Source organism: Xyrauchen texanus, chromosome 39 (assembly GCF_025860055.1).
Source record: "Xyrauchen texanus isolate HMW12.3.18 chromosome 39, RBS_HiC_50CHRs, whole genome shotgun sequence".
NCBI lineage: Eukaryota > Metazoa > Chordata > Actinopteri > Cypriniformes > Catostomidae > Xyrauchen > Xyrauchen texanus.
The window spans coordinates 26,990,032-27,043,908 of record NC_068314.1 but is presented as its reverse complement, the minus strand read 5'-3'; the positions used below and the strand labels follow the sequence as shown (position 1 = coordinate 27,043,908).

Here is a 53,877-nt window from a genome sequence, read left to right as displayed (position 1 = left end):
CCGCCTTCCTCTTCCTCCCTCGGACCACCGGCAGGTTTCAGCAGTCAGACATGGAAAGTGGGAGAAATACGATAATTAGCAGGTAACTGGAAATGGTAAGACACAGGAGTAATTTGTCTCAGGATTTTTAAGGGACCCGCATACATGGGACTGAGTTTCTTGCAGGGTAAGCAAAGGCGAAGGTCCCGGGTAGAAAGCCACACCCACTGTCCGGGAGTATAGTTGGGACTGGTAGTTCAGACTACTGGACAAGCTGAACAGCATCATGAGATATCCGTAGTGCCTGCTGCTGGTGGAAAAAGCTGTTTTTCATTCAATTCATACAGCGAAGATCCAGCTTGGTAAAAAACTTAGCAGATTTATGTTGTTTCAATGCTGCAGGAACCAAAGGCAATGGATTTCTGAATTTGACAGTTATATCGTTCAGACCACGATAATCGATACAGGTGTCTGAATAAACCAAGATATCATTGATATATACAATCAAGCACTGGTTCAACATGTCTCTGAAAATGTTGTTTATGAAAGATTGGAACATAGACGGACTATTGGACAAGCCGAACAGCATCACGAGATATTCATAATGCCTGCTGCTTGTGGAAAAAGCTGTTTTCCATCCATCCCCTTCTCGAATGCAAATAAGGTTGTAAGCACAGCGAAGATCCAGGTTGGTAAAAAACTTAGTAGATTTATGTTGTTTCAATGCTGCATGAACCAAAGGCAATGGGTATTTGAACTTGACAGTTATATCATTCAGACCACGATAATCGATACTGGGACGTAGACCCCAATCCTTCTTGCCCATGAAGACGAAGCCTGCTAATGCAGGTGAAGTGGATGGACGGATGAAACCCTTGGCCAGTTCCTCTTCAATGTACGATTTCATTGCTTTGGCCTCGGGTTCTGACTGGGGGAAGATTCTGCCTCTAGCAGGCATGGTATCAGGCCACAGATCGTGCAGAGTCACTAGGTTGCTGTGGCGGTATTTGAGAGGCTTTAGTTTTGCAAAAGGCTTCAATCAAATCAGTATACTCAGAAGGTACCTGTGGAGTTTTGTTGGACTCATTAGTCATCCTCGTGGTTCTCACAGGCATGGGGTTGATAGTCTTTAGACACTTGGAAGAGCAGTTGGAGTCCCATTGCATGATTAGTTCCTTGCACCATGAAATTTGCTGGTTATGTTCCTGCAACCAGCGTAATCCAATAATGACTGGGTGTTGAGGAGAGTGAATTATGAAGAGGCGAGTAGTTTCTGTGTGTAAAGCTCCAACTTACAGACTGAGATCTGTCATAGTGTACAGTACTTGGCCGGTCCCCAGGGGGCACCCATCTAGCGCTGCCACTGTCAAAGGAGAGTTGCAGGGAATTTGTGGTATCTTATACTGTAGCTAGCTCTGCATCAATAAAGTTGCCTGCTGCCCCCGAATCTAACAAGGCTCTCGTGGTAATTGTATCGGACATCATTCTACAGGTACTTCAAAGCAATTGGTAGTTTGAATGGAGGAAATCAACAAACTTACCCTGCAATTGCGTGATTGAGATGGTCGTGATGGGAAGTCAGCTCTGAATTTTCCCGCTTGACCACAGTATAGACAGACATGATTACTAATACTGCACTCACGCTCCTCTGTGGAGAGATGTGTTCAAACTACTTGCATAGGTTCAGCATAATCACTAGGTTGATTCTTTTAACTGAGAGAGCTGATACAGTAGATCGGTTAGATCTCCGGATAGAGTGAATGAGATTGTCAATATGAATAGCAAGGAAAATTAATTGGTCCAGGGTTCTACCTTCATCTCGGCAGGCCAGCACGGATTGCACGTCTGTGTTTAATCCTTGGCGAAACAGCAGTTTTAAAGTATCTTCCACCCAAACAGTTTGTGCCGCGAGGGTGCGGAAAGACAGAGCGAAATCAGCTGCGGTATTACTTCCCTGGCAAAGCATAAGCAGTCACCTTTCAATTCACCTGCACTCCTTCCATCCTCAGAATGTTCAAAAACCTCCTTTAGACACTTAATGACGTTATCGAAAGTGGTGTGGATGAGCCCTTGTTAAGCCCAAACAGCGGTTGCCTAATCTAGTGCTTTTCCTGTAAGCAGAGAACACACTAGGGAGATTTTATTTTCTTAAGTAGGGTAGAACAAAGGTTGTTGCAACAGAAACATAGAACTTTGCATGAGAAAGCCCTTACATTTAGTTGGGGTGCCGTCAAATATTTCTAGAAAGGCTAGACATGGATTGGTAGTCGCAGAACTGTGAGGCATATCGATAGGTAACGGATTCGCTTGAGGTGCTGTGGAATCAGCATCAGGTGCAGGCTGAAGGAGATTCTGAACGGATTTCACCTATTCATCCGTTAGTGAAGTCAGACGAACTAGTTGTTGGTGAGATACAAGTAGGTTTGCTTGTGCAGAGAGTTCATTGGACACATTCATGAAGACCGCTGGATCAGTAAGTGGTGAAGTCTTCTGAAACTCAGGTTGAGTGGGATCCATATGCGGTTTATTAAACACAACAAACTCAAGTACAGAAGTGTAGGTCGAATAATACAGGAAACAGTAATATCAGAGGCAAGGCACAAACGTAGTGAGACAGGCAGAGGTTCAGGGCAGGTAGCAAACAACAATATCAATAATCCAGGCAAACACAACAGTAGGCAGGCAGCAAACAGACATAAATGGTAAATATCTAAAGCAGAGTCAAACACAGGTAATCAAGACAGGGAATTGTAAACGCTCAGTAACGTAGCCGGGACAAAACAAGACTTCGCAATGATAGCGAGAAATAGAGAGACTTAAAAAGCTAGAGTAAGTCTGGAACAGGTGAGCAGGTAATCTGTGTCAGTACAGGATTATGGGAAATGGAGTTCAAGGAGGAAAGTCAATATTCGATGAAGACCTCCGGTGGCCAATAGAGGAATCTTAACCTGTGTTCGTGACAGGCTGCAACACCTTCCACAGTTCCTATATGCCCCAAAAGTAAGCTAAAAATGTCCCGTAAAACATCTTCGAGGAACATTAGTTCATTAAGTGCGAAAGTGACGAAAAGCACTAGACCCAGGGAAAAGTACATAAAATGGGCTTTAGTACCACCAATAGGAAAGGCCCTTTTTTTACATATAATCTGCCAGCTTGACTACAGGATGAATCTTTTAGGCCTTACATATTATGATCTGTAAGTCATTTAACATAGTGACTCTCTCAGTATGATGAGGATTGTTGAGATTGGAAGCGGGCTGTTAAAAATGTCAGAAACAGATTTGGGCAGAGAATATTTTTGGCATAGAACTCATAGGCTTTAATTTTCTGGGATGAAACAATAGACAATGTTAATACGATAGCAGTTTTATTAACCTCTTTCTATACCACTGCCCTTTTCTGACCATCACAGTATGCTGACCTTTGACATATCACAACAAATCACTTTGTTTCCGAAATCTCGCATTGTCAAGCACACTTAGAATATCACAGATCTGATTTTGTACTCATTATCAGCCCTTTGATATTGTGGAAAGCCCTTTATTATTTGTAGTTCATTGATTAAACACAAGATAAACTTGAATGCCTTCACTTTCTTTTCTGTTTCTGTGTATGTCTAATCAGAGCAGTGTTGCTCTTAAATATGACAAAGCTTACTTACAAAGCTTACAACCAGGCTATTTAGAATTTCATATTGTAATATTTTTTGGCCCCAAAGGATTTACTGTTTAGTACTGTTTGTGATTTGTGCCCCACTTGCCTTTTCCTGAAGAATTTAGTGTTTCAGGGCATATAAGTATAGGAATTTCAGCCTGCCGACATATGATATTTCCTTTACCTCTGCGGCCATCCAGTTCACAACTGAAACATACACAAAAGACATTCTGTGCTCAGAATGTCATTGCTGCTAGGAAAAACAGAGAGAAAAAGGAAGAGAGGGAATAAGTGAAGATCTATGCTGATTTTCCATATCTGTGTTTTCAACATTAATACTTTCAGCTCTCCAATCGGGCTCTAATGACAGCAACTTCTCTGTGCTTCTTTCATAAAAATAAATAAATAAAATTAAAAAGATGAATATAAAGTTTTGAATGTAAAATTGTCCTGATCTCCTGAACAGATGCTTATTGGGTCTGTTGGCAATCTTTTTGATTTGGCTGAAAATATAGCTCTTTAAACAAAAACCTGTATTATCCACAGGGCATGTCACATGATCAGGCCAATGCACCCTATATGCAATCTTTTGATTTATTGTTTTGGTTTGAACCACATTGTGATTCATTATAATTGTAAATATATTAGTTTAGTTACATTATCTATCATATTACATAATACATATATATTTTATATTCCCTAACCCAACCCCATTCCTAACAACAGGCAAAAAGTAATTTTAGGGATGTATCATTATAAGAGTATGTTAATTAGCCTACAGTAGATGTCTTGTTTTCAATATTTGAAGTGAGTAATTTATATATTTTAAGATTTTTTTGAAAATCACTTTATGGAACATTATGGTCTGACATTAGCTTTCAAATATCTTTTGTTTACACATTTCTCAGCATACACATAAATTGAGTGATTGTTGTTATGTCTGTGTGACCACTAGCAAGCTGTTAGTCTGTTATTATGTTCTTCAATTTATTGCTTATTTTCTGCTCCAGAAATATTCAGTCTGTCCCATTCTAAAAAAAAAATAAATAAGTAATGTGCGTTTTTAGACAAAGGCAATTATTTGTGCTGAGGGATTTACTGTATTCATTATGCAAGATTTACTCCGGTGCCAGGGGCTCTGCCAGAATACAGTTGTTAGTTAGGTTTCCCGCAAGTTTGTCAAATTGTTCCTCTCTGATTGCTGGATCATCTGACACGCAACAACTGCTTCAGATGTTTTTGACTGAAAAGCTGTCAGTCATATTAATTAGAACCATTGCATCTGCAAAATATGACTAATATGTTTATTCACTGACAGAACACAAGTCACAATTTATGCTGTTTGTAATGAATGTTCTTGGGTGACTCTGGGTCATCAACAGTGATTTAGACCAGACCTGCAGACTGTGTAGGTCCTAATGCCCCAGTATAGTGATGGGACACTAAACTGTAAAAAGACACCGTCATTCGGATGAAATGTTCCTGTCTCTCTTTGGTTATTAAAGATCCCAATGTATGGCCAAATTCCCCCCATTGGCCCTTATCAATCATTATATATATATTATAATCCCCATCCATTGATTGGCTCTATCACTCCACTCTCTCCTCTCCACCAATAGATGGTGTGTGGTGAGTGTACTGGTGCACTGTGGCTGCCGTCGCATCATCCAGGTAGATGCTGCACACTGGTGGTGGTTGAAGAGAGTCCCCTATTCACTGTGTAAAGTGCTTTGAGTGTAGTGTCAGAAAAGCGCTATATAAATGTTACGTTTTTACATAAATTGTAAAAATTTAATTTGACTATAAGGAGTTCCCACACAGATGTCCAGTCTTGTATCTCAGCCAAGTTGGGCCATCTGACAGTATATTTTTGAACATTTGCTTGACTTTTTAAACGTAGAACACTTCCGTTTTTTGGAACGTGAAAGTAAACGATTGCAGGGTAAATTCTGATAGCAGTGAATGAGATTAAATGAGAGACCACAGCAAATATAGGAGAGTACTTAATCAGGTTCCATGGAATACTTCAAAATTCCATTAAATGTATACAAATAGATAGATCAAATAGATCACTCGTAGATTATATTTGGTACTTTTAAAAGCATCTATAGTATTTAAATACCTTTCCCTTTGTCTTGGCATATTTCACCAAGTTGAAAATTACTACTTTTGTACCATCTAAATTAGGTCATTCTCAGAAAAGTTTCTCCATGATTGCCCCCAGAAGAGTCCAAACTTGTGATAGACAACAAGCTCAGGAGTCCCACGTGGTACTTGGTGAATCTATTTTCTTCCAAACTATTGACTGTTTAAAACTGAATCACCACTATAACAGACACTTTAGTAGAATTATTGATAATGCTAAATTATATCTAAACTAATATGAGTCATAAGGAGCACGTTTCTGGTTTAGTGTCGATGAAAGAGCCTCAGATTTACTGATGGGGCTTGGGAGGTACATACAACAAAAAAGGTTGGGAATACTAATGTAAAGGATTTCAGCATGTCTCTCTCACTCTGTCTTAGTCTCTTAATCACTCCCTTTTTTCTTTTGCTGTGAAAACTCATGGTCGCACAAGACTGTAGAGTTAATTTGGGCTGCCGTTTTTCTCCTGCAGGGGCCCCAGTGCGCACCGCTGCGATCCTGTCAGACACCGAGGGGCTGAAGTCACTGTCCAAGCTCCTAACAGCGGGATTCTTTGCTTGCCATTCTCATCCCAGTGACAACTAGAGAATGGAGTTTGTGACCCAGAATCCTAAACTATATATAATATGACAAAAGGCCAGTCCACTACATTTGGAGAGGGTGAGCTAATTGCCCCATGGTTTCTCCTTCACAAGCGCATGGCTTTGATATAAAGTTGTACAATTTAAAGCTCAAGTGTGCCATTTTTCAACGTGAATATCCTTTCTTCTGTCCCAGCTTAATATGCACTATGATATATACTGTAATCATGCATATGCCATTTGTTGGTTGATTTCCTGAGGTACTATCAAAATATTGTTTGATCATCCCGAGCAACATTGGCTCAACCAATGGCTTGAGTTTGGGGCAGGACTGTCTGCTTGTCTGACCAATAAAGATAAGGGTTTTGATTGTTTTGAAAACAATCATGACTTTTACAATTCCATTTGGTGATGCTAGTGTTGCAGAAATGGAACTTTTAAAAAATCCTGGAAATCCTGTCTTTTAGAAAGAGGATGCATAATCTGACTGGCTTTTCATCAACTATTTGAGAAATGATTTTAGTTTGTTTGTGGCCACTAATAATAGTAAATTATGAATTGGCCTGTGTGGACCAAAGGAAAATGAAGTAAAGAACTGCACTGATATGTAATGAGGAACATTACATTCAGTATATAATCAGTCATAACTCTAATACCACTATACAGAGTGTTTCTAGCCATCTATAATCATGAACATCATGTCACTGTGTAAGGCCCCTATCAATGACTTGTGCTATATCATTTTTATTTTCCATCTTTATGTACTAAATGTCTGAATTAAAAGAAATATAGGTGTAACTAAAATAAAATGGTTTATGAAAGGAAATTGTCCAATTTCTTTGCATGACAAAAGAGGTGATAATGCTGTGGGTCCTTCTTATTCATTTGATCCCTCTCCCCTCTTCTTTATGTCGGCCAGTCCAGCTGCTTCATATCAGTTTGCTGGCTTAAGCAGTTTGGGCATCAAGTTTTTCAATTTATTTCACAGCTGAGAGTGATTAGGCCACCAAGTTGTCCTTATATTTGACAAGAGAAGATATGTGAAGAGATGGGACAAGCAGTTGTAATGCAATGCCCTAATGGCTCAGATCAAGAATAAAATCCTTTTTTTTTAACCATCTGTCACATTTCATATTAATCAAAGTTGGATCGATTTGTCTGACTTCCTCTAGAGATACCCAATTCCAGCCATTATTTCCAAGTATTCACCATGATGCACAGCAATTTTAACAAAATGTATAATGCAATCTCCAATATTCCTCACAGGTTGAGGCCATGGTTAACAGCACATCTAAACAAAATACTTTGTGGACAAGCAGAAAAGTTTTTGGAACACAGATGGGTTTTGTTACATGGCCTTCAACAAAGTGGCAGGGTTCAACACTGGTTTAGAATTTGAAGGTCATCCTTTCAACCTTAACAAGATTCATCAGTCTATATCTCTCATATGTAATCTCTGTTTGCACATCTTGATGGATCCCTGCTTGGTTAAAAGTGCAATGTTTCCATTCCATGAAGCAGTATAAAAATTTGGAAAGTGCTTGGATTTGGAAAAGACCCCATGCAGCTGCTTAAGATCTTGGAAAGTGTCCAGACCTAAAGTTCAGTTTAGCTCCATCAGCAATCTGACCTGCCTGGATTTGCATTTAAAATCTAAAAGCTTATTACAACACAAACACCCACACATACTACAAGGTAATACGAGATTCAGGAATTCTAAAGAGAGAGAGCAATTGCATTTAGCCTAGCACCAAATGAAAATCAAGAATCTAAAATAGGCATATACACCCAGAAATTACTTCTTTTCTATTTTGAGATCTTTCCCAAGAAAAATGTGCTTTTTTGTAATGCAGGATTGTGGGAATCTATTCTGGAGAGTTAAAAAATATGACCAAGTGCAAAATCCAGAGACCATTGTGGTATTAGGCTATGACCTATCTGCAATGTTTTGTCTATGATAATTATAAAAGTCAGGGCTTATGTGCACAATCTCTTAGCAACCTATATTTAATCAGGTTACTGAATGTAACACAGCACCCCATGACAATGCACTCTAATGAACCTGATCAATTTCTCTTTGAAACGCAGCCCTATAGATACACTGCATACCCAATTATTATGCAAATTGTATCCCTCAGGATTCATTTTATTGTTGAACAAACACAAAGCTCTCAGTCAATCCAAAATGTTATTGAACCTCAAACCTGAATGTTTAACAAAGAAAAAGTGAGTTTTGTCTTTCTCTGGGGAATATATAAGTGTACAAAATTATTAGGCAACTAAATTACAAAAATAATTTCTCCCAACTCAATTGTTTATTCTCAATTGTTAGAGTAGGTGCAACAAATAAGTAACACAAAATGACAATTAAATAACATTATTGGCCTTTCAAAAGTATTCAGTGACCAATAAAGCCACCCTTCTTTTCAATAACTGCCATGAGCCTTCCATCCATGTAGTCTGACAGTTTCTTGATCTGTTCATGATCATCTTTCACTGAAACAGCAACCACAGCCTCCCAAATGCTGTTCAAAGAAGTGTTTTGTCTTCCCTCACTGTAAATCTCACATTTGAGAAGGGTCCACAAGTTCTCAGTAGGATTTAAGTCAGGTGAAGAAGAGGGGCCAAGTCATTATATGGTATCTTTGAGGCCCATGCTGGGTAGCCAAGCAGTGGAGTACTTGGATGCATGTGATGGAGCTTTGTCCTACATAAAGATCATACATAGCCTTCTTGAATGCTGAGGATTTCTTCCTGTACCACTGCTTGAAGAAAGTATTACAGAAACTGGCAGTAGGTTTGAGAGTTGAGTTTCAGTCCATCTTCAACTCGAAAAGGTCCAACTACCTCATCCTTAATGATAGCAGCCCATACCAGTACCCCTCCTCCACCTTGCTGGCACCTGACTCGAAGTGGTGCCCTGTGTCCATTAGTGATCCAGCAATGGCCCATCCATCTTGTCCATCAAGAGTCACTCTCATTTCATCTGCCCATAAAACCTTTGAAAAATCATTGTCTTCATGTATTTCTTTGCCCAATCTTGATGCTTCAACTAATTCACAGTGGTGGTCATGTTTCAGCCTTCTTGGCCTTGGCTATGTCTCTGAGCACTTGACACCTTGTACTTCTGGACACTCCAGGTAGGTTTCAGTTCTGGAATATGGAACCATTGGAGGGTAATGGGTTCCTGGTAGCTTCACATTTAATTCTTCTCAAGTCTTTTGCAGTTAATTTGCGCATTTTCTTCTCTATGCGTTTTTTGCGCCCTAGTTGACTATTCACAACAAAACATTTGATTGTCTGGTGGTCACACCTCAATAGCTTAGCTACTTTGAGTGTTGCATCCATCTGAAATGTATTTTACAATATTTGACTTCTCAGTGGCCCATTTACCTGAGGTAATGAAGCAGCCTAATAATTATGCACACCTTGAAATAAGGAATTAGTCACATTTGCCAAACCCTTCCTCATTACACAAATACATACTGCTGATTGAATCCAATAAGCATTGAAATAATGATCAGAATACTCACTTGCCTAATAATTGGGCATGCAGTTTCTATGTGTGTATACAGTATATATATATATATATATATATATATATATATATATATATATATATATATATATATATATATATAAATCAAGATTGATTGTGGGGGGAAAAAAATCCATAACCTGGACAGCCAGAAGTTATGTCTGATTGCCAGTTGGTGGTGAGGAAACGTTTGGCACAGTGATGCAGGGATAATCAATGACTCACTTGACTCACAATGACCACTTTGAATACTTAAGCCAACTTTCATCTTCCATTCAAGCTTTATACTTATCATTTCATCAAAGCCAAGAGGAAGTGAAGTTTACTCTTACTTGAGATCATTCTTGATACAGGATTTAATACGCTACAGTCAGACTCTCTCTCCCTCATTCATACTTTTCAGCAATTCATCCATTCGGAAAACTTTCAGATGCTGCAATTAGATTCAGAGTCAAATTCATCACAAAGGAAATCATAGATAGATTTGTCACTCTTTTTTCTCCAAACCTAAAACATAGCCGTAAATACCATGCAAAATTACCCTTTCTGCTATGCCCAAATCTATTACCCAATGAATCACATGAAGTGGCAGGTTTACAGTCACTTCTGAGAAGGTAACTGTAGAAAAACAATTCCGTTCATCCTTTGTATTAGGTGGCCTTAACTACTATGTACTCAACCATTTGATACAATGTACTTATTATCTACATACAAAGTACTTGCATTTAATTATTATTGTAGTTACACTGTTAACTTTACCCCTAACCCAACCCTTACCCCAAAACCTAAATCTAACCCCTGACCCTACTCTTACTCCTATACCTACCTGTGCCTCAAACTCAGTAGCAGCAAATGTGGACATTTTACTGAACAAAATGCAGTTACACAGTAAATACATAGTCTTGTATGTATTTCATATTAGTACATAATAGTTAAGGTCATCTAATATAAAGTGTGACCATAATTTCTTCTGGAAGTGTTCTTGAATGTAAGAAGCACTGTGTATTGCCACATGATGTTTTACTGCACAAACGGTGCTTTAAAGGCAGTTTACCAAAGACTTATCAAGATTCTTCTAGACATGCAAGTCCTGGTCAATGCAAACAGAAAAAAAAAATCGTAAATTTATGAGAATAATTAAAAATACAAATTTCAGCACCATGCTTGAAAACAAAGTCCCAATGACATCAGAGTCAACATCTGAAGTTCAGTGAATGGTTAACAGTCTTCTATAGAATATAATACTGTGACTGCAATTTTGCAATTGCAGACTGCTAGGGGGTAGAGTGGAAATGGCGAACAATAAACTTGCAGCATTGGGTTATTTGATGATCATGGGTTGAAGTTTCCACAAAGACATTTGTGAGGGCATTTCCAATTTCCCTTCTAGGGAAAAAACAGCTACAACCAGCCAAAGCTGGTTTTCGACACACACACACATTTTCCTTGTGTACCCCAGTAACTTCTGATGACCACCACCCAAGGTCGGATGGTGAAACCACCATGCCCATCTTGCCTGTTAGGACAGTGAAATGAGGGAAATTAATGCCCACCCTGATTACCCGCCCTGCTGGGAGATCAGCTTAAACCAGCCAAGCAGCTTAGTCTGGTTTTAGCCATTTTTTTTTCCAGCAGGGTATATAGGTGATTGTTTGGTGTGCACTAGCACGACCACACATGCTTTAAAAAAATATAAAAATAATACGTTGGCACCAGTGACAAAATAACCAGCAAACAAAACAGTTTGTGATACATTTGTGATATACAGGCACAATTTTAGACAGATACTAATACTTGGAATATAGACTAAAAAGTGCCAAATGTATACAAGGAAACCTCACTGGATGTAACCATTAATGTATATTAATGTATATGTGTAATTCCTTGCCATAATAGAAAGTTCAAGTTCAAAATGACAAAGCTCCTCTAAGGTTAAATGTAAAAATTACACCTTATTTAATGGCTTAAATCTGTGTGCATTAATGCGATTACAGTGTTTCAAATTAGTCAAATAGAAGAATTTAGTTTGGAGAGAGGTGACAAAGTACTTGTGTAAATCAATCTAAATATACAAAGTTGGAAGTTGAATTACATTTGCATTAAAAACAGAAATGAAGTTTAGTCTGAAGGCTACATTTGCGACACATGGCAGGAGTGGCTTTCTGAGAGAGGGGTGTCTCTTTAGAGTACGCCCAGGTCTCGACTAAAGTAATCAGCAAACTCAAGACCACCGCAGTTGCATCGACCCCCTTTCTAGTATTATGTTTGCAAACCGAGAGCTCCGACAAGCCGCACTGACCGAGCGCGTGGGAGCGACATGGAAGTCACTTCTATAAAGTGAAGGAGAAAAGCTTTGGATGTTGCAACCGGACGGCAGAAAGCCCGGCTGAGCGTGGATCCAAGCCATAGGGGACTACTGTATTCGGGGCTTGCCTGCATTCATTCTTCTTAAAGTAGACAATCATGTTTCTGATGATTTATTGGGGTCTAGGCTTTTTATTATTAAGCTCTGATTTTTTTAATGCACTAGCATCTAATGAAAGACCGCGTGGTTCAGAGAAAGGTACGAGTTTTTTAACCCATGAACTTATAGCTATTTCATTCAACTCTAGAGGCGAGGAGAATGAATGAATTTTGCTTGCATGGTTCAGATAAGCGCATAATAGCCTTGGCTATACTCTGAGGAGCCTTCAACGAGTAACTATGTTATTTGATGGTTTCAAAAGTCACGACAACTGACAGACACCTGATTTGTCTTGAATTCTGGAGCCTATTTAAATAAGCCACATTTAGTTCATTATAGCAACTGGAATTTGTAATAGCATCATTAAAACACTTATGCTACTTAATTTTACTATGTGCAATATCTGTTCTCGTCCACAGTCAAATTACCGGAGTTTGGCGCGTTTGAGATTGTAACTCCGGCCAGAGTTAACGAAGCCGGTGACAAACTGCCAACGGGCGTGCACTTCAAAAGGAGAAAGCGGAGTACCGACCCAGTAATCGGCAACATCTCCCATCATTGGCCCTCGTCTCACGTCTATTATCAAATATCTGCATTTGGGCAGGACTATTACCTTAACCTTACTCTCGAGTCGGGATTTATTGCGCCAGTTTACACTGTCACGATACTCGGAGCATCCAGCGAAAGTCGTAGTTCAAAGCAGGGGGAGGAAGAGGAGAACACTGAGTATCAGCACTGCTTTTACAGAGGACATGTGAACGCTGGACAGCAACATACTGCAGTAATAAGCCTCTGCTCCGGATTGGTGAGTTCATAAAGATCAATATTAAACCAATAATAGTTCATATTTTTGTGCCATAGGACAAGCCGCAGTGAGCATTGCAGTTCTTCAAAGTAGGCTATAATAATAATAATAATATTAACAAAAATTGTGGTAGTTTGCATGTGATATTTCATGCAATTTATTCACACTTGAATACACTCAAAAATATTCTAGCACATTTTTAAGATTTAAGCATTTCTATTTCATTACCAAATTCCATCAAATTTAACTGAGAGGGCTAATCTTTAATAACATTAAATTAATACAACTAAAATGTATTTACGTTTTATTCATTTACTTTTAAAATATTACTCAATTCAATTTAATTGCAATTTTGTTATGAAATTGAAATGCGTAAATCTTAAAATTAGGCTAAAATAATTTTGACATTTTTTTTTATGTGCGCAAGTTATGACTGTGAGATTCCATTAGGGGCCGTTCACACCGAACGCGTCCTTGTGGTAGAAATAAAGCGTGACGCAGCGCAACGAATAAAACTGTACGCAGGTGTCTCGAGGCGGGTTTAAACCGATGAAGTTCTTTTTTTCCCCCCGGTGGGACATTAGATCACAAATTATACAAAATTACGCAGAGAAATGAGCTCAATGACGCACAATTATCTGTGGCAGAAGCGGCAGTCGTTTGCTGACGTCAACGGAGGTCCATGTATGGGATTCAGATGTCATCTGTTGATGGGAACGTGAGTCTGGGCTAAAACATCTCACCGTTTCTCACAGATCTAAAAGTCGAGTGATTGGATGTTGGCAGAGAGGACACATGTAGGCTAAACTAAGTTTTAGATAGAAATATTGTATAGAACACAACCCCTCAATAATTAACTCAATAAATTAAGTTATTGCGCTGCATGCAAGGCAATATTTTATTAGAAATGTAAATAATTATTGTTTTGCTCGCTGGCCAGTACAGAGCGCACATCATGCTCCAGTGTTTACAAATAATTCACGTAAAAGCTGTTTTATATAATGCAATAGCATCTTAAAATCTGTTCAGTATATTATTTAAAAAAAAAAAAATAAGCGGGGCATTTGTGCTCCAAGCTGGCATTAAACTATTCTGATCTCAAAAGTTTTGGATTGGAAATGTAGCAGAATGTTCTGATAGTTATTCTCGATTCATTAACTTCCAGGGGTAAGTACACTACCTGTAGTAGATGTGCAATGTGTGTTTATTTGATCACTTCATCCGCCACTTATTACATGATTTATACATAAATGAAAACTTGGTGGGAGGTTGTAAGGGCAATTTACAACCACACATGGAAGGAGTCTATAGATCTCAACGACCATGCCCTGTTTTAAAGATTGTTGTTGTTGTTTTTAGCTTGGCACTTTCAGGTCACCGGAAGGGGAGTATTTTGTAGAGCCCCTTCATAGCTACAATGGTGAACATTATGACGAAGAACACACCAAACCTCATATTGTGTACAGAAAAGATCCATTAAAGAGGACTGTAGAAGATTTAACTGCATGTGAAACTTCAGGTAAGCAATGTGAGACATTAGAACACCTAAAGTCTATAGATATATAGATATTTTGTTTATTTGGGAAGCCTAGAAAGAGAGTCTACCAGCAGTTTTATTTAAAATATTAAAGGAACCGTTCACCCAAAAATTTAATTTCTTTTACTCACCCTCATGTCATCCCAGATGTATGACTTGCTTTCTTCTGCAGAACACAAATTAAGATTTTTAAGAGAATATCTTCCATAAAAAGCAATGTGAATGATTACCAAAACTTTGAAGCTTCAAAACACATAAAGACAGCATAAAACTTATCCAGACGACTCAAGTGGTTTAATCCATATGTTCAGATGAAATCCAGTTGGTTTTGGGTGTGAACAAACCAAAATGTAACTCCTTTTTGACCGTACATCTTGCCATTGCAGTCTCTAGGCACAATTGTTATTTCAAGCTTGATTACTCTTCCTAGTTCTTGACGCATTCGCAGAGCAATAGATGGAGCTAGGGAGTGTAATCAAGCTTGAAATCATGATCATCATGGAGACTGCAGAGTTCAAGATTAATGGTAAAAAGGTAATTGCATTTTGGACTTTTTTCACCCAAAAAAAAAAATTGGATTGCTTCAAAAGAGTCGTATGGATTACATTTATGCTGCCTTAATGGGCTTTTTGGAGATTCAAAGTTCTGGCCACCATTCACTTGCATTGAATGGACCTACAGAGCTGAAAAATAATTGTTTGTGTTTAGCAGAAGAAAGAAATTGCACTTGCAATTGGCATGATGTTAACACATGGAATCAATTCTGGAATTACGCCAATCTTAGTTTACTGCCACAAAATCCTGTTGACTCTTGCACTTCCTGTGGCCTAAAGATAAGGAACCTCAAGAGGCTCAATAGCATATAAGCCACGTGGTGAACTGCATTGTGGCAAAGTAATGCCAGCTTTACATGTTTGGAAATTCGTTGTTGAAAATAATTTTTTTATTTGGCTAATGTAATGCAAGATCGCACTCAACAACGTCTTTGTTTTTGTGCACCCCTCTGGTATGTAAAGGAAAAAAATGCTGGGCCAAGAAGCTTTTCAAGATAGCAAGATTTTTAATGAAAGGTCTATTGTGGCCTCTAGGTTGCTTTTGATTCAGAAAACACTATTTACTTTTCTGCAAGAACAATGCCCATTGTTTGGTGTCAGTCATGCTTTATTTTTGGCCTGTTTAAAGCTTTTTGAAAATAAGACTTTACTGTTATTGTATTTAAGTTGTCATTGAAATTATAAACAGTAAGCCTCTCAACCTATCCTGTAACCAAAGGCTTGACATTCTAGTGAGTCTTCACTCCACCACTATCATTTACGGACTTCATGAGATAGACATTAAAATCTCCCTACAATCCACCTTTTCATCTTATATATATTACAATAAACCTTGCTACCTGTATTTTGGATTCATAATAACTTGCTGGTTATCATTGGACTTCACTTTGTATTATGTGAGGGAGATAGTAGCCCACATGGACTTTTAGATGATCAGACCCATAGATCATGGTGGCAAGTTTCCTGCTAGTTGCCTATTCATATATAAAGAGCAGACAACTGTATATCATAGAATTTCTTCACTATAATTCTCAACATGCATTGTTATCCTTGCATCTCCATTGCAGGACATATCGAGCCACAGAGAAGACACAGGAATAATCTGAAGAGACAGTCGCCCTTGAGCATGCTGTCTGACCTGGAGACTCTTAATTCCAGACTCTTCTCTGCCCCCTTCCTCTCTACAGAAAACAAGCACAGCTCTGCTAATGAAAGCAGTGACTCCAAGCCACACCGGAGATCAAAGCGTTTCCTCTCCTACCCCCGTTTTGTTGAAGTCATGGTTGTGGCAGACAGCAAAATGGTGGAACATCATGGAAGCAACCTGCAGCATTACATTCTTACCCTGATGTCAATCGTAAGTGTCACCCAGTTAACGATAGTTCTGTGCTATGATGGGCATGTGGTCTCTGCTTTAGGTCTGCTCCAGTGAGCTGATATTTTGCTCTTACAGGACATATCAGCAGCATGTGGTGAATTTGTCTGACAGATTTGATGAATGTGAATACAAAACAAAGAAGATCAGGGACAATATGTCGTATAGAGAGCATGCTTCAGATGTTTTTTAGTTGTAACTCACAGCGAGGTTAGTTGACCTATATTTTGATCTTGGCAAAGGCTGTATTTTCAGTAGAATCTGGCAGCACAGTCCAGATATCAATGGCCAAGAACAAAATTTTCAACGGCTAAGGCAAATGTCATGTTCTCAATGCTACTTTATAAAACAGAGACTGAAGAGGTTTACATTTATTGGAGTTATTTATCTCACAAAAACCAAGACAAGAGATGTAACAAAACATATTGAGTAAGAAATGTCTCCTTCTTTAGTGTCCTGTCTTCTATTACATTCGTTGATGAACAAGAATTAAAACAGATCTTAGAGGTATAAGGTAAATGTGACCAATTGTAAATGGTCTGCACTTATATAACACCTTCTTAACCTTAGCGGTTTTCAAACGCTTTACACTGTGTCTCATTCACCCATTCACGTGTACATTCACACACCAATGACAGCAGAGCTACCATGCAAGGTGTTAGCCTGCCATTGGCAGCAACTTGGGGTTCAGTGTCTTTCCCAAGGACACTTCAGCATGTGGAGTCGTGTGGGCCAGGAATCGAACCCTGCGATTGGTGGACAACCTACTCTACCAACTGAGCCACAACTGCCTTTTGAAAAATAAGGGGTTTGTTCAAATGTGTCTGAAAATGAAATTCCAATCGTCTGTATTCTCTCACTCAGGTTTCCTCCATCTATAAGGATCCCAGCATTGGAAATCTGATTAACATTGTTGTTGTGAAATTGGTTATTATAAAGAATGAGCTGGTAAGTGTTATTTTTCTGTGTATGTTGTTTGTACTGTAGATTTAGTCTCTTAGTAGTTCATTACAGTCAAGCCTTGATTATTTCTGTAAGAGTTAATGTATATGTTTCAGTATCTTCTATATCTCTATTCTTCTCTAGGACGGTCCCACCATCTCTTTTAATGCACAGGCCACTTTAAAAAGCTTCTGCATATGGCAGCAGAGTCAGAATCATCCAGATGACCACCACTCACATCACGACACCGCCATCCTGATCACAAGGTTTTTGCGAGGGTTTTTATTTTTATTTACCCAGTCTAATTGTTCATAGATGTGTTACTTTAAGAAAATAACATAAGTCTAACTGCATAATGTTCTACGTCTTCTCCAACCTAGTCTCATAGAGTGAACGTTACTATAACTAAATGTTTGTAAACTGAGGTTACGTGCCGCATTCTATGTTTCGCCACAGTTTCCTGGTGAAATGAACACTAGAGGTGCTATAACAACTGTGCTTTTTATTCACTTTCACACAAATCACGAGTACAATGGCTGATTATGACTTTTAAGCACTTATTTTTCACTTTATTACTCTCAAGCTGCTATGTCATGATATTGAAACACGCATTATTTGAAAAACAAATTGTATTGCAGACCCACCTTCATTTACACACTTTTTCGAATGTGATCAGCTTGCGCGATTGCTCATCTGATTGAGCATTGGACTTCAGATTTGGCAGATGGAGGCTGGAGCCCAGCCAAGCAAGCAAGCTTACACGTGAGACAAAAGTGACATAGAATCAAAACGAAACTATGTGATTGCTTCAGAATATGTGCTTTTCATGTCGCAATTACTTTTACAACACTATCAGTTAGGTATAGGTGTTGGTTTAGGGGAAGGATGTTTGTTTTGCTTACCTCTCATTTGCTTTTAGGACACTATTGGTTTGGTTTAGGTTAATGTTTTAGGTTATGGAGGTACGTTTTACTCATTAAATCCTCCATCAAACATTCACCTTCAAAACCTCGTCTGATTACGACACTCTCATTTGGCGCTCCTTGCTGGACATTTCACTGGGAAACTGCAACAAAATGTAATGAAGAACGTTATTTAGTTTTGCGAAAACGATGCTCCTGTCATGTCATTTTCATGAGAGTTTCATGCAGTTCTGCCCAACAACATTTAAATGAAAGCTCTTTGAGAACATGACTAAGCTACAACTGAATCTTGGGTTCAAAGTCTTCCAGGGTGGGAATGTAGGGTTTTTGCATTACACAAAAATGTAAGATGAAATGATATCCAGATACTGCTTAAATGCATAAAGCATGCCCTAATTTTTCTTTAGGCAGGACATCTGTCGAGCACGGGACAAGTGTGACACTTTAGGTAAATCATGTTTGTATGAAAAGAGTTGTTACATTTCTGTGACTTGTGATTATGATCCTATTAAAGAGGACAATAATGATGAGGATTTTGTTGATGAATAGTTATGCTAAACATTATGTCTTCAGTTTAAAATATAATAACAGTGTTCTGTTATGTACTTTCAGGTCTGGCTGAGTTGGGTACGGTTTGTGATCCCTACAGAAGTTGCAGTATTAATGAGGATAATGGACTCAGTACAGCTTTCACCATTGCTCATGAGCTTGGCCATGTGTGAGTACCCTCTGAAAGATGTTATGAGATCATGAGTTTTCAAAAAAAGTATTTTTACACTTGAGCTACACTTTCACATAAAAAATTAATGACATTGGAATAGATAATAACCAAAGAAATGCAAACAAATGATGCTGTAGAACTTTTTTTGAGAACTAACTTTTGCAGTTACTTTTAACCATGGTCATTTTAGTGGATGTACTGTATGAAATTAACCACTGTTCATCATATTAACCATGTATATGTTCCACTAGCATTTAACTAGCCAAAAGTGTCAAAAAATGTTGAACAGTATTCATTTTGAACAGTATTTCTATTGTTCCCATCTTTCGCTCACTTGACGTTGTGTCGAATGAAGCGACACTAGGGGTCTTTCTTGAAGGCCTCGGTTACCTCTGAACTTGAGAATTGGCTAATTAGAAATTGGTAGACAGAATTTGCATGTCATCCCCTGGACATACGGATATAAAAGGAGGGAATCGTGCATCTGTCCATTCAGATTTTTTCTTCGGAGCTGAGCGGTTGTGTTGAATGGTTGATATCTGGACCACTCCATCCCTCCAACCCCCCCTCTGGGCCACAGTTCCCACATTGCCACAAAAAAGAGTGTGGTTTCCTCACTCCTTCGGTCACCTAACCGGTGCCCCCACATGCCGTTCTCATGGCGGTCTGGTGCCATACACCTACTGTCATGGCCCCATGGACGCGGCCCCCTCGCCTCCACGCCTTTGACTATAGACTCCCGGCGGGCCGGTTCTGACGAGTCTCCATAGGACCTCCTCGTCAGTCACTTTCCTGTCCCCACCCGGGTACGTGGAGCTAGGTAATTGCTTTGAGTTTTCTTCTCAGATGCAACTTTGCTTCCCGACAGAATATTACCTGCTCCCCCCGCTGCAAAGCCCCACAGGGTACATCATACGTGATCGTCATACGTGATCGTCCCCTTAGTGCCCCCCTCAGAGCTTGGACGTGTCGCTTTCGCTTCCAACCTGTTATACTAGCTGACCGGGACCATCTGACTCCGCTACATGATTTAGTTCAACAGGCACTCGCCCCTGAGGGATATGATAGAGCCGTCCTTCCTGCCGAGATGAAGCCAGGGTTCTACGGCCTTCACTTCATCATACCCAAGACAGGCGGTGCGTGGCGGCCAATCTTGGACCTACGAGTCCTGAACAGGGCCTCACACAGACTCCCGTTCAAAGGTGCTCATGCAAAAACTTATTCTTTAGTGTGTCTAGCATCTAGATTGGTTCGCAGCGGTAGACCTGAAGGATGCGTACTTTCACGTATCACGTTTGCCTTGGCACAGACCCTTCCTACGGCTTGCGTCAGACGGCCCGACATACCAGTACCAGGTCCTCCCCTTCGACTCATCCCTGTTCCCTCATGTCTTCACGAGGGTCAACAGCATTTGTGGCATAATATTTATTACCACAAAAAAATATTTCAACTCATGCCCCAGAGAACTGGACAGACTTGATGACCATAAGGAACTGGACAAGCTTGTTGACAGCCATAGGGAACAGGACAGGCTGTGCGGTAACTACCATGGTCGGGAATGCTGGCAGTGACTGGGAAATGGCCTCCATGGCCGTGTGCACTGGATGCGACTGGGGAATGGCCTCCATGGCCCGGGAACACTGACAGCGACAGGGGAACAACCTACTTGGCCATGAGTGCTTGCAGCATCAGGAGAACTGCATTGGGAATGGCAGCCGCCTCCTGACAGTCGGCAGTGGGGATGAGTGGAGGGGCTGCAGCTGACCTGTTGACCAATGCACCAGAGCCAATAAACAACAAGACAAGAGAACGCATGACAATGTCAAAAGGGCGAGCCATGCATTCTCACACAGACAATAAACATGAGGTTCAGATTTCAGCCACAAAAAGAGTAAAAACTTAAACAACAGAAGTGGCTGAATCCTGACATTTAGAAATTACTTTTTTGAAAGGTTGTGCTTGAAAGTGTGCCTGTGCTATTTTTCTTTCAAATAAATGTTATTTGCTTTGATATTTGCTTAACTGCATCTAAAGCTGTCATACGTTTTAAGTGTAGCTTAACAAATCTTAAAACATTTTGTGGCCACTGTATTATATTGTACAGGTTTTCCCTGCAAATCCTTTTGCATTACAAATGCTATTTGTCTTATGGACTTTCCTTCAGAGGAGCTTATATTACTACCCAAAATGAAACCATCTTTAAATAATTTTTTTTCTGCTGTATTGCAAATTGTTGATGTGAGAGACCTCATTGAGCGGTGTTTTGGTCAGCATTTGGTCTGACTCTGCACACAGTTTATTGTTCAGACTACTCTTTTCAAGGTCCACCAGTTTGCAGGTTGCTCATCCCCTTGATATGATGTGCTTGATATGCAACTTCTCAAGGTCTTATATTAATCTCAGCAGAAATTAATGAAGTGTTCTGTTTGACTCTGTGTTTAGTGGTCTGTGTATAATAGATTAACACATGTCGTATATGAGTTTTGGACGTAAATGATACAAAGGAATATAAATCCACTCATGCGTTTGTTCCATGATGGTTCATCATATGTAACATACTGTACCAAACTGACATACTTTCTACAGTCTATCTCTCTGGACTTACAATGAAAGGTGACGTGCAGTCAAACAGTAGCTGTTATGATTCTCTGTTGTTTTACCTTGTGTTTAGCCTCTGTCTTTTGTTTCCCCGCACTACATTCCCCACAATTCTCTGCCCTCATTACTACCATCTGTTCCCAATTGTTTTCACCTGTCTTCCATTACCTCATTTATCCTTGTGTATATAATGCCCTGATGTCTGCTCTGTCTTGGTCAGTTGTTGTGTTTTTCTCCTGTTCATGTTATGGTTGATATCTTGTTTTTAGACATATGTTTTTGTTTCCCAATCTTGCCCTGTTCCAGTGTTTATCCTGTTTTTGTATTTTGATTTATTTATTATTAAAATTTGCTGCACTTAGATCCCGCTTTCGTGACATCCTTCAAACATTACAGTAGCTTGACTTAGTTCAACTACAGCTTAAAATGTAAAGACCTGAATGCTTTGCATGTACAGTCACATGCAAATTACCTTTAAATTACCTTTTAAATGAACTTTTTACGCAATATATGCACAAAATGGTTTTTCTAAATTCCATTCTTATCCGGTGGCAGGTGGTGACATCAGTGCCAAGCACTTGAGTGGGGTATTTAGTCTCTGTACTGTGCAGTGCTATGTAGCATGCACCACGTCTCTCCCTGATGATCGCTCCAGTGTAAGATACTCTATGTTCTGCTGCTCATGTGCTTACTGTCCTCACTAGTGTTCCACTGATATGGGTTTTTAACTGGCAGCGTTGATACCAATATCAAGAGAGCAGTATGGCTGATGGCTGACATTATGCCAATAATTTTTTCAAAATGTTGAAATCAAAGGTTTATTTTATTTTAAAAACACTTATTTTACCCAATTAGCTAAATAATTAATCGCCCTGGCCTATTATATTGGACTATCAGTAGTCCTAACAGCTTTCTGAATAAATGACCAATCTTATGCTGATACTGTGTGGATAAGAGTGATGTGTCCTTAATCTGCTCATGTCCTGTGTGTGTTTGTTTCTATCATCCCCTCAGGTTTAACATGCCTCATGATGACAGTAACAAATGTAAGGAGGATGGAGTTAAGAACCAGCAACATGTGATGGCTCCCGCACTCAACTATTACACCAATCCTTGGATGTGGTCCAAATGTAGTAGGAAATACATCACAGAGTTCCTTGAGTATGTAAACCCTTTAACACTTCATTACAGTGACAGGATGTTAGTCTTCAATGTTGGCTCGTATTCAGCCCGATGTCAGTCAAGATCTTAGCAATCTTAATAACAGCTTTACTTAATGATCACTTGCTATTGTTGGCCCCATTTGCTTTATCTTCTAAACACTGTCAATTGACCCTTCGCTAAGCTTCACCCTCCCTTGGTTACAATTGCTCACTCTGACAAGCTCTGCAGATCTCCCAATTGGAATGAATGGGAGGTTGCCGTGAATGACGCAGAATAGTAGGCTAATATTTTTCTGAGGGCTGGTATGAAGAGTGACATTGTAATGCATATTTATCAGATTTGATTAAGTTTTATGTAAAATAATTGTTAAATTGCACAGTAATTTGATTAAAAACTGTGGAGACTGTGAATCAAAATTAAGGTAAAGGATTATTACAGTCACTTGAAAAGAGAAAAAACTTATTTAATAGTGATTACACATCTAATAACATTAGTGTAAGTGAACAGAACTATTTATAACATCTCATAACATACTCATTTTGATGCTGTGAACTGTATATTTACTATCGCTTTTATGACTTGAATCGATGCATAAATTAATGCTCTCTCTCTCTCTAACTGGCACCTCTGGCTCCCCTTTATCTCACTTTCCTGCTGATCAGCTGTTTCAGCACCAGCCGTGCATCATCACACCCTCCTCCTCGTCACACACACATTACTTCCATAGGCTGTCATTGGAAAATAGAAAACACGTGTCAGAGTAATGGCGGCAGGGCAACAATTGCTAAGACAGGATTGGTCAGAAGCACTTTTAAGGTAGGGCCTAGCGAAGGGTCAATTGTAATAGAAATGACTTCATCCTTTGCAAACAGAACTGACTATTTCTTCTTGCATAAAAATGCATTCTTTCACCCTCTGAGAACATTCTTGTTTGTTTTGCTTTCCTTCTCCTCATTTGTTTATAATTTCTCATCAGCACAGGGTATGGTGAATGCCTGCTCGATGAGCCGGTTTCTAGGCCATACAGTTTGTCCCAACAGTTGCCTGGGCAGATATACAGCGTCAATAAACAATGCGAACTGATATTTGGGCCTGGGACACAGGTGTGCCCATATATGGTGAGAAGATCCCTCTGGGGATTACACAACATACTGATATAGACATCTGTCCAGTGCTCTTTCACAGTTACAGCCTGCTGTCTAACATCACTTATGAACATGTTTCTGATTAAGAGAACATCACTCTCTGTTTTGGTTACTTGAAGTGGAGCTTGTTAGTATTGGCCAGTGACATTCAAAGCATGCCAAACATTACAAGCCTGGGTAACAGTACCAACTTTTTTATGTGTGTCTGTGCTTGAGTGAGTATAAGAGTTGTTAAAGCTAACAGAAATTGTTTGGATGTTATTCAGATGCAGTGCCGGCGATTGTGGTGTACCAGTCCAGAAGGAGTCCAGCGAGGCTGCCGAACCCAACACATGCCCTGGGCTGATGGGACAGAGTGCTCTCCGGGAAAGGCAAGCACTTAAGAAAATGAAACTGAAACATTCACAAAATCATCTGGTTAATTAATTGTGTAGTCATTAACATCTGTTTTATTATGTGCCACAGTTTGACTTTTGACACAAATCCCCTAATTTGTTGTGAGAGACTTGGTATTATTTAAAGAGGAGATTTGTTTAACTCAAAAGACTTTTTATTATCATAAAGCAATAAAAAGATAGCGTGGTCACTTGTGGTCAGTTTGCTGTGAATTAATGGGTTTTGTTTAGGTTTTAATACTTTGCCAGTTACTCTTTATAGCAGGGGTGGGGAATGTCTGGTCTCAGGGCTGTATAAGGCCCATGAGACCATTTTACCATTTGAGAATCATTTTAAAAGCAAAAAAATGGCTTTGATTCCAATAACTGTAAAAAACATTAAAATAAATACAAAATAATTAAAATAACGATTAAAACAAAATATTCAATAATAGAAAGACCTTTTAATTGTTTTTACTTAGTGCATTAGCACGTAACATAATGTGTAGCTACATTAATATCAGAAATTGCAAGCAATTGTAACTGTGTAAATGTAAACACAAACTGTACGTATGTCCACCAAACTGCCTCCTCATCCACACTCAGGCTCATCCTCATTGATTTATTGCTTTGTTTTTGCTCCAGTCTTTACTAAACTAAACTCCAGTTTTAGAATGTTTTCCAGATGACAGTGATAGTGTTGTTCATATCAACAAAACATAAAATATGTTTTCATGAGACTAAAGCCCCTTTCACATGTCTTGCTTCAGGCCGTCAGTGCATTTTATGATTAAACTTGATGTATCTAGACACGCACAGAATCAGTCCATTTCGTTTTGATTTCACTCCATTGAGTTCATACCATTGGAGAGTGTTTTACCAAAATCAAAAATTCTGTTATTGTTTACTCATTTTCCGATTAACACTTTTTATTGATTCAGACAGATGAAACAGAAAAGGAAACATATATACACTGAATCAACTTTTAACCCCCATTATTCCCTTTCCCCCTCCTGATCCCTTACCCCACCCTCACATTTAAAACTACACATCTCTCTCCACTTCCCCTCCCCGAGAGCCTTCCAGTAATGGCAAATAGCTGCCCCATTTTTTATTAAATAAAAAATATGCCTTCTATATGGCATTTCTTCATATGCCACAATCCTGCCCATCTCTATGCACCACTCCTGAAATGAGGGTGCTCCAGTCAATTTCCATCCCCTAAGGATTACCTGCCTGCTGATCATAACACTGTTTAGGACCCAATTTGTTATGTATATATCCCCTATATTAATGACCGCCCCATCGCCTAAAATACAGAGTCTGGGGCTAAATGAAATTTGACTGTTCAATACATCACAATAAAACTCTAAACCCTCAACTTAAAATCTTAGATCTTAACACACCACCAAGGCATAGATCTAGTAGGGTCGAAGACAAATAAAAATATATAATCTTTGTAAAGCAAACCCTTATGCGCCACACCTCCCGCCACCACCCCTGGAAAATCATGCTCCTTTCTTATCACAGCTACTAATGGTTCCAGGGCAAGACAGAACAATAATGGGGAAACAGGGCAACCCTACCGGGTGCCCCTATTTAGAGTAAAATAATCTGATATTAATCCATTTGTTGTACCGCCTTTACTGGGTAATACAGTAAAGCTTTCCATTCTTTACTGATTCTGTATAAATTCTAGCAAACGTGGAGTCAGTTCTGTTGCATAAGATCTAAAAAATTCAGCAGCAAATCCATCTGGCCCCGGAGAAGTACCTGTGGGTAAGGCCTCGCCAAGCTCCCCCAAGGTTATCTCAGAATCAAGAGAATTTTTTTGCTCATTCATCAGTTTAGGAAGTTCTTCAATGTCTTCATCAGTAGACGAAGACATGGAACTATAGAGATCAAAATAGAATTCTTTAAAAGCATTAATATCAATGGCTGAGGTTAATGGTAGAAAGGTAGAAAAAGACTCTCTGTTTTATATATATATCCAGATGTTTTCCTGCCTTGTCCCCTGACTCAAAGTATGACTGTCTTGCCCTGAATAGCCAAAAATCCACATTCCGTGACAAAATAGTATTATATCTGTATTTCAATCGGGCCAATTCCCTGAGGCCACTAGACGACATTCTGCGCTTCAGCTCTGCCTCAGCACTTTTAATATTTCCTTCCAACTACAGTAATTCTCGTGATTTGGATTTTTTGGTCCAAAATATCTTTTGGTCCCATATCTTCCCAAAGGTGCGTTTCTTGAAGAAACACTATATCATATTTCTTATGCTTAAGAAGAGAAATACCCTTCCTTCTTTTTATGGGGTGCCCCAACCCATTCACATTCCACATGGAGAGAGACAACCCACTCATATTAACATTTGACATTTTGACGTATAAGAAAAAATGTATTGTGTGTCAAATACAAGAATATAAAACCACATTCCAACTTTAGTGCAACCCACAAAACCCGAACTTCCCCCAGAACAAAACAAACTGAAAAAAGGAAAATAGTGCCAACTGGTATCCATCCCTCCAAACTCAAACAGTCCATGTATGCCTATGAGAACAACCCTCGACAACTTTGCTGTCGGATTGCTCAAGTCCAGTGTTTCTATAAAACATATTTGAGACAGAATTACTCAGCAAAAGATAATCTGTAAAACAAACTCCAGCCAATAGGCAGAATAAACACAAAGAGCATGTAGATTCATCCATAAAACTGACCTGAAGGTGTGACACACCACAAAATAAACTCCATTCGCTAGGCAGAACCAGCAAAAAAAAAAAAGAGGCGCACAGATTTCTCAAACAGTAAAGCGAATGTTCAGTGAGCCGGTCCACTCGGCTGCAAAATGAGTGCAAGCAAATGACTTACTCACTCCATTAACTTTATGAAGGAAATCACTTGCTGTGGCCATGTGAAAGGCGATACTGTAGTTGTACCCAGCTGCATGGTGATGTTGTGTTCAACAATAGGGTTGGCTGGAAAGACAAGGAGTTCGGTCTTGGCTGGGTTGAGTTGCAAGTGGTGTTCCTTCATCCAGGCCGAGATGTCTGCCAGGCAGGCAGTGATTCAAGCAGTCACTGTGGTGTCGTTGGGCTGGAAAGACAAGTAGAGTAGCGTGTCATCAGTGTAGCAGTGGTAAGAGAAACCATGTGACTGAATGATGGCTCTCAGTGATGTTGTTTATATAGAGAAGAGAAGTGGTCCAAGCACTGATCCCTGAGGTACCCCAGAAAGTAACTGATGTGGCTTGGATACCTCACCTCTCCAGGCTACCTTGACGGACCTACCTGAGAGATGGGTCAAACCAGCTCTTTAAACCAGTCACAGTTACAGTGATGCCCAGAGTAAAGAGGGTGGAGAGTAGGATCTGATGGTTGATGGTTTCAAAGGCTGCAGAAAGATCCAGCAGGATCAGAATGGATTACATGGATTCAGCTTTCTCCTGTCTCAGTGACTCAGTGAAAGACTGCAGGGCAGTCTCGTGGAGTGTCCACTTTTGAAGCCTGACTGATTGTCATCCAGCAGCTTGTTCTGTGAGAGATTTGATTGAAAACTGCCAATTCAAATGTTTTTGCCATGAATGGGATGAGAGAGACTGGTCTGTAGTGTTCTATCTGTGTGGGGTTAAGTGCAGGTTTTTTCAGCAGCGGGGTTACTCGAGCCTGCTTAAATGTCCAAAAAAAAAAAAGAAAAGTGCCTGTAAGTAGAGACGTGTTAATTATGTGTGTGTGAGGCCAGGTAAGATGGACGGAGAGATGGCATGGAGAAGGTGAGAAGGAATGGGGTCAAGAGAGCCATCCTTAGCATCGATTCTCAATTTGGCCAGGAATATCAGGGCAAAAGCAAACTTCTGTTGATGTAAACGTTTCTTGCATTCCTTTTATCGATTATGTTCCTCTGTTGTCAGATTCGCAAAGAAAACAAGAAACAAAAAAATGCTGCAGTTCTTTCAAGAAAGCCTTCTTTACTCCTTGCCTCATGTAACACAACATCTTTATCGGATGATCTCAGAAATTTGGCCAGAATTGATCGGGGCCTGTCTCCCTCCACGGGTCACCGAGCTGGAACCGTCTGAGCTCGCTCGATTTCCAGCTTATGTCCTGCTATGTCGAGCAGATTCAGAAGGAGCCCATCCAGGAATTTCGCCATATCCTGTCCCTCATTGCCCTGAGGAATTCAGATGAAATGCATGTTATTCTGCCGGCTATGGTTCTCCATGTCCTCCAACTTCTCCCAGACACACTCCAAATCCACCTTGGTTGCTAGCAGATTAGCAGATAATTCCCTCTCCAATGACTCTAGGTCTCTACATCCCCCACTCTTGTAACCACATCAGTGAAATTCACCTCCATGGCAGTGATCGATTGACGTATCACAGCAAGATCCTCCAAGTCAGCAACGACCTTCATCAGCATTGCCGACATGTTCAGCATCTCTCGCCACATTTCCCGCACATCTCCGACTAAATCGACACCAAGGCTCACAGCATCAGCTTGAGCATGTATGTGTCTTTTAATGTCTCCAGAGCCCAATGATTTTGAATTCTTTGACATATTGTCCTCCTAGAACTGTTATGGAACAGAGTGTATCAAATCTCACCGGTTTACGTCATTAAAAGTGTTAAAACTAGCAAAGTGCGCAGAGTTCGCCGTTCACATGTCCGATCCTCATATTGCGCCACCTGACTCCCCTGTTTACTATAAATTTTTATATTTTTCCAAACTGTATAATTTTTTTTTTTACTTTTGTTGAACTCAAAAGGAGATGTTAGATGGAGTTTTAGTGATTGTTAGTGACAGCCTCAGTCCTCATTCACTTTCATTATATGGAAAAAAAGGTCTGATCACCATTCACTTGCATTGTATGAGCCTACAGAGCTGTGTTATTCTTCTAAAAATCTTTGTTTATGTTCTACTGAAGAGAGGAAGTCATACATATCTGGGATGGCATGAGGTTGAGTAAATGATGAGAGAATTTTCATTTTTGGGTGAACTATCTTTTTAATAGACCTTAGATTTAGAAAATGTCAGTCTATCATGCTTAAGTGTAATCGTTCTCAGTTCATTAAACCCTTTTATTAAAATTGAAAGAAATGTGATATCACTAGCTACAGTAGGACATATAATTCAGCCGACCAGAAGCTTGATCGGTCTTTTGAGTGAAACAAAAGACACTTTGATATGCCATATCTTCTATGTATAAACAACACTCTTTCACATTCTGATTGGTGTTACAAATGGGAGGTCAAACACTGTTAACTCACCTTTTCTCTGTTTGCTCTCACCTTAGCATTGTAAACATGGCCTGTGCATCCCCAAAGATCATGAATCAATTCCAGTAGAGGGGGCCTGGGGAGTGTGGAGTCCCTTTGGCACATGCTCAAGGACCTGCGGTGGAGGGATCAAGATTGCTGAGCGCGAGTGCAACCGACCCGTGTAAGTTGCCGCTCTTTGTAGTCCAGCATCCTCACTGGACTGTGAATTAGCTCAAGGTTTCTCAATGTACCATAACAAATGACAGGAGCAAAGCTGGCCTTTAAGAAATAATTCAAGATGATTCCAGAGATCATGTATGTTTTATGAAGAATAGTCTTCAAAAGAGATTGCATTCTTAGTGGGTAGTCAATCGGCTTTGATCTAATTAAATTGCATTTGGACAGCAAATGATCTGATTCTGTACTAGGAATCAGGGAACATAATATTACTTCCTAATAAGGTTTCTTATGTCTCTAGTGTGCATTTATTCTCTTTTTAAGGCCTTAGGTTGCTATTCTTTGTGTGTGTGGTTTTTTAATACTATATTTAGGCCCAGAAATGGGGGAAAGTACTGTGTTGGCCGCAGAATGAAATTCCGTTCCTGTAACTCTGAGCCATGCTCCAAGCAAAAGAAAGACTTCAGGGAGGAACAGTGTGCCAGCTTTGATGGACGGCACTTCAACATCAATGGTCTACCTCCAAATGTCCGCTGGGTGCCAAAGTATAGCGGAAGTAAGCGATTTACTGTACGTGATTCGCAGCTCCAGGGTGGCAGATGCCACATAAATTTATGGGTTGCATAATAAATAATGGCAGTAAATCAATAACTACTGGATATCAAAATATGAATGTAGATACTGTTGTGCCATTAGGCTCTGCTCTGATGGCCTGTGATGTAATGTGTAACAAATTGCTTTAGATCACTTTATGTGCCACCCATATAACATATTTCCTCTAAAAATCCCCCATGATTTGGGACACGTTAAGTCCGATACAATTCAAATGATAATGGGGTTGTGTAAAGGTCAATACTAGTGATGGGAATCATGTTAACAATGTCCTAAAATGTTAAGCACTGTAATTCTTTTAGAGACAAATCTGGATTGATTCTCTCTCACTGCTCTTTGCGCTGTAGTTCTCATGAAGGATCGCTGTAAGCTCTTCTGTCGTGTGGCAGGCAGCACAGCCTACTACCAACTCAGGGACAGAGTTATTGATGGCACCCAATGTGGGCCTGACACCAACGACATCTGTGTGCACGGCCTGTGTAGGGTGGGTGTTTTGTATGTGTATGTGTCATCTCCATGTTGTTGCAAACCTGTATGACTTACTTTCTTGCAAGGAACAAAAAAGGAGAAATTTACTGCTCACTCTTTTCCAGTTACAATGAATGGGGACTGGAGGTTTGAAAGGACACATAAGCACACAAAGTATCATAAAAATGGTCCACATGACTCATGCAGTATATTCAAAATCTTTGTAAGTCATACAATAGGTTTGTGTCAGGAATAAACCAAAATTGAAGTCATTATTTACTAAAAATCTTGATCTGATTTCTAAGTTCAACTCCAGTTAACAGCTCACATGAGGGGAAGATTGTTAATGAATAACAACTTACATTTCATTCTGTTTCTCACCTAAAGCTGTCATATGACACCAGAAGACTTTGAATATGGTGGACAAGTCGTAAGGACTGCTATTATGATACTTCAAAGGTGCTTTTGAGTCCCATTTATAGCTTGAAAGCTCCAGCTCATTCATTTGATTGGATGGTACCAGTGACCAGTACTTTTGCATGCACAACTCTTGAAAATTTTGCATTTTGTGTTCCACAAAATAATGCTATATGGTTTGGAACAACATATGTGAATAAGTGCTGCCAGAATTTTCATTTCTGGGTGAACCAGTCCTTTAATTATTAATCTGCTTATTAAAGCAATATTCCTACAGTTTATTAAGCCATTTTTAAGTTATATAAATATATTATAGAAAGATTTAAAATCATATCTGCTTCCGTTTTAAAAGACGTTTCTTTATGGTTTCTGCAGCAAGCAGGATGTGACCACGTGTTGAATTCCAAGGCCAGGAGAGATAAGTGTGGGGTGTGTGGTGGGGATAACTCATCATGCAAGACTGTGGCAGGAACGTTCAACATAGTGCATTATGGTAAGTGAAACAGCCTGAATTTATGGCCTTATTAAATATTAAATAGTGATATTAAATCAGCTCAGGTCTGTTCAGGTCAGGTTAGTTCAAATTAGCTTCAATTCAATTGCATTTTCAGTCCAGTTTCAGTTTAATATCAAAATAAGCAAGAAAATTACACCAAAGCAAGAATTTCAGTAAAATATCTCCCTCATGATATTTTACAAATTACTCAAGAAGACTATATTATTTTATTTCTGCTTTTTTATTCAGGTTATAATGTTGTGGTGCGAATTCCCAGTGGTGCTACCAACATAGATGTGAGACAACACAGTTACTCAGGGAAAACCGAGGACGATAACTACCTCGGTGAGACATCATCTAGAACAGTATCTGATTTTATTACTCATTTTGCCATGCTATAGTTTAATACCAGTTTATTAGAAAGTAGAATGTAAATGTTTATATATATATATATATATATATATATATATATATATATATATATATATATATTCTAGAATCTATTAAATGTTTAGTTCACCCAAAAATGAAAATTCTCTCATCTTTTACTCACCCTCAAGCCATCTCAGATGTGCATGACTTTCTTTCATCTGAAGAACACAAATTATGATTTTTAGAAGAATATCTCAGCTCTTTAGGTCCATACAATGCAAGTGAATGGGTGCCAAAATGTTGACACTCAAAAAGGACATAAAGGCATCATAAAAGTAATCCATATGACTCCAGTGTTTTAATCCTTAATTACTGAAGTGATATGATAGGTTTGGGTGAGCAACAGATCAATATTTAATGGTGGAGTAAGTCATTTTAATCCAATACACTTTTTGTCAAATTCCACGAATATCTGTTCTCTGTGTGTGCGCTGAAAAAAAATCTGGTGTTTGTACACAGCCCTGGCTCTGTAAATGGGAAAATAAACAAAGTGGATCGGACCTATCCACACAACACTGGGCCGGAGCTTCTGAAGAAGCACTGAGGAGCGAGGTGTGTTTCTTTGGCTGTTGAGTTAAATATAAACAGTCTTTCACAGGAATCGCTTACTCCTCCTTTAAGTCGTTTTTTGTTTAAAAAATTCCTCTTCCTGCCCATTAGGGGGTGGTATGTATGAAGAATGTGAATAACCAAAAACACAAGAAGAAGAATTTGAAAGTGATCTGTTTCTCACCCACATCTATTATATCGCTTCTAAAGATGTTGAAACTCAATGTGTGTGCGTGTGTGTGTGTTTAAGTCCAAGACAAGAATGTAGAAGTTGTTGAAAATGTATGTTGGGATGCTGGTAGTGGTTGGGTTTGGGATAGTAGTTGAGCAGTGTAATGTTTGAAGTAGTGAGAAAGGTAACTCAGGAAATTAGCTGCATAATCGCATTAGAGTACATTTTTAAAGCTATCTGACTTCAGCTGAGCAAGGCGTGGCCTCTTCATGGACTATTGAATTGCTTTTCCCTGATTAGCTTTATTTTTCTCAAACTCATTGTAAATAAAAACATTTTATTTCTTAGGTCATGGCAAGTCTTGTAGTGAGACCAATTTGCTACTCAAGTTGCATCTCGTGGCATGTCTGAAAGTATATTGTATTTTATCTGTCAAGTGTTTTGATAATAGATTTTTGAGCTTGCACATAGCGAGGGTAAAGTACGCTTATCTTCTTCTTTGCAGCCTTGTCCAACAGTCGTGGAGAATATTTACTCAATGGAGATTTTGTGGTCAGTATGTTTAAAAGGGAAATCAGAGTGGGAAATGCTGTTATAGAGTACAGTGGCTCCGACCATGTGATTGAGAGAATTAACTGCACTGACCGTATAGAGGAGGAGATTGTTGTCCAGGTAAAATGGCTTTGTAATATTCTTCAGTTGTGATGTTCACATTGTAAAATCTCACAGATAATTATCACTTCGCATAAAATATAAAGTATTATTTTTTTTTTCAAATTATAATCTTTTCAAACTAGGTGCTCTCTGTAGGTAACCTCTATAACCCTGATGTCAGGTATTCCTACAACATTCCCATAGAGGACACACCTCAACAGTTTTTCTGGGATGTGTACGGCCCATGGCAGGAGTGCAGTCTTCTATGCCAAGGTAGGTGTGAAGGATGCAAAAAAATTTAATGTTGATGAGAAAAGTCAGTTTAGAGTTGAACCAGATACCAGATATCGTTGGGGTCATTGAAAGCAGTCCTGTCCAAACATCTGTGCATCAGTATTCTTTGAAATCGCTTTGTGGCTGAAATGAAGAATACAATGGCAAATAATTTGTTTCTTTCTTTCTTTCCATTAGGAGAGCGCAAGAGAAAACTCTTGTGCAGTCGCGAGTCAGATCGAGTGATGGTGTCTGATCAGCGTTGTCATGGTTCTAAACCAGCTGTTATTACTGAGCCATGCAACACAGACTGTGAACTTAGGTACAAATCCACATTAAATTTCACTTTCAGTGTTTCTTATTTTACCAAACTTATTTATTTATTTTTTAATAATGAACCAGAGATTTTGCTCCTTTGGTGTTTGGACAGACCTCATTTTGTTTCCCATGTATAGTTGTTACTGAATTTCAATTTTAAATTTGTTGCTTCTTATCTCAGACATTAGTAACGTGGGCATATATTTAATTTACAGATGGCACATTGCTCCCAAAAGTGAGTGCACAGCCACATGTGGACTGGGCTACCGGATTTTGGACATCTACTGCACCAAGCAGAGCAGATTGGATGGCAAGACCCAGAAGGTTGACGACCGTTATTGCAGCAGCCAACGCAAGCCTGATGACAAGGAGGTGTGCCATGGAGGCTGCAACCCTGGCGGATGGGAGTATTCCCCCTGGTCAGAGGTGAGAGAAAGATTTTTGGTCTCAAATCAGCCCTTAAACAAAGCCAGATGTACTTTGATACTGGTACTAGTTCTGGAAAATGTGGGATCTTACTATCTTTTAGCAACACAAAACCTTTTCTTGTTTTTTTTAGTGCTCAAGGAGCTGTGGAGGGGGAACGCGCCGTAGGAGTGCAGTATGTGGAAAGTCAGCAGAGGCTGTTGATGAAAGCAAGTGCAACCCACAAGACAAGCACGCAGTCCAGCCCTGTAATGAGTTCCTGTGTCCTCAATGGAAAACTGGAGAGTGGTCAGAGGTAAGGTTAGGGTTAGGGTTAGGGGTAGGGGTAGGGTAAGGGTCAGGGTAAGGGTCAGGGTAAAGGTTAAGGTTAGGTTTAGGCTGACCTATTGATTAATTTGACATCTCTGTGTAAATATATCTACACACTACGGCAGGATTCAAATGACATTTATAAAACAGATGTAAAACGCTTTGCTTTGTGCCTATGTACACCCCTTAACCATGGTGACATCACTATAGCGCAAAGGCTATTTTAGATTATTACTTTATTACGCAAGTCATTTTTGGGGATTCCAATTCATTCCTTTTAACAGTAATACATATCAATTTGTCAAATGAATACATGGGCAAATGTATTTATGCAAGCCACATTGACAGTAGACAGTATGCTTAATGTTTAACTTTGCGCAAACTTTATTAGATCACGTCTATGATAACATGTCTGAAGCAGTGTTTACTGTAATATGTGAACTGTGTATTGCTAAAATGGTCCTTTTTGGTTAATTTGATAGTGTTTGGTGACATGTGGAAAGGGCTACAAGCACCGGCAGGTTTGGTGTCAGTTTGGAGAAGAGCGTTTGGACGATCGGTACTGTGACTCCTCCAAACCAGAGTCGGTACAAGCCTGCCAACAGCAAGAATGTGCATCCTGGCAGGTGGGACCCTGGGGACAAGTGAGTACAACCTTTTGTTTCATTGCTGTGAATGATACATTGTTTTGGTGCATGCCATTTTAGGTATGTCATAGGGCTGGATAATTTTGCTTTACCATTTATACTGCGGTAGACCCTATTTATTTGTCTGTGGACAGGACTATTTATATTAAGATGTATATGTTACCGCAATATAAAATGTCTAGCATCCATCCATCCCTAGTATGTCATGATTTTTTAGGTATGCCAAGTGAAGGTAAAGAGAGCTTTTTTGTTGTATATGTTTATAAAATGGTAACTCAGAAATGGTGTGATGAATCCAGTGTAATTTCCAGAATAGCAGTCGTGCATCAACAGCAGATATATCCCTCTTTCCTTGTCTCTGTCTGATTTATTTCATGCAGTCCTCCAAATAGGGTTATAGTTTAGACTAATGTGGAGCACATCCAACACTAGCAATCTAAGCTGTATTTCTTCATCTGTCTGGGGATAATGTGCTTTCCGTCCACTTGAGCAGTTTATGGCAGTCTTCAAAAAAGCAGATAGTTTCTTCAGAGATGCACTGCAAGGTCTATCTTTAAGTCTAAAAGTCTGATAGAGATTAATGCTATTACATAAAGTGATTACATTAAATATATGTTTGAAGGCCTTAAATGAAGCATGCAGCAATTCTATCTGCAAAAGCTGTCACATAAGATTGACCTCAAGGTCAAGGCAGCAGTGAAGAAAGGAGGGGAAAAAGGAAATATTTAGAGAAATGACTGCCCCGGGCCACAGTTTACCCATGTAGATGCTTGTTTAAGGCTAGTGAGCCAATAATAATGGACAATCTCAAATGTCAAGATATACTCTGGAATGCAGTATTAATTGAGATGACTGCTGTATCTCCCTCTCTTTTTGTGTGAGAGTAGTGCACCACCACATGCGGCCCAGGTTATCAGATGAGAGCTGTAAAGTGTGTGGTTGGCTCGTATGGCTCCGTCATGGATGACTCTGAATGTAATGCAGCAACACGGCCAACAGAAACTCAGGTTTGAACAGTGCATTTACAGTATACTGCCTTTCAAAAACAAATCTAAAGTAGAGGAGTCCCCATACCACTTTCATCAGACTTCCTAGTTCAATTTGCTGTATTTTTGAGAAACTATCTACACTTCAGTGTCCTATTCTTGTGCGTACCATTACAAACAATGTTTTAACTTGAAATGGTTCATGATATAATTCCTTCTGATATAAATTAATTGATATGTTATTGGCACAAGTACCCGAGTGCTCAAATTGACAGCAATAAGGGGCCACATTTTGAATTTTGTGATTGGTTACACCATCGCTTTTGGCGGTAGGTTCATTGACAAATAAGATTGTCCGAGATGATAAAAGGAGAAATATTACAAAATCTATCTAAAAAACAAAAACAAAAAACAAGCAAATATGTGTCAAGTTTGTAGAAATGTAATCTTTGAGTCCATATAGGTTACACAGAATGTTTTATAAACATTTATAGCTTGGGGGACTGAGTAGCTCTGCGAGTATTGACGCTGACTACCACCCTTGGAGTCGCGAGTTTGAATCCAAGGCATGCTGAGTGACTCCACCCAGGTCTCCTAAGTAACCAAATTGGGCCGGTTGCTAGGGAGGGTAGAGTCACATGGGGTAACCTCCTCGTGGTCATGATTAGTGGTTCTCACTCTCAATGGGGCACGTGGTAAGTTGTGCGTGGATCGCGGAGGGTAGCATGAGCCTCCATATGCTGGGAGTCTCAACATTGTCATGCACAACGAGCCACATGATAAGATGCGCTGATTGGCAGTCTCAGAATTAGAGGCAACTGAGACTTGTTCTCTGCCACCCGGATTGAGGTGAGTAACCGTGACACCACGAGGACCTGCTAAGTAGTGGAAATTGGGCATTCCAAATAGGGATAAAAGGGGATAAAAAATAAATAAATAAAAAATCGATTATATGACTTTAAAATGTAATGTGGTGTAATCATCAAGTGAAATGTAGTAAAATATTTTCCTTGCACATTAAATACATGAGAGTGTACACAGCATAATTATACATTTTTAAAATATATATATATATATATATTTTTTTTTTAGAAATATCAAATAAAAAGTCAAGCAGTTTCTAAGGGTTGCACCAAATGACCGGAACAAAATTAGCCTTTTCATAAAAATCTTTAAATATTTATATTTACAAGCGTATTGAGATTTAAGCTTCACAAACATTGCTTTTGAGGGTCTAAAGGGCTCTACTTTGTTTATATATTTATTTGTTTGTCACACAAAATGGCTACCTGTATGCTGGTAACACCAGGTGACTTTGATTTGGTGGAGAAGAAAAAAAATTGCAAATGTTAACCGTATATTGCTTATTTTTTAAGAAATAATAATACACAATTTTTCTGCACAACTCATGCCATCATTTCGTCTTTTAATTAGACAGATTTTTGTTTTCTTTCTCTGTACGATCACATGACATGTTTTCTGTAAGCCCTTTAAAAAATATCAAATGACTTTGAACTCAGTAATTGAAAACATGATCATCATAGAAGAGGTTTAATTGTTTTGTATACATTGCATTTATAATGTATTTTTTAATCATTTATTAGATCTTGACAAAAACATTAACATCATTAACATGTCATTGACCTGGTACCGAAATTCATTAGAAATTCCAAAATAATTTTGTGTAAACATTGTTAAGCCTATCCCTAATATTTTGCATTTAGCATTTTGTATCAAAATGTATCAAAAAATAGCATTTTGATACATTTTGTGTTTCACTTAAAATTTGAAATTTCCACAGACGTATTTTTAAAGTTATTGATTGTATCAGTGTACAGTCCTTTAAAAAAAAGCTGTTTTTTTTTTTTTGTTTTTTTTACTTTATCTGCCTCATAATATGCACATACTGTACCTGCAAAATTACATCTAGCCCCTTCCCCCAATGTAATTGTACTGCAAAGCCAGAGTGTCTGGATGCTGTTTCACAGAGTATTTTATTAACTTTCCTGGGGCATTGGTTTTATATGACTTCATTTTCACAGGGCTTTTAAAAACATTTGAGCTTTTTCCCACCATCAAGTCATCCAGGTTGTTATGAGAACAGGAATATGTATATAATAAAAGAGGAAGAGACAGAGAGAGAAAATTATTTGATGATAATAAGTGTGAAATAAAGAAATAAGTGCTGAAAGGCAGAAATTGAGGGGGAAAGTGGAGGTAGGTGGGAGTGTGAGAAAGTCAGGAACCAAAAAAGGAATACAGGCTCCCTGGTTTTAAATCCTCTATGTGCTGCAAGACTCAATGACCCTGAAGTCATTTTACCTCCATGTGATTCCAGCCAGTCAGGCATAAAGCAAGAACGCTGGCACCATCCAAGGAGCCCCACCGGCCTCATCCTTAGCGTCACAGATCTTCATTACTGGAAATCGGTTTTCATTTGTGTTCTCAACACTCCCTTTCTTCATTTTATAGGACTGTGAACTCTCTCAGTGCCCCGTCACCCATCCTGTTGCCCCAGAAAATAAAGTGATGTCACATCCCGTTCATAAAACACAGTGGCGCTTCGGATCATGGACACAGGTACATCAATGTTAATTATTTAAAGACCCCATGAAAAGGCTTGATGAGTGTTCCTTTTTGTCTTGACGTATTTCCTATTTAAACAGGAAGTTGGGGTGGGGCATGTGGAGGGCTTAACACTTTTTTATTTTTAAAGCCAAAAAACTTTGAACATCATTTGCTACTTGCTATTGCAAGTCAGAAGTAGGTGGAATCGTAGAAAGGGGAATTCTCATTCTATAGAGCATTTCATTGGTCAAAACAGGGTAGTGCAAAATTAGTCATCATTATTTGTGGTGTGTTCTCACAGAGAAGAAAAACTGTAAAGTTTGAATGTGTATATCTGCAAAAAATATAGTTTTGTCAACTTTTAGGATTACGCTAGCACAGGGTTTTTAAACTTTCTGGTGCCAAGCACCCCCAGATATGATGATCCTTGTGAGGGACCCACTTCCTAAAATAAATGAAGGGAAACACTACGTAATAATGTTTCTTCTCAGTTTGTTCCTGCTGAGTAAAATCTGTTTATTCATTCGGGCACCTGAGCAGAATACATGTAATGTATAAAACAAATAAAATATATGCTGTATATACAAATATATATATATATATATATATATATATTTGTAAAATATCAACTTATCAGTATTCTGTAGGAGTGAAATGTCATTATTCTGACAAAAAAGTTATATTGCACTGAACACCCTGTGTTCATAAAGTTACAAGTTAAACTAAATATTAACATTAAATAAAAATGGCATGTTGCCTTAAATGCCATTCAGTTAAGTTATGCTACGTGTTTTTTTAATATGCAAGTAAATAGTCATAATACTAAAGACCTTTATTATTGGTCTAAAATAAGAAAATTGTAGAAAACCAAAGAAATATGTTCTTTTCTTTTTAATATTATAGTTTTTTGATTAATGTTACCAACATAATGGCAACAGCAGGTATAGAGACATCATTTATTATGCACGGTCTAATGCTCAGATCTGATTATTTAACACATACCTAATTTTGTTGCACCTGTTTGCATTCACTTAAGACATAGCTGAGTTTGTATTAAAGACTCAATGTCAATTTTAAAAACATAATGAGAATGAATATGTCAAACAGCACTGATAAAATCAAATTAGGTTCTAAAAAATGGCCGCAGACCACCATCATCCCCATGCACCTTACTGGACCCCAGAAAACCCTTGCATTCATATATAAACTCAGCAATAAAGTTAATGCCCTCTCACATTCAACTGCTTTTCAGCAAACTTAACATGTGTAAATATTTGTATGAACATTAAAAGATTCAACAACGTAGACATAAACTGAGCAAGTTTCACAGACACGTGACTAACAGCAATGGAATAATGTGTCCCTGAACAAAATCAAAAGTAACAGTCAGTATTTGGTGTGGCCACCAGCTGTATTAAGTACTGCAGTGCATCTCCTCCTAATGGACTGCACCAGATTTGCCAGTTCTTGCTGTGAAATGTTACCCCACTCCTCCACCAAGGCACTTGCAAGTTCCCGGACATTTGTGGGGGGAATGGCCCTAGCCCTCACCCTCCGATCCAACAGGACCCAGACGTGCTTAATAGGACTGAGATCCAGGCACTTTGCTGGCCATGGCAGAACACTGAACGAGCAGTATGGCTGGTGGCATTGTCATTCTGGAGGGTCATGTCAGGATGAGACTGCAGGAAGGGTACCACATGAGGGATGAAGATGTCTTCCCTCTATGCACAGCATTGAGATTGCCTGCAATGATAACAAGCTCAGTTTGATGATGCTGTGACACACCGCCCCAGACCATGATGAACACTTCACCTCCAAATCAGTCCCGCTCCAGAGTACAGGCCTCGGTGTAACGCTCATTCCCTTGACGATAAATGCAAGTCCGACCATCACCCCTGGTGAGACAAAACCATAACTCATCACCGAAGAGCAAAGGTGGGTTTGTGCTCATAGGCGACATTGTTGCCGGAGATGTCTGGTATGGACCTGCCTTACAACAGGCCTACAAGTCCTAAGTCCAGCCTCTCTCAGCCTGTTGCAAACAGTCTGAGCACTGATGGAAGGATTGTGCATTCCTGGTGTAACTCGGGCAGTTGTTGTTGTTGCCATCCTGTACCTGTCCCGCAGGTGTGATATTCGGATGTACTGATCCTGTGCAGATGTTACACGTGGTCTGCAAATGCAAGGACGATCAGCTGTTCTTCCTGTCTCCCTGTAGCGCTGTCTTGGGTGTCACACAGTACGGACATTGCAATTTATTGCCCTGGCCACATCTGCAGTCCTCATGCCTCCATCCATGCAGCATGCCTAAGGCACATTCACCCAGATGAGCAGGGACCCTGCATCTTTCTTTTGGTGTTTTTCAGAGTCCGTAGAAAGGTCCCTTTAGTGTCCTAAGTTTTTAGAACTGTGACCTTTAATTGCCTACCGTCTGTAAGCTGTTAGAGTCTTAATGACTGTTCCACAGGTGCATGTTCATTAATTGTTTATGGTTCATTGAACAAGCATGGAACACATTGTTTAAACCTTTCACAATAAAGATCTGTAAAGTTATTTCTATTTTTGCAAAATTATCTTTAAAATACAGTGTCCTGAAAAAGGGAGTTTTGAAAATGAGTTTAGATGGCCTCAAAGCTAATAGACATGGACTAAGACACAAAACTAACATTTTGATCTTAAATTGTTATTGTATATGAATTACTATAAATCGTTATTTTAGGAGATATATAGTTTTTATGTATAGATTTTGTAGCATGTTTTGTAGTTGCACAATGTGTAAAATACATACTGAAATATTGATTAGATGAACGGTTGTTTAATGGTTGTTGATTTTTTTCAACAGTGCAGCGCCACCTGTGGAAAAGGCATGCGTATGCGCTATGTAAGTTGCCGTGACCAACAGGGTGGAGTTGCGGAGGAATCAGCCTGCCTTCACCTGCCAAAACCTCCTGCTAGTGAGGTGTGCTCCATAGTGGCATGTGGACAGTGGAAAGTTCTGGAATGGACTGCGGTACATAACATGCATGCAACCTTTGCTTTTATCTTTTTATCGCAAGTGTGGGATCGTATTACACAAACATCCTGACTTTAGAATCCTATCTTATCTGTTAATCTTTAAAAAAAAAAAATAGTTACCCAATTTTTACAGTGTACTAACCATGACGATTTCTGTCAGGATCTAGATATGTTCTATTTAACTAGTCAGATCTTAACCTGAAGGTGCTCAGTAATTTTTTCCCCATAAAAATAGTTTTACTTCTAAATAAATGAATTGTCATTTTGATACACATGAATACAATCATGACCATTCACATGAGATGAGGAATCTAGTCACATCAGTAACCTTATAAAAGCTGTTTTATTCTACATAGGGCAGGGGCGCCCTCATGGGGGCAGTCATTTTAGAATCACATGACCATCTGATGATTTGACTTGCTTAATCTCAGTAACTGTCTTGTTATTGGACACTTTCGCTATTGGATTAAATTAATTATAGCTGATTGTGAAGAACTGATTTATGCTAAAACCATCTTTGATTTTTCTCTTCAAAGGCACAAACTGTATACACTGTAAAAAAGCTCCTAGATCACGTCTGATTTTCCACAACTCATGTTGTTTGGAGTTCTTTGTATACTGAATGTTCTTGGACAGATATTTTATCAATGTTTTGTCTGCGGAATGATCCAAAAACACTTTAAACTGTAGTAAACCCAAAGATGGTGCTAGTGTGAATAAGGCCTAGGCTAGCATGAATATCTACCATGGTATCTGTAACTGAAAACTATTGATTTTGAATGATACTGCATCCACACCACTAGGTGTCACTGTAAGTCCAGTATGACACAAGCAAAATGTTCACCTTGAAGACTTTAGATTGGAAGATTCTGTCATACAGCCCCATCTCTAAAGCTATAACTGTCATCTGCAATAAGGCCAAACTGACTAGTTTTAAAGTTTAGTCCAAATTTGAAGTTTCTGGTCTTGCTGACAAACCAAAATGAGAATTTATGGTGTTCTTGATTTAAATGGTTTGCATGAAATGGACTTTTGACTCAGTATGAAAGCCTATTTGCTCAATACTATGTTGTATGTGAAACGAGTCAGTAAGTTATCTGAATTCATTAAGCTGGTCATTGGTTATATGTGTTGGGATTTAAAATATTGGCATGTCACAATTGTGGTTAGAAGAATAGCATCTCAGAATCTGAGATGCTATGCTTCTCACCACAATTGTACAGAGCGATTATCTGAGTTTCCGTAGACTTTGTTTGTTCAAACTAGTCTGGCCATTCTCTGCTGGCTTCTCTCATCAACAAGGCATTTCTGTCCACAGAACTGCCACTCACTGTATGTTTTTGGCACCTTTCGGAGTAAATTCTAGTGACTGTTGTGTGTGAAAATCCCAGAAGATCAGCAGTTACAGAAATACTCAAACCAGATTGGGCCAGATGGGCTAGTTTGAGTATTTCTGTAACTGCTGATCTCCTGGGATTTTCACGTACAACAGTCTCTAGAATTTACTCAGAATAGTGCCAAAACCAAAAAACAATCCAGTGAGCGGCAGTTCTGTGGACGGAAATTACTTGTTGATGAGAGAGGTCAACAGATGCTGTTCTGAGATGTGGAATGGCGCTGTTTTGGCATGCACGAGCGGGACCTCCACAATATTAGGAAGGTGGTTTAAATGTTTTGGCTGATAGGTGTATAATCATGTGTGTTCTGTATTTATAGTGCTCCGTATCCTGTGGTCAGGGCACAACCACACGACAAGTAGTGTGTATAAACTTCAACGATCAAGTTGTGGAATTAAGTGAGTGTGACCCGGATGATCAACCAGTAGCAGAGCAGGAGTGTGCCATGCCCCAGTGTCCGTCTCGCTCCAGCAATCACGGGGGCTATTCACCTAACCCTGATTCTCGGAAAAAAGTAGTTGCCACTGGACAAACTGACCATAACAGAGCTGGCAGACCCCAGTTGCATCAGTGGAGGACTGGGCCATGGGGGGCAGTAAGTAAAAATTATTTCATATTTGTATGTTCTGTATGTCTCTGATATTGGACATAGTCTGCACGTCCATGGTGATCTCATTAGTATTCATAGATATTTGTATGTAACATTTACATGTACAATTTTGTATGTTTGGATGGATAGTGAAACGTGCAATTTTGACATATTCACAGCATCTAAAATGTAATCACTTGTACAGCTTTATAGATGTAGATATAATTGCTGGTCAGAACAGAATCATTTTTGCTCTGAAAAGTGGATTTGGGCAGTGTTTATACATTGACATGTATTTAGTCAAGGTTAATGGGGTGTGAAATTGGTCCAATGAGATTGTACCCAAGTGTATGTGAGTGCAAACATGTGCTTGCTCGTGTTTGTGATTGTCTGGAAGCATGTGTGGCCTTTCACTCGCAATCTGAATCGTGTTTCTCTTTCACACCTCTCAGTGTTCAAGTACTTGTGCTGGAGGGTTCCAGAGGCGTGTGGTGGTGTGCCAGGATGAGAATGGTTACCCTGCCAACAGCTGTGAAGAAAGCACACAACCCACAGAGCAACGCTCCTGTGAATCTGGACCCTGCCCTCAGTGGCTCTATGGCAGTTGGGGTGAGGTAAGATGTATAGGCCCAAGTACACACACAAGCACCAGTCGTTCAGATTAGCCATTTTGCCACAAGGAATTGAAATTGAATTGAGTTTAATTTAGATACAGATCAATAAAACTGAATCAAGTTCAAGCTTAGTCATCAAAGCAAAGCAGAGAAACCAGTGGCGATTTCTCAGGGCCAGCAAAGCCTTCTCTGCTGGCGTAACATGCCTAATAAATAAATATATTTTTCATCCTTTCATTCTCATTGACCTTTTTGCCTATGTGTTTTCAACTCTTTCCACTACAAAGGAATAGCAAAAAGCAAAAGGTTTATCCAATCAGAATTTATTCCTCGATGATTACAAGCAAAGTGTATGACTATTTCACAAATCGCATGCCCGAAGCTGATCTCGTTAGCCGAAGCAGCGAATGAGTTTGAGCTCCACCCCGTCAGGCCTTCAGCTTTTCCACAGAATCCCTCAACACTGCAGTGAATAGGCATCTAAAGCCAGATTGTCAGATTCATCAGCCAATCAGATTGATTTATTTGTTCTTGGTGGGTGTGATCTTTAGGATATGTCCCAGTCCAGGCCTTCTAGCTGGCCTTGAGTGACGCAATCACGCTATAAGTGATGTACGTAATTTGAAAGCGAAGAGTGCAGATCTTGCTGACGAGATGGCTGTTATCACCATTGAGAAAGAGTCCCTTATGGATTTAAAAACTTGAGATTTATTGCTGCCTGTCTGAATGGAGACTTAATATAAGGTTTGGGCAATATGCATAAATAATTTTATCGATAATCACATACATCGTCAACCCCCCTGCCGAGGGTCAGTGAATTTTTTTTGCTTTATTTATTTTGCTTTAAAAATGTTTTTCATTTATTGAAACACGAAAAACATAAAAGACATTTAAAATTTTAAATTGCACTTTAAACTAAACAAAAAAAAGTGATAAAAAAATCTCATTTTACCATCTCCCCAAATCCAAGCATTTACCATCTCCAACTGCTCCATTTGCCATCACGCTAGCATCCGTCAACGACACCAGGTGGAAAATTATTAAGAGCCTACCGATTAAGAACTAAAGACAATCATAAATGTAAAGATAATAATAAATATAATAATAAACCTAATAAATTCCCTTGTGTTCCCAAAATAATGCTGCCAAATGGGTGTTCTTATGAAATTCGTGTTTGTACTGCGTTTTGGTAATACAGTTAATGCTGCCTAAAGAAAAGAAAATTGAACTACATTTTAGGTTCAAGGTGAACGTGTCTTGTATTGTTTTATGATTTAATCACTTTTGTCTTTGTTCCTTTAAAACAAAGATATATATACATGTATTACTGAACATGCAAAGTTGCATTCACAACGAATGCCAACCACATGGAAATAATGTGAATTAAACTCACAGCACCTTCCGAGATGATCTGAGATTTTTTGCAGCATTCTCATAGACGACATTATTCTTGCAAACAGTTTTCAGATTAATGAAACAGAGAAAAAAAGAGTGAAAACTCTCTACATGCGCTTGTTCCACAAGACAGGCTTGCGCTGCACGCCGGCATGCGTGTGTTCCACATGAAAGGGTCTCGCTGAACAAACAGCGAATCAGACACAAGAATTGACTGCATTTCTTTTGTCTGTTCTTAAAAATATAAGAAAGTGTGTTTCTTCAAGCGCAAGTCTTTGTGACTAACAGCATTTCTTGTCAAGTGTCACTCCGAGAGGTCTTACAGGTCGCCCGCCTGTTGCAGGTAGATTAGCAAAATTATCCATGCATCAAATACTTTTGAACGAGGAACTTGCAAACTGGTTTCAGCCTTGTTGCATTTGGCAGGTGGCGGGTGCTAGTTTCACACCCTGGGCTACTCTTTAATATATTTGCCGACTTCCCAGATCCATGGTTTTGCCATTTCCCAATATTTTCGATCATCTTCTGTTTGCAATCGGCATTAGGATCATTGTAAGACATTGTCGATATCCGATTACTTCGTCCTATCGCCCAGCCCCACTTCATACTGTCACCACTTAGCAAAATCCTCTTTGAAATGTTTGCTTCAGAGGCCATGACATGTTTAAGCTTGTCATTGTCCAATGTCTCTCCAGTGACCATAGTCCAAGGTTTTGCAGTAGCCATTGTTTGAAAATGCTATGCTACAAAGACTACATCTACAAGACTTTCACTCTTTCTTTTCTCTCACCCTTTTTTCGTTTCTGCATCCCTAGTGTTCTAAGTCCTGCGGAGGAGGGATAAAGACCCGGTTGGTCGCTTGTCAGCGGCCCAACGGGGAACGCTTTAACGATCTGAGCTGTGAAATTCTTGACAAACCACCCAACCGAGAGCAGTGCAATACTCAATCCTGCTCTATTAACCCTCACTAGAGCACAGAGCAATGGAGCTCGGTACACTCGTAATTATTTTAACTTTTCTCCCTTCATTAGTTCTAATTCTCACAACACACCATTGTTTTTTTGTCTCAAGACATGAGGAAAACAAACTGAAACTCAAAATTGTTTGATCTTTAAGAAAGTAAATAGCTGGTTTAACGTTTGCTGCTCATAGGAGAGTGGTTGCACTTACAGACCTACCAAACTTGCAGTTAAATATTGTTGTATATCTTTATCATAACTGAAAAGTGAGCATCAGTGTGGTTGTTTGAAAGCTGTTTAGCTTTTTTTCCTTCTTTTTTTTTTCTATGTTAGGTTTCTTTGCCCAATGCAGCTATACTCGAGATATGTACAAAAAAATATCTTTGTTGTGGATTCTGTTTAAAACAGTATAGTTGTTGCATTGCATTTAGAATACTCGGGCAGAAAAGCCTTATATTACACCTCTATAGATCTGAAAAATCTGGTGAAAGACAGTTTATTTTATTATATTTAAACTGTCTATGTGTATTTCTTCATAATCATGAAAATGTTGCTTTTTTTAACTATACCTCATGTGAACTCAGCTAGCCATTGACCTATTACATTTATGATGGTGCTGTTTTTTGGTTCAAGGGAGACTTGATGTGAAAATATGTTTATAGTTGCTATATTTTTGTATATTTAAGGTAACTTACAAAAGTATTTTTTTAAGTAAATACAAAAAAACAAAAATTCGTAATCTGAAATCAAATGTAGTTTTGTTAATTTTATGTCTTTTGATTTCCCTGCAATATTAATATTTGTCTTGGTTATTTACACAGTATTATTTCAATATTGTGTATGATTGGTCCAACAACGAAAATGATGTTCTAATATAGTGTATAAAATTCTTAGGGTAGGCCAGTTAGTTTTGTCTCTGAAGTTTGCTTACTGGACAGTTTTTTGGTTTTTTTTGTGTCTACCTCATTTTCAATGAAAAGTCCCACATCCATCCACTATATTTATGGATAGGGAAGATAAATGCTAATATATCCTGTAGCATCCACAAGCAACCATTTATTGATATCCATACAAATTTGCATTATTGTCCAAAGATGCCATGGTGCTAGTGTCTATGGTGCAATTCCCTTTCATGACATGTTCTGTTAATGTCATCAGTGATTTGAATCAAATGGCAGTAATGAAGAAATGTATGTGCATTTTTGTATGTTCTTGTAAGTATTTGTATTTATTTCTGCTGCCATACAATGTGTCCTTATTTGTTTGAACCTGATGATGGGAAAATTAAACCATTGCAAGATTATGTTTTTTAAATGTTATATTGTTCTTTATTATTATTATTATTATTACTATAGTAACACTTTACAATAAAGTTCCATTCGTTAATATAATGTATTAGGTATCATGAACAAACAATGAACAATATATATTTTTAGAGCATTTATTAATATTTGATCATGTTATTTATATAAAAACACAATTGTTCATTGTTAGTTCATAGTGCATTAACTAATGTTATCAAGTACTTTAGATTTTAAAACTGTATTAGTATATGTTGAAACGAACATTTACAAAGATTAATAAATGCACAAAGTATTGTTCATTATTAGTTAATGTTAACTAATATTGTTAACCAATTTTAGCAAATTGAACCTTATTGTAAAGTGTTGCCATTATTCTTATTATTATTGTTTATTATACAATAAGAAAAGTATGCTACTTTTGTCATAAATGAATATAATTAAGTGAATTTATAAATCAGTTATTTAGAGATGAGTGACTGAATGTTGTCTTGTATTATTTTCTGTAAATTCATTCATTTTAAAAAGACCGCATCCCAGGTGCTGATTGAGCATATGTACAGTAACTAAATCAGCATCCTTACACATCAAAGGCATTCAATGCACATGTAGCCACAATAATAATGTAACGAATGAAAGAAGGTACTGCACATAATCACTGAGCTTAATATCTAAATATTCACTTTTAGTTATAATGTTTTTTTGTATGTTACCCTGCTGCTTTTATTTTTTATTTTTATTTATATTCAATTTTGCATGGTTCAAAAAGCCAAACTTAACAGTGTGTGAACTTAACAGTGGCAATGCAATCACCCTTGCCTTTTTTATTGCATCCACATGTCATGAATTTAACTTGAATAGTTAGTTGGAAATTTATGTTTGGCATGTTTAATCAGCATTTTGCAGTTTACAACAAGAAGTGAATTTTAAGCCTCTGTATTTTTAGGCTCACCTTTGGTTTTTGAAGGGAACTTACCCTGCATTGAAATAATTTTGTGTGTAAAAGTTATTTTAGTTGGTAATCTGAGTGTACTTAATAACTGGAGCATTCATTTAACATGGTATTAAACTCTAAACAATTATTTGACATTTGAAATGCAGCAAAACTATGTTTATTATTTCAAATACAAATGTATTTGATGAGTTATTTGTTTTATTATCATAGCAAAACTTTTCAGTTCTCTAGGACTGATCTAAACAATTAAGCACCACGATTATGATACAGTGAAATAAATTTGCTTTTAATGTTTCATCATATATATATATATATATATATATATATATATATATATATATATATATATATATATATATATATATACATACACTCACCTAAAGGATTATTAGGAACACCATACTAATACTGTGTTTGACCCCCCTTCAGAACTGCCTTAATTCTACGTGGCATTGATTCAACAAGGTTTCTCTGAAAGCATTCTTTAGAAATGTTGGCCCATATTGATAGGATAGCATCTTGCAGTTGATGGAGATTTGTGGGATGCACATCCAGGGCACGAAGCTCCCGTTCCACCACATCCCAAAGATGCTCTATTGGGTTGAGATCTGGTGACTGTGGGGGCCATTTTAGTACAGTGAACTCATTGTCATGTTCAAGAAACCAATTTGAAATGATTCGAGCTTTGTGACATGGTGCATTATCCTGCTGGAAGTAGCCATCAGAGGATGGGTACATGGTGGCCATAAAGGGATGGACATGGTCAGAAACAATGCTCAGGTAGGCCGTGGCATTTAAACGATGCCCAATTGCCACTAAGGTGCCTAAAGTGTGCCAAGAAAACATCCCCCACACCATTACACCACCACCACCAGCCTGCACAAGTGGTAACAAGGCATGATGGATCCATGTTCTCATTCTGTTTACGCCAAATTCTGACTCTACCATCTGAATGTCTCAACAGAAATCGAGACTCATCAGACCAGGCAACATTTTTCCAGTCTTCAACTGTCCAATTTTGGTGAGCTCTTGCAAATTGTAGGCTCTTTTTCCTATTTGTAGTGGAGATGAGTGGTACCCTGTGGGGTCTTCTGCTGTTGTAGCCAATCCGCCTCAAGGTTGTGCGTGTTGTGGCTTCACAAATGCTTTGCTGCATACCTCGGTTGTAACGAGTGGTTATTTCAGGCAAAGTTGCTCTTCTATCAGCTTGAATCAGTCGGCCCATTCTCCTCTGACCTCTAGCATCAACAAGGCATTTTTGCCCACAGGACTGCCGCATACTGGATGTTTTTCCCTTTTCACACCATTCTTTGTAAACCCTAGAAATGGTTGTGCGTGAAAATCCCAGTAACTGAGCAGATTGTGAAATACTCAGACTGGCCCATCTGGCACCAACAACCATGTCACGCTCAAAATTGCTTAAATCACCTTTCTTTCCCATTCTGACATTCGGTTTGGAGTTCAGGAGATTGTCTTGACCAGGACCACACCCCTAAATACATTGAAGCAACTGCCATGTGATTGGTTGATTAGATAATTGCATTAATGAGAAATTGAACCGGTGTTCCTAATAATCCTTTAGGTGAGTGTATATATATATATATATACACACAAACACCAAAACACCGCCAACTTGCATCTTAGAATAGCATTTAGAGATGCTATTCTTCTCACCACAATTATACAGAGTGGTTATCATAGTTACCGTAGACTTTGTCAGTTCGAACCAGTCTGGCCAATCTCTGTTGACCTCTCTCATCAACAAGGCATTTCCATCCACAGAACTGCCGCTCACTGGAGGTTTTTCTGTTGTTGTCACTATTCTGAGTAAATTCTAGAGACAGTTGTGTGTGAAAATCCCAGAAGACCAGCAGTTACAGAAATACTCAAACCAGACCATCTTTCACCAACACTCATGCCATGGTCCAAATCACTGAGATAAAAAAAATGTCCCATTCTGATGGTTAATGTGAACATTAGCTGAAGCTCCTGACCTGTATCTACATGATTCTATGCACTGCAGCCACACGATTGCATTTACATTTATGCATTTGGCAGACGCTTTTATCCAAAGCGACTTACAGTGCAATTATTACAGGGACAATCCCCCCGGAGCAACCTGGAGTTAAGTGCCTTGCTCAAGGACACAGTGGTGGTGGCTGTGGGGTTCGAACCAGCGACCTTCTGATTAACAGCCCTGTGCTTTAGCCACTACGCCACCACCAACCACTCAGTGCCAGACGGGCTGGTTTGAGTATTTCTGTAACTGCTGATCTCCTGGGATATTCACACACAACAGTCTCCTAGAATTTACTCAGAATGGTACTAAAAACATCCAGTGTGCAGCAGTTCTGTGGATGGAAACACCTTGTTGATGATGGACTTCAACAGAGAATGGCCAGACTGGTTTAAATGGACAAAGTCTACTGTAACTGTAACTCAGATAACCACTCTGTACAATTGTGGTGAGAAGAATATCATCTCAGAATGCTATTCTATATTTATAAAAACAAAAAATACATATATTTGAATGTTAAAACTGCTCAAGACTTTTTTTCTCTGGTTTCAGAATTAATTTAATCAACTTAAATACAACCATGACACATTTACTTGCTAGACTCTTTTGAAAATACATCCACAGGAACGACATGATACAATTGTGAAGTTTATGTTCTCTTAGATCCTGTATTCTGTTCATGCATGCTGGGCAATGCACTCGTTCAACTTCAGACTTGTCACATCATATCTATCCCCCCTCTACTAGGCCTTTTGATTATCAGTTCCCCTTCAATCCTGGGGCCCAGGAAAGCCTCTCTCTTCTCCCCTCCCATTGGTCCTTCTTATGGTAAAGTATGTCAGCGGGTTAGATCCCTCTGCGCTCAGTGAACCTGGAGGTGGAAAAGAAAATCTGGCAATTGCCATTTTTAATGATTCTGAAACACATTATTTGTTTTCTCTTCTTATATAGTAAATAAGCTGTGAGACAAATGCCAGCCTCAGAAGTACTGTAAAATAGTGCTTTGTGGTGAAGGAGATACTGCTGAATAGAATTCTTTACGTACAAATCATAAATTATATAATTTTGTGTGTTCTATTGTAAATGTCTATAGACCTTAGTCTGTGCCATATTTAATTTGACACAAATGAAACCAAGGCTGTGAGCAATAGATGTATAGTCCATTCAGTAGGCTCAAGCTGTACTCTTGCAGACATTGGTTTTGAATGTTCAGTCGACAAGACATTGAAACTACCTAAAAAATTCAACTCTGGAATATTTGTGCTCTCCCAGATCAGAATGATGTGCTGCCAAACTGGTAATAAATAAAAAAACAAGAACAGTGAATACCACAGTTTTTCACAGCAACCAATCCAAGAGAATTATCTATCTGTCTGTCTGTCTGTTTGTCTGCCTGTCTGTGTAACCTATGAGCAATGTTAGTCTTGGCACTGAAATCTATGGCACAATTTCTCAGTTTTAACAGATTAGTACAGCTTTCATTTATTCTTTACCTCATTCATCAATTAATTCTTCCTCATTTGCTCAATCCACCAAAGGAGTGTGTACTGCCCCATCTAAACCAAAAGAGTATGATTTACTACATATGTTAAATAATTGAAAGTGAAATCACTGATAAAATCAGTTATTTCTCAAAATGCAGACATATTCGGACTGTATGCACTCAGAGTCCAAATATTGTTTTATTATTGGGTGAATTGGGGTAAAGTGGGACAATGGGTATGTTGGACACATATTATATGCTCTGATGTGTACATTTCTTGACTGTTTAAACAGTACTGTATCTAGCTGTCATGTGATAAAGTCTAAAGTGTTGGGGCGACAATCACAGTAGATTATGGAAGTAAGAAATGCAACAAAATCTCACCAAAAATCACCTTAATGGCAGTGGGATACAAAGTTTGACAATCAAAATTTACTCTTGACTGTACAGTTCTCATTAACAACTGGCAGACTGGTTATTTCAACATGCAATATGTCTCAAATTGACATTTAAAGACATAAACAAAGATGCACACTTTGAAAACACATCTTGGTGAAGAGACAAAAGAAAACCATGGAAAAACCTGGCATTCACCAGCCACTATTGCAGTTAATGTCTCATCCTGACAACAGCACTTTGTGAGGTTTAACAGGCAGGATGGATAACCCTTATCGATTCTGTCATTGTAAAGGGTTAATGGAAAGGATGAGGTGAGAACCGGCTTGGCAATATAAATAATAGTTTAATATAAAACTGAACCAAAAGACAAACACACACAAATGTGTCAGACAGCTGTCCGTAAATCTCTCTCTCTGTCGCACTGCCATCTTCGATCGGCCTTTATCCCTCTCGAGGGCTAAATAGCCTGATTAGGGGCCAGGTGTGAAACA

The 53,877-nt window shown here is 38.8% G+C and overlaps 1 protein-coding gene across 1 annotated transcript; it reads left to right on the top strand.

Moving 5' to 3' along the window:
- The first annotated feature begins 12,145 nt into the window (after window positions 1-12,145).
- Window positions 12,146-48,717, top strand: adamts9 (ADAM metallopeptidase with thrombospondin type 1 motif, 9). Its single transcript, XM_052111838.1, has 28 exons — window positions 12,146-12,461; window positions 12,782-13,167; window positions 14,527-14,686; window positions 16,326-16,615; window positions 17,498-17,581; window positions 17,720-17,841; window positions 18,906-18,946; window positions 19,111-19,216; window positions 22,832-22,978; window positions 23,958-24,099; window positions 24,393-24,497; window positions 29,791-29,936; window positions 30,307-30,488; window positions 30,892-31,028; window positions 31,805-31,922; window positions 32,175-32,270; window positions 33,584-33,750; window positions 33,876-34,005; window positions 34,204-34,327; window positions 34,539-34,749; window positions 34,883-35,044; window positions 35,541-35,702; window positions 36,593-36,712; window positions 39,164-39,271; window positions 42,105-42,272; window positions 43,994-44,269; window positions 44,716-44,877; window positions 47,088-48,717. The coding sequence occupies exons 1-28, from the start codon at window positions 12,362-12,364 to the stop codon at window positions 47,241-47,243; spliced, it is 4,308 nt and encodes a 1,435-aa protein (XP_051967798.1). The 5' UTR covers window positions 12,146-12,361; the 3' UTR covers window positions 47,244-48,717.
- Window positions 48,718-53,877: the final 5,160 nt, after the last annotated feature.

Bases quoted from the DNA above. Each gene is read 5' to 3' on its own strand.
- adamts9 (XM_052111838.1), top strand. From the start codon at position 12,362: ATGTTTCTGATGATTTATTGGGGTCTAGGCTTTTTATTATTAAGCTCT. The intron at 12,462-12,781 runs GTACGAGTTTTT...TCTCGTCCACAG, and splicing joins ACCGCGTGGTTCAGAGAAAG to TCAAATTACCGGAGTTTGGC. The intron at 16,616-17,497 runs GTAAGTGTCACC...TCTCTCACTCAG, and splicing joins TTCTTACCCTGATGTCAATC to GTTTCCTCCATCTATAAGGA.